Raw genomic sequence first — 72,089 nt, 5'->3', positions numbered from 1 at the left:
CTTCAAACGCTCATTTTGGAGTGTTTTCGCGTCTTAGAATGTTCAAGTGTATCTAATTAGTTATTTAAGTCTAATTAGATATATATTGTGTATTATTTAATATTACATAGAAACCTCGCTTGTATTCAAGCCTTGGTTCGACGTTTAGCATCCCATTCGACACTTCCCGCGTCCGGTGAGTTCATACCCCTACCCTTTTTCAATGGTTTTTGAATGCTTTCAAGGGGGGGGGGGGGGAATACAAGCAAGAGTACAAGAATATCTTGTACTTAAACTTATGATTTTAGTTAAATGGTTTCATACTTGTACATTTTTAAGGATTGAAAACCCTTTTAGTAAACTGTTTTAACTTGCAGGGTTGTTTGTTTAAAACCGATTTTCAATTCTTATTATATAATGTCATATTGTATACTTCTCAGTTGATTGTTCATACTTATATTGATAGAAAACATAAAACATTGTAAAGTCTGTAATAAAATGCCATAGGCATGAGTATAAAAGTTAGACGCCATAAAGAACACATAAAACTTCATACACCTAGGCTCGAGTGTAAAGGACAACAGACATTTGATAATATAGAACATTGTAATGTCTTTAGTAATGCACCTCGGCTCGAGTGTAAATGGATAGTCGTCATTAGAAAACGTAGAACATTTGTAATGTCCTTAATAATAACACCTAGGCCCGAGTGTAAAGGACAGGCATGTTAGAACTTAGTTAGTCGTAGATACTACTTTCCTAGTCGAAGAGTAAAGAGTGATCTTAAAGATTGGAGACACGTCCTCTGTAACACGTCCCGTGGCTCGAGAGTGGAGGACTACCCCTGTAACCAGAATCTCCGATCGTAGGAGAGCGTGACTTGAGTGTATAGATCTATACGGGACTGACAATCCCGCACCTGGCTGCTAGCTACAGCCGAACCGAAAGGTTCAAGGGTGACAAAAGTCATAAAAAGGATACTGACCACGACTCGAGTCATATCTAGTTTGAGTATGGTTAAGGACTCGCAATCTAGATTATTAGCGCTTTAGATTCATTTTCTAGCTTTATGTACGTAGTAAAGCTAATGTATGTTCAATGGTGACAGGCACACACATACACACATTTCAGGAAAACATGGGGTTTTCCTATGGATAAGAATGAACATAATCAGAACTGGTAACAGTTAGCACACTCAGAATTGGTAATAGTGCACACACACATTCAGGAAAACATGGGGTTTTCCTATGGATAATAATGAACATAATCGGAATCAATATCAGTTAGCTCACACAGAACCAGTAATAGGTCACACTTACACATATAGGAAAATATAGGATTTTCCTGAGTAACAGTAGTTTGTAACCAGATAAGTGTAATAAGTTAAATAACTAAACTTTACAAATCATTTGAACAATCATGTTTTTATTGTACATCTTTTACATTACAATTTGGATTTGGTATCTCACTCTTAAGAAAATATGGGATTTTCTTGGTTAACCACTTTTTCAGGAAACTAAAGGAACTCGTTCTTTTCATAAAACAAACCGCTTATGAACTCACCAGCTTTATGCTGATTTTCAAACCGCTTGTATTCTCAGGTCCACTTTAGACAGGTACCCGACGATCTCTTTGGTGAAGACGGAATGCGTAGAAGATTCGTCTCTCTTTTGTTTAAACTATGTATCTATGAAACTTGTACTACTTTACTTTTCAACTGATGTAATGAAATCTATGTAATGTAATGTTTTGTGTTTTACTTCGCTTACTATGTACATTGGTTATGATTCACATGAAGTCACCTCCGCCCCGAGACGTTTCCGCCTTCGGTTTCGGGGTGTGACAGATTGGTATCAGAGCCCTTGTTTATAGTGAACTAAGTATACCAAACTTTACATGGTATAAGACTATAAACATTAAGGGGCCTAAGTGCTCTGAACTAAAAGTATACCTCAAAATATAAGTATTTTCAAAAAGTATACAAGTATCCTAGCCGTCGAGAATCGTATCTATAAGTAGAAGAGAACATAAGTAAATGGGTGTTGTATGCTGCAGTTAAACCTAGGCAGTTATGTAGTCGTGTCTAGGATCAATATAGCCTGATCAACTATATTCATTTGAGACACGGCCAACATGTGCTTGGGAGTGACTGTGGAATGCAGCATACCTAAAACTTACCCAAATACCACAAACAACGAGTCGTCGTCGCGGTGAATCGTGAAATACTATGGGAGTATTTCTGGATCCAACCTTGTAGTAGAAATTCCTCATTCAAGCATTGCCCCTCGATCATTCCGTTAGCGATAAATGTCTGCTTTGATAATTCATTCCTGCTTATTCGCTTAATAGAATTATATGTCTGTCATAAAGAGATATCCATTGTTTCATATCTCTTGATTCAATTTAGAAGACTTATTATCCTCTTTTCCTAAACTTTTAGATCGAGATGTCTTCAAGGAAAGAACCCAGCCCGAAGAACAACGACCCTTCGTCCCCACCCTCATCTCACTTCGACCCTGTGATGCTCCAGCTGGCTGTTTCTGCTGCAGTAACGGCTGCAATGACGATCTTGAACCCTAACAAGTCCATTGATCCAGGATATAACCCCTACCCCCTAAAACCGTGAAAATGTTCAGGAGCATCAGAATGAGTTTGATGAGAGTAATAAGGTTATCTGGAAAAAGCGAAAGGGCCAGAGTTCTCAAGGACCCTCCAAGAAGCTCAAAAATGTGGCAGTCCAAGTTGCTACCAATCCTGCCGCTGTTCCTATAGTTCAAGCTACCACTACTCCTGTTATTTCGTCTAAGGCTCAAGCACCTGTCACTGGGTATGCTGGTAATCTCCCTTGGTGCAGCAGGTGTAGTTATCATCATTATATTCCTGGCCCATGTCGCATGATGATTAGCAAACGTTGTGGCAAGAAAGGTCATCTTGCTAGAAGCTACAGAACACTAGTCCAACACCTCGAACAAACTTCTGAATCAAGTATCGAACAGGTCTGCTATGGTTGTGGAGAAATTGGGCATTTCAAGCGAAACTGCCCAAAAGCAACAACCCCCAACAATGTCAACAACACCGGAATGGCCTTAGCTTTGAAGCAGGAGGAGGCAGCCGTCGATCCCACTAACATCGTGGGTATATTTCTTTCCGACTATCCTTATGCTCGCATCCTTTTCGAATCTAATGTCAAGAAAGTTCAATTAGTCATTCATTCAATTATCTTGTTAAACATAGTCCTCGGTTGACAACCAAAAACATTTACCGTCAAGATAGTTGTCAGTGAGAATGAGTGTATAAACGACTTATCTCTACGTTGTGTCCTTATCTTGAGTAATCATTCATTTCTCATTGATCCGATGTCAGTTTCAGTAAGAGGTTTGATGTTATCCTTATTATGTATCGATTGAGCCCCGACTGTGTTGATACACCTCGTTATAGAAAGCTATTCGACTCAATCTTCTTTCTGATCAGACCCTCATAATTCATGGTGACGAGTTTAGCCCAAACCTTCGCTTCGTTCAATGCGTCAAAACTCAAAAGTTCCTGCGAAAGAAGTGTCAAGTATTCCTAGTCCATGTGATCAGCGAGAAACAAGGAGTTAAAGACCCCAAGAACGTCCCCAAGGACTATAATGTTCCTGATATCTTTCCGAATAGATCCCGAGAATTCCTTCCGAACGCTAAGTTGATGTTTCGTATCAACTTAATCCATAGATCTATCCCCGTAGCCAAACCTCCGTATCGCTTTGCTCCAGCAGAAATGCAGGAGTTATCCAGTCGACTTAATGAGTTGACCGTCAAAACCGATACCCTCTTTCCTGAGTAGATGACTTCTTCGATTGAATTCAGGAGCTAACTACTTCTCGAAGATAGACACTAGGTCGAGACATTATCAGTTACGATTTTGTGAGAGTGATGCTTCAAAGACAGCATTCAAGACCCGATATGATCACTAAGAGTTCGTATTGATACCCTTCGGTCAAACCATTTTCTTTCCGGTCGTGTAGTAGACGATGAAGACGTACACGTAGATCGTCCTAAGATCGAAACAATAGAGAATTGTTCGGCACCAAAGATACCCATAGTAAACTTGATAAGGCATGGAAAACTTAGTCTGTGGTACATTAGACCCTTTGAGATCCCCATTCAGATTGATTCCTTAGCCTTCAGCTCCGAAATACCTTCAGTAATTAGCAGCGTTCATCTTGTACCTTGCACCTCTATCCTTAATGAATACCTGCCTGATAAAACCATAGGAATCCATTCTAGTGTGACCAAGAACCTTGATATACCCAAACTCTCTGGACGAGCAAACTAAGATCATAGACCAAGTAATCAAGCGTATGAAACCGAGCCACGTCCCGTTAGTGAAGGTTCCAAGCGAAAACCTGAATTCGCGTGGGAGCGCAAAGACCCGATACAGCAGACACATCCACACCCTTTGTCCATAATTTTGTATCTAAATTCTTGAATTTCGGGACGAAATTCCCTCTAACGGGGGGATAATGTAACAACCCGAAACTTTGCTTCCTCGCCGTAACCGTTCCGACAAAACTCGTCTTAAGCGAATTGTTCCGATTTTGTCCTGAACTAGGTCAATTAAGTCAAAACCTTTATTTTGACTTGGTAAGTATCCAAACATGTTGGAAACATGCGAAAACGTCCTGAACTAGTAATTTGAAAAATTATAGTTTCGACCATATCGGGTAATGACAACTTAATCGGGTGCGACCCAAAGCATCGGTTAACGTTGGTATCGGGTAGAATTCCACCGTGTATCCATTTCAAACCATATTTAAAGTGGATTAAGCCTCATTTGAAGCTTTTTCACTCTCTCTCTCTCAAACCTCTTTCCTCAAATCCATATTGTTAAGCCAAAATCAACCATTTCAAGGCTTAAAACTCCAAGGTAAGCATCCTAGCTCCTAGTATAACATCCTTAGGCTTCATTTTCATGTTTAAATCATGGGATAAGACCATAAACATGAGTTTACGGCTCTGGATCAGCCTTAGGCCGTGAACACATGTAATTGGGGTTTTTGAGCCATAAAACCCTTCCAAATCATCATAGGAGCTTAGATATGGCTAAAGGAATTATTGGAATGGACTTAAAACACCTTGAATGTCAATTTTAAGGAGTAAACATGAGTTTACTGCCCAAGAACATGCTTGGGCCGTAAACTCATTTAAATGGGTGCTAAACTCCTCTTTTGGGTGGTAAAATGCAACTTACACACCCCTTAGGCTTTGGAATAAATTATGGAACCAACCAAAAATCATTTAGGGGCCTTAAACATATCATAAACTCTCTAATTGAGAGTTTACGGCCAGAGCATATGCTCCAGGGCCGTAAAATCCTAGATGGATGCCATTTGAAGCCCTAAACTCACCCTAAGCCTTGTAAAAATTAGTTGAATCACTTGTGATTAATCCTTGGCCTTCAAATTAATTAAGTTGGATGTGGGTGAGAGTTTACGGCCGTAAACTCTTAGTTTATAGCCTTAAACTCTTCTATAAATTTATATAATGATTTAATCCCTTTCAAATGTCCAAAAGCCAAACCTAGCAACACCTCTTATTTGATTTAAGGCCATTTAGCTCATAAAAACACCCACCATGAGTTTGCGGCCATAAACTCATGGGGATGTGGTGTTAAGGCCGTAAACACTCTCTAAGAGTTTACCCTTGAAGAGTAAACTCTAAATCCTAGTCATTCATGTCCTGAAACGCCACCCGGGTCACTTCAAACGCTCATTTTGGAGTGTTTTCGCGTCTTAGAATGTTCAAGTGTATCTAATTAGTTATTTAAGTCTAATTAGATATATATTGTGTATTATTTAATATTACATAGAAACCTCGCTTGTATTCAAGCCTTGGTTCGACGTTTAGCATCCCATTCGACACTTCCCGCGTCCGGTGAGTTCATACCCCTACCCTTTTTCAATGGTTTTTGAATGCTTTCAAGGGGGGAATACAAGCAAGAGTACAAGAATATCTTGTACTTAAACTTATGATTTTAGCTAAATGGTTTCATACTTGTACATTTTTGAGGATTGAAAACCCTTTTAGTAAACTGTTTTAACTTGCAGGGTTGTTTGTTTAAAACTGATTTTCAATTCTTATTATATAATGTCATATTGTATACTTCTCAGTTGATTGTTCATACTTATATTGATAGAAAACATAAAACATTGTAAAGTCTATAATAAAATGCCATAGGCACGAGTATAAAAGTCAGACGCCATAAAGAACACATAAAACTTCATACACCTAGGCTCGAGTGTAAAGGACAACAGACATTTGATAATATAGAACATTGTAATGTCTTTAGTAATGCACCTCGGCTCGAGTGTAAATGGATAGTCGTCATTAGAAAACGTAGAACATTTGTAATGTCCTTAATAATAACACCTAGGCCCGAGTGTAAAGGGCAGGCATGTTAGAACTTAGTTAGTCGTAGATACTACTTTCCTAGTCGAAGAGTAAAGAGTGATCTTAAAGATTGGAGACACGTCATCTGTAACACGTCCCGTGGCTCGAGAGTGGAGGACTACCCCTATAACCAGAATCTCCGATCGTAGGAGAGCGTGACTTGAGTGTATAGATCTATACGGGACTGACAATCCCGCACCTGGCTGCTAGCTACAGCCGAACCGAAAGGTTCAAGGGTGACAAAAGTCATAAAAAGGATACTGACCACGACTCGAGTCATATCTAGTTTGAGTATGGTTAAGGACTCGCAATCTAGATTATTAGCGCTTTAGATTCATTTTCTAGCTTTATGTACGTAGTAAAGCTAATGTATGTTCAATGGTGACAGGCACACACATACACACATTTCAGGAAAACATGGGGTTTTCCTATGGATAACAATGAACATAATCAGAACTGGTAACAGTTAGCACACTCAGAATTGGTAATAGTACACACACACACATTCAGGAAAACATGGGGTTTTCCTATGGATAATAATGAAGATAATCGGAATGAATATCAGTTAGCTCACACAAAACCAGTAATTGGTCACACTTACACATATAGGAAAATATAGGATTTTCCTGAGTAACAGTAGTTTGTAACCAGATAAGTGTAATAAGTTAAATAACTAAACTTTACAAATCATTTGAACAATCATGTTTTTATTGTACATCTTTTACATTACAATTTGGATTTGGTATCTCACTCTTAAGAAAATATGGGATTTTCTTGGTTAACCACTTTTTCAGGAAACTAAAGGAACTCGTTCTTTTCATAAAACAAACCGCTTATGAACTCACCAGCTTTATGCTGATTTTCAAACCGCTTGTATTCTCAGGTCCACTTTAGGCAGGTACCCAACGATCTCTTTTGGTGAAGACGGAATGCGTAGAAGATTCGTCTCTCTTTTGTTTAAACTATGTATCTATGAAACTTGTACTACTTTACTTTTCAACTGATGTAATGAAATCTATGTAATGTAATGTTTTGTGTTTTACTTCGCTTACTATGTACATTGGTTATGATTCACATGAAGTCACCTCCACCCGGAGACGTTTCCGCCTTTGGTTTCGGGGTGTAATAGCTGTCTTGCCTTGAATCTCATTTCGCGCCACTCTGCGGACCAAGATTGGCAAGTCTCTGTCTGCTGAGCCCCCATTGCTCAGGTCATAAAAGCTTCGGTCACGAACATATGGTATGGGCTGATCTTGTCCTTGGCTCCATGTTTCCAAGCATTCCACGCATGGAGGCGTCGGACCATGAAAAGCCAGACGAGGGTTAGGAATTGGAACGAGAGCTGCCTGGGGTAGGTTTTCAACCTCTGGTTTAGAGTTAGCCCGTCTGATAGGTTTTCATCATGGTGATCATTCACGGGGATAGGATGATCATTGTCTGGTTCTTCTTCAAACCAACCAGCAGTGACTTCTTTCGGAAGATACTAGTTGCCGTGGGGATAGTGTCACACCCCAAAACCACGAACGACGGAAACGTTCAGGGGTGGAGGACGTCATGTACAGTATCACATCAGTGTAATATAATAAACAAGAAACAACATCATGCATTGCATTATAAGTAAAGTTTTAATACATGTGTGTTCTTTCATTGTAGTAAGACACAAAAAATATACAATCAAAATAAAATACGAGAGTTGTCTGCTCCGTCTTCTCAAAACCTGGCCATCATACCTGTCTACTGTTGACCTGAGAATACAAGTTATTTTGAAAGAGAGTATCAGCTTTAAAGCTGGTGAATTCATAAGTAATTAAGTGTCATTGTCTTGCTTAAGAAAATCTGTTATGAAGGCCATGTAAACCTTTAAATGAAAATGTTGATGTAAGTAGGAAAAACCCTAGAAAATCCCTTAGTTTCTATAAGTATGAAATGTAGTCTTCTACCAAGACCCGAATGTTTTGTTATGACCATGTAGTCTTCTACCAAGACCCGAATGTTTTGTTATGACAATGTAGTCTTCTACCTAGACCCGAATGTTTTGTAAGTAATATGATAGCTTTTCCTTCCTATTGACTAGTACTAGAGTACTTAGTCTAACTCCTTGTTTATGTGAAAGTATCACAAAATAAAGTAAACAGGAAAAATATAATCATGTAAGTGTTCTTATCTTGGGTTACCAGGACAAACACGACATCGCCGAAGCGAAAGATAGACCCTATGGACATCCGAAGAGTGTCCCCTCATCCTATGTAGCGGCAGCAGGGTGGAGGGAGGTTTAGTCCCGATATCGATCTCTTAATACAGATCATTAACCTAATGATCCTCCGAAGATTCACATCTCATCCACTGTTGCAACAGTTGGACAGAGGGATGGTTAGTCCCGTCACTGACTACTAAATAAGTAACAACCTTAGACATCCGTAGACATTCATCGACCACTGGTGCTAATCAGTGGGGTTCAGAATGGTAAGTCCCGCCGAGATATCCCATTGAACCGGGATAGGAAAGATAATTTACATAGTAAGTACTAATAAATCATCCTTGTAGTTCTAAGTACAAGTATCCAGGTAAGTAAATACAGGATAATGCACCTATGTAGAAGTGTTCCTGTATGGTATTCATGTAAGTGTGTTCATGTAACAGGTAAGTATATGTAAACATATTCATGTATCATGTATTCCTAAGTACGTGTACTCATGTATCATGTAAGGTATATGTATAGACTCATGAATGAACTGACTCTTGTGTGATTCCTTGTAGTAGTAATAATGTTTGATATCTTCTAACTATCCCTATGATAGTTCACTGGAAGGTAATTGGTTGTTTATGTAGGTTTATGCACTCTTGCTACCCAAGAGTCTTTGAAACTAAATGAAGGGTGAAAACTATAATCTCTAACATATAAATGAACATATGCGCGTAAGTATAGTTTGATTCAAGAAGGTAAAATAATGGTTTTTCAAGATATCTAGGAGTTTTGAACAATAATTAAGAATGACTTGATGTCATTTTAATAAACACTTCAAAACTAATACTTTTGTTATCAAGGTATTTTAAGATAGAAAATGTGACAACCCGAAATGTCCATTTGTACGAATAATATCTATTCAATAGAAGTCAGTCCAATTTCAGTGATTTTCAGACTTTTCCGAACAAGTTAGTGTACCTTAGGGTTTACACTTTAGGAGATATCAGGAGAGTGGAATGCTCCTGAGTTTGTGAAATTTGGACATTTCAAGTTTCATAATGTTACAGTCTAAGTTCAAGAATAAAAATATTTTCTGTCAAAATATTTCAGGACTATAAATAGTTTTCTGAATTTATTTAATTCATTATTCACAATTCCAACTAGAGAAAAGCCATTTTCTCTCTGACAGATCTTCGGGTTTTTATCCCAGATTGTGAGTAACTATTTCTAGTAGTGTTAGATTACATATTTGATGCTTATAACATGATTTAGTGGGCTAAATCATGAGATCTAGGAGTTTACTCCCCAAGGTGTTCTTGGGCGGTAAACTCCCGAAACAAGGCCAAAACCGACATTGATGCTAGATTAAGGCCTTAGGACATTAGGTAAAAACATTAGGGACATGAAATCACACACAAAACCACCCAAGATTGGGAGTTTACGGCCCATAACTCTCTTAGGCCGTAAACTCCATTTCAAAGGACTAAATGGTGGTTTTTGGACTAAAGGACTTTAAGGCTTGCATCTAGATTAATTCCCCAAGTAGCTTAAGGTCTTAAACACTTCAAATGACACAAAAGAAAGGGAGTTTACGGCCCAGAACTCTCCTAGGCCGTAAACTCCATGTAAATGGCCACAAAAGGTGTTTTCATGACACCTAAGGTCCTAGCCCTTTACAAGAGATTGTACCCACTAAATGGAAGGACCAAACTACATCAAAATCACAAGTTTGTAGGAGTTTACGGCCAAGAACCCCTCTTGGGCCGTAAACCCCTTTTCTAAGGGAAAAATGCACAACAATCACACCTTAGGCTTTAAGACAATTTACCTTGAATACTTGGGACTAGAATGAAGAGTAGAACACATAAAAATCACTCCTTGAAAGGAGTTTACGGCCAAGGAACATATCTTGGGCCGTAAATTCCAAGTGAAGGCACAAAAGTGTGCCTCTTGTCCCCATTAGCCTTAGATAAATTCATGGAAGCCATCCTTGATGTTTAAGAGCCTCAAAACAATTAAAATCCAAGAGTTTACGGCCGTAAACTCTAGGGTGAATGGACTTTAGGCCGTAAACTCCCATATGGAGTGTTCTAGAGCCTTAAACTACTTCATGTGTTATTCCAACAAAGCTAGGAGTGTTCTAGGATCAAGATAGCACCACAAAACACCCAAAACCACCATTTGAGGAGTTCACGGCCATAAACCCATGAGTTTACGGCCGTAAACTCCAAGGTGTGGGGTTTGTTGGATGGTGAACTCCTATACAAGGCCATTTGATGTTTCAAACCCTTTTGCCTTATCCCGTAGCAACTTAGATGCAACCATTTGAACCTTAAACACTCACAAAAGTGTTTAAATGTTTTCTAAGTGTCTTAAATTATTTATTTAAGTTATTATTTGTCTAATTAGTTATGTATATGCTTATTATATGATAACTAGGCTCGTGCGTGTAAACAAGTCTCCGTTTGCCACCTAGCACGGTACCCGACACTGCAATTCAAACGACTCACCACAGGTGAGTTCATACCCCGTAATCAATGTTTTAAAGGATTTTAAATGCTTTAATGGGGGGGGGGGAATAAAAGTAGAAACAAACATGTTATTAAATCAGTTTCATGTATTTTATAACTATGTTTTCACTCAGTAGATTTCACATATTTCAAAGGAAGTCACGTGAAATGGTTTTCTGTCTTAAAATACTTGGACAACAGAAGTATTAGTTTTGAATTGTATAATGACTTCAAGTCACTTTATATTCTTGTTCAAAGCTCCTAGATACCTTGCATAAACCTACTTGAACAACAACATAGTTTCCAGTTAGCTATCATAGGGATAGTCAGAAGATATCAAACATGAGTCAGTTCATTCATGAGTCTATACTAGCACATTGCCTGATACATGAGTACTTATAGATGTTTACCTGATACATGAGTACCTTTACATATACTTGCATGATAGATGAACACGATTACGTAAACGCATTACCTGAGTACCTTTCCATAGATACACTTATCTGTATACATTAATAGGATTACTTGTATCTCGCATTACGAGGATGATTTATCAGTACCTTCTGAGTAAATCTTCCTACATATTCCACAGTACCTCGGAATATTTAAGAAAGGACCCTATCCCACAGTACCTCGGGATACCTAGATGGGCCTATATCCCACAGTACCTCGGGATATACGTACGGGACTAACCATTCCGGAACCCATCTATTAGCAACAGTGGGTAATGAACATCTACGGATGCCTACGGTTAATACTTATACTAGGAATACCTTTACAGGGACTAACCATTCCTTCCACCTGCTGCTGCTACAGAGGAAGAATTGGACTATCTTCGGATGTCCATTAGGTTATATGTAATATGTTAGCCCCAGTACCTCCGGTCAACATTTACATTCGTTTTGTTAGCACCAGTACCTCAGGCTAACACTTATCTGGTTATATTTTTCCTGTTTACTTTATTTTGTGATATCTTTCACATAAACGATGAGTCAGACTAAGCACTTTTAGTACTAGTCTACACAAAGGAAAAATACTTCATTCATACAAAACATTCGAGTCTTGGTAGAAGGCTACACTTCATTTATACAAAACATTTGGTCTTGGTAGAAGACTACACTTCATACTTATAGAAAATAAGGGTTTTTCTAGGGATTTCATACTTACCTCAACATTTTCACTTAAAGGTTTTCATGGCATTCATAGCAGGTTTTCACAAACAAAGCAATGACACTTATATACTTATGAACTCACCAGCTTTAAAGTTGATACTCTCTTTCAAAATAACTTGTATTCTCAGGTCGCCAGTAGACAGGTACGGAGGACAGGTTTTGAGAAGACGCTGCAGACAAGCCTCTTCTTTATTTTGATTGTATATTTTTGGTGTCTTACCACAATGAAAGAAAACACATGTATAAAACTTTACTTATAATGCAATGGATGATGTTGTTGCTTGTTTATTATATTACACTGTTGTGATACTGTACATGACGTCCTACACCCCTGAACGTTTCTGCCGTTTGTGGTTTTGGGGTGTGACAGAAAACCACTTCATGTGTCACCTTTTGAAATATGTGAAATCTACTGAGTGAAAACACAGTTATAAAATACATAAGATTGATTTAATAACATATTGTTTTCTACTTGTATTCCCCCCCCCCCCCCCGGTTAAAACGTTTAAAATCATTTAAAACATTGATTAAGGGGTATGAACTCACCTGTAGTTGGTGGTTTGGATGAATTGGACGGTGTAGGATTGCTAGGTGTCAAGTGAGGACTTGTACACTCACTACGATCCTAATGAACATATAATCACACATATATGCACTCAATTAGTCTCAAATTACTAATTGATAAAGTTAAGACATCCTAGACATAATAAGAACTTTATATAAGTGTTTTAAGTCCTAAGGATTGCATCTAAGCTATTATGGGACAAGGAACTTGTGATTAGGGTTCCAAAGGACCCCATATATGAGTTTACTCCCCATATACCATCACACATGGAGTTTACGGTTGTAAACTCTTGAGTTTACGGACGTAAACTCCCAACCATGGGTGTATTGTGTGTTTTGAAGTTCCAAATGATTCCTAGAATTATTCCAACTTGGTGGTTAAATTCTTGGAAGGGTTTAAGGTCTAGAAACACTCCATTTAGGATTTTACGGCCCTAAGGCCATTTCCCTTAGAGTTTGCGGCCATAAACTCTTAAGTATCGGTGTTTTTGATGCTTTTAAGTCTCTTGCACATGTGGTATAGGTTCTAGGCTTTTATTCCAAGCATATGAAGACCCTTGACACACTTTGGTGTCCTTAAATCATGTTTACAACCCATGAACCATGTCATGGCCGTAAACTCATCTTTACATGTGTTATTGATGTGATTAAGGCCTTAGATTAAATGGGAACAAGTCTAGTTAAAAGTCTAAGGCTTTAGGTGCCTTAAAAGCACCATTTGGAGCTTGAATTTGGAGTTCACGGCCTAAGATATTCTTGGGCCGTAAACTCCCAAACTTGGGTGATCTTTGCTTGATTTCATGTCCCTAATACACTCCTATACAAGTCCAAGGCAGTAGCATAACACAAGGGTCGGTCTAGGCTTTGTTTCGGGAGTTTACCGCCCAAGAACACCTTGGGGAGTAAACTCCTAAATCTAGTGATATAGCCTTCTAAATCATGTTATAAACACACATAAAGCTTTCTAACACTACTAGAAAGAGGTACTCACGATTTGGGATAAAAAACCCGAAGATCTGTGAGAGAGAAAATGGCTTTTCTCTAGTTGGAAATGCAAATAATGAATGAATTTGGTTCAGAACTCTATTTATAGTCCTGAGATATTTTTGGCAGAAAATATTTTTATTCCTGAAATGATCTCTAATATAATAGAGTGTTGGAATAACAGAGTTGCACTAAACCCTAGTGCATCCACTCTCCTGATATCTCCTGAAGTGTAAACCCTGAATTACTCAAACTTACACGAAAAAGTATGATAATTAACTGTGACTGCTATAACTTCTATTGAAGTGATATAGTTTTTACAGAAGGAAATTTCGGGTTGTCACATCATCCCCCCGTTAGAAGGAATTTCGTCTCGAAATTAGAATTTAAGAAATTAAGAAGTTACAAATAACTAAGCGAAAAGGTGAGGGTATTGTAGTTTCATCTGATCCTCACGTTACCAAGTGACTTCCGGTCCACGCTTTGCGTTCCAGCGCACCTTCACTATCGGTATACGGCTCTGCTTTGTTTGCTTGACCTCTTGGTCCATGATCTCTACTGGTTCCTCCACGAAGTTGAGGCTCTCGTTGATCTCGATCTCGTCGAGTAGAATAACAAGAGTCTCATCGGATAGACACTTTTTCAAGTTCGAGACGTGGAAGCTAGGATGTACGTTACTAAGCTTGTGCGGTAGATTGATTTTGTAAGCCACATGGCCGATTCTCGCGAGAATCTCGAAAGGCCCTATGTATCTTGGATTGAGCTTCCCACGCTTCCCAAAGCGTATCAAGCCCTTCCAGGGTGAGACCTTCAGTAGGACTCGGTCGCCCACCTGGAACTCTAATGGTTTCCTACGCTTGTCAGCGTAGCTTTTCTGTCGGTCTCTAGAGGCTTTCAGTCGTTCACGTATTTGAACGATCTTCTATGTCGTTTCCCGAATGATCTCCGGACTTGTGAGAGTGCTTTCGGGAACTCATCCCTTAGCTAACTGGGTATCACCCACTTCAGCCCATCACAGAGGGGATCTGCACTTTCTCCCATAGAGGGCCTCGAATGGAGATGCCTTTATGCTCGTATGATAACTGTTGTTGTAGGAAAATTCAATAAGGGGTAAATGGGTATCCCAATCTTTTCCAAAGTCTATCACACAGTCACGCAAGATATCTTCTAAGGTTTGGATAGTCCTCTCACTTTGCCCGTCGGTCTGTCGATGGTAGGCTGTACTCATGTCCAGCCTAGTTCCTAGGGAACTTTGTAATGACTGCCAGAACCTCGAAGTGAATCTACTATCTCGGTCCGAGATGATAGATAAAGGAACACAGTGCAGCCTTACAATCTCCCTAATGTAAGTTCTGGTAAGTTTCTCCATCTTGTCTGTTTCTTTGATCGGTAGGAAGTGTATAGACTTGGTCAGTCTATCGACGATGACCCACATGGAATCAAGTCCACCCATCGTCTTGGGCAACATGGTTATGAAGTCCATAGTGATCTGCTCCCACTTCCATTCTGGTATCTCCGGTTGTTGTAGAAGACCGGAGGGTTTCTGGTATTCGACCTTGACCTTTGCGCAAGTAAGGCATTTACTCACGAAGGTAGCAATATCTGCTTTCATGTTAGGCCACAAGTATAACTTTTTATGATCCAGATACATCTTATCTGAACCCGGGTGGACGGAATAACGAGTGTTGTGAGCTTCGGTCATGACCAAGTCTCTGAAGCCACCGTGTTTCGGTGTCCAGATCCGATCCATGAGGTATAAGGCTCCGCCACCCTTGACTTCTAAGTTCTTATCCATCCCTCTAAGGGACTCACCATCCACGTTTTCAGGTTTCAAAGCGTTGAGCTGAGCCTCCTTTATTTGCGTGGACAAGTGTGAATGGATAGTTAGAGTCAAAGATTTGACTCTACGACCAATATATTCTTTCCGACTTAGGGCATAGGCTACTACATTGGCTTTACCCGGATGATAACGAATTTCGCACTCGTAATCACTGAGTAGCTTAACCCACCGTCGTTGTCTCATGTTGAGCTCCTTCTGGTCGAAAATGTGTTGTAGACTCTTATGGTCTGTAAAGATCGTGCTTTTTGTACCATATAGGTAATGTCGCCAGATCTTCAGAGCAAACACAACTGCTCCTAGTTCAAGATCGTGGGTTGTGTAGTTAGCCTCATGTGTCTTCAGCTGTCTCGAGGCATATGCTATGACTTTACCTCGCTGCATCAGAAACACATCCAAGCCCTTGGTTTGATGCGTCACCATAGACCACGAAGTCTTCTATCCCTTCGGGGAGGGACAGTATTGGTGCGATGCACAAGGCTCGCTTGAGCGTTTGGAACGCTCTTTCTTGTTTCTCTTCCCAGTCAAAGGCTACGCCCTTCTGGGTCGGTGTTGTAAGAGGTTTTGCTATGCGGGAGAAGTTCTGAATGAACCTACGATAGTAGCCAGCTAGACCTAGAAATTGATGAATTTCAGTAGGTGTCTTTGGTGCTGACCAGTTCTCAATGGCCTTAATTTTGGAAGGGTCCACATGTATACCTTGTTCGCTAACAACATGGCCCAAAAATTCGACTCGCCGAATCCAAAATTCGCACTTGGAGAACTTCACGTAGAGCTTCTCCGATCGCAATGTATCTAAGATTTTACGGAGATGTTGGCTATGTTCCTCCATACTTCGAGAGTAGATGAGTATATCATCAATGAAGACAATGACGAATTGATCCAAGTAAGGACGACACACCCTATTCATCAGATCCATGAATACCGCGGGTGCGTTAGTCAATCCGAATGGCATCACTACGAACTCGTAGTGTCCATAACAAGTTCGGAAGGCTGTCTTGGGAACATCCTCCTCTAATACTCGTAGTTGGTGATATCCGGATCGTAGATCTATCTTCGAGAAGTAGTTGGCTCCTTGAAGTTGATCAAATAAATCGTCAATATGGGGCAAAGGATAACGATTTTTAATGGTAAGTTTGTTGAGTTCTCTATAGTCGATGCACATGCAAAACGATCCATCTTTCTTCTTGACGAACAAGACCGGTGCTCCCCATGGTGAGAAGCTTGGTCGAATGAATCCCTTCTTGAGAAGTTCGTTAAGTTGACTAGAAAGTTCTTGCATTTCAGCCGGTGCCAGACGATAAGGAGATTTGGCTACAGGGGTAGCCCCTGGCACTAAGTCGATTCTGAACTCGACTTGGCGTTGCGGTGGTAAACCGGGAAGTTCTTCTGGGAATATTTTGGGGAAGTCGCGTACTTCTGGGATGTTCTGAATGTTTTTCGTTTCTTGACTTGTATCAACGACGTGTGCGAGGAATGCATGATACTCCTTTCGCAAACACTTCTGGGCTTGAATGCACGAAATGATGCGAAGGCTCATACTGGGTTTGTCGCCGTAGATAATTAAGGTTTCGTTGTTAGGAAGGCTAAGACGAACTACTTTTTCGAAGCACATAATGTCGGCACGAAGAAGACTCAACCAATCCATACCGATGATAACGTCGAAACATTTAATTGGGACTGGCATGAGATCTATCTTGAAAGTATGGCCATCTAAAGTTAAGGTACAACCTACGTATATGCAGTTTGTACTCTCTGTTTTCCCGTTAGCCATTTCTACCGTAAATGAATTATCTAATGCACATGGTTTTTGTTTTAGCAGGTGTGCAAATTTGTGACTTGCAAAACTTTTCTCTGCTCCACTATCGAAAAGTATGCAAGCATATGAGTTATCGAGGAGAAACGTACCAGTAACTATCGTAGGATCAGCTACCGCTTCCTCGTGGCCTAGGGCCATAACTTTTCCTACTCCTCCAGCCATCCCTGCTTTAGGACAGTTCCTCTTGTAGTGGCCCACTTAGCCACAACCGTAGCAAGCTTGGCCCATACTGGCATTAGGAACCTGGGCGGCTTGAGCTGTTGGAGTCTTGCAGAAACGGACTATGTGTCCCTTCCTATTGCAGTTAGAGCACTGCATCTCCTTGCAAGGTCCGTGGTGGTGGAAGTTGCACTTGGTGCACTTTGGGAGAGTTCCAGCATATGTTTTTGCTGGTAAGGGGTTCACAAGGACAATGGGAGTAACTGTGGCAGCATTGATCGCCACAAGTTGTTGTTTCTTGGAGGATCCTTGCGAAGCCCCTCTTTTCCTCTTATTCCACCCCTTCCTGTTGTGGTCGGGGTTGGACTTTTGTGGTACGGGTATAGGGATTGATGGGTTTTGAGGTTTCCTGTGGTCTATGAGAGATTGTGCTAGCTCTTTGGTGCTATCAAAAGTAATAGGCCTAGAAGCTATCACACTTGATTGGATTTGGGGCGACAGTCCCCAGATATATCTCTCTATCTTTTTGCTCTGAAGAGCAACCATGTCAGGGCATAAGTTTGCCAGATCACAGAACCTATTTGTGTAGGTCGTGATGTCGGATCCAACCATTTGTAGACCCCAAAATTCCTGCTCGAGTTTTTGTACTTCGCCTCGAGGACAATACTCTTTCATCAGCATGTCCTTTACCTTTTCCCAGCTAATGGAATATGTCACCACCAAAGTCAGATAGTTAACATGGCTGTTCCACCATGTTAGTGCTCTGTCAGAGAAGGTACAAGCTGCAAACTTGACCTTGTTGCCCTCCTGGCAAGCACAGATTTCAAAGATGGATTCCATCTTTTCAATCCATTGTCTCAACACCATAACACCCCCAGTTCCATTGAAGCTGCGGGGTTTGGCGTTCCTGAAGTCCTTGTAGGAGCATTCCCGAGGGTGTCCATGGCTTTCGCCGTGGTTCGAGGGAGGTGCACCTGTTCCTGATCTGTAACGCCTGTGTTTCCGGGCTTGCCATTTTTAGCAATGTAATAGTCTAGGTTAAATTTTGTAACCCTTTTTGCAATAATAGAAGTATATTATTTGAGTATTATGTGATTTGTGCCTAATTGCTTAATTATGTGGTTTGATTAATTAAGAATAAAAATAAGCGTCAAAAGTAAAGTATGAGATAAGTCCGATATCTTTACATAAAGTTGTAGTGGTCGAAATGAGGTTTCCTAATATATAAAGAATGCCAAAATCCGAGTTATAACAAAGAAGTTATGACCTGTCGAAGTTTCGCGACAAAACCGGCACGACCCAGTGCGACCCAGCGCGACGTAAATAGTGAATTTAAGGTAGATAGATATCTATCCTTAGTGATCCAAATGAGAATTGAAGATCTCATCGATAGTAGTGCAACGACGGAAAGACGGACGGAAACGGAGTTCAGATGAAGGAGTTATGAATTTCGAACGGAGTTTTCCTGTCCCGGCCTACTAAAGATAATATATAAGTAATATACTTATATTATATTAAAACTAAAGTCAAACTTAGCCAATGGAGTCTAAACGAGAGTTGTAGAGCATAATCTCACCTTCGCGGCGATATAAAGAACGTCGAAAATGGAGTTCGTATGCGAAAGTTATGAATTTCTGAAGTTCGGGGCGCGAAACCACAAAACTGTCAGAGACCACGACGTGGCAAGCAGTGCCACGACGTAGCAAATCTCCTGTCACCTCCGGAAGGCCCCCAGATGCAACTTGGGATGACGCATGCAGTGACGACCAAGCCCACGACGTGGAAAAAGGTTGCCACGACGTGGCAAGGGCCAAATTTGCCCTATAAATAGAGTTGAAGGGCCAGCCGTTTAGGGTTGCTATTTTCTCTCTTCTCTCTCCCGTTTTACCTCGATTTGTGTGCCAGAAATACCCCGAAGCCCCGGTATTATTCTCGAGCCCCGAAGCAAGTCCCGAGATCCCGAAGATCCCGAGAAGTGCGGTTCCCGAGCCGAAGCTCTGCCCGCGAGAAGTTCGATTTTTGTGAAGATCTTCCAGATCTGCTGAGGATTACTACTTCTGCAAGTCGTAGTGCTGTCCGATCGTCTTCTGATCAAGTGAGTGTATACTACCTTTCATAAACACGATAATAATACAAGTATGGTTCGAGTGTATTAAGTAAATTGTGGTTTATATGTGTAAGGGTGCAGTTACTTTCTTCTAACAAGTAACTATGAAGTATTATATGCGATATACTTGTTATGTGTATATTTTGTGATTGTATGCGTGAATGGATATTCACTTTATTCCATCTCATAGATCTGAATTGCTTTCTATGAAATACGTGTTATGTGGTATGCCTCATCTGTTATGTTGAATATATATTGAATGAAAATGATATACATGTTTTAAACTATGTATGAAAATATATATTTTATCTACTAATATGTTGGGTAGAACATGGGTAGATAGTTGGTGTGTAATAAACAGATGAGAGGCCTCGATGTTGTTGTTGTTGTTGATCTAGTTATTCAGCGGAGTATGGATAACGACCACGGACTCTTTCTAGACAGTCCAGTGGAACACTAGCAGGTTCATAACCTGTAGGTGTTGTGAACGATGTGTTCACCGGTGTACTCTATCCCCCTCATGGTTGCCTTTAGGATATCTATTGTTGAGGAAACCCCTTCGCAGTGATGTCCGTCCCGATGAAAATCCTAGATTAGGTCCCTTGAGATAGATGTTATTTTAGGGATGTAAAGTGAGGATAACGGGAATGGGTAATCAGGATAGTGATTGGTTGGTGAAATTAAATATAACTTATTTATTGTGGGTTGAAAACCCTATATGCTCACCAGGCTCCCAAGCCTGACCCACTCAGTTTTATTTGTATTACAGGTAGTGGCGCAAGGGCGTAAGATGGATGGATCATCTTGTTGTTTGTTTACAAGTCTATATATGTATATATTTGTTGAATGACTTGTAATGTTATCGTTTATGCTTTATGGTCTGTATCGGAACATGACATCCCGAGTTTTGATTATATAATGAAAATGCATCTCTTGATGAAATGCTTTGATAAATATTATTTTATCATGTTTTGTTTTGGGAACAAATTCCGCAACACTTTTAAATCAAAAGGATTTACTCTGAAATTATTTTAAAAAGCATAAATGAAATCGGTCTTTTCTGGCCGTGATTTTGGGGATGTCACAGTTGGTATCAGAGCATTAGTTTAAGCGAACTAGGAATTTGTTGGTATTTATAGACTTAAACTTAGAATGCTAAGTGGAATTGTGAGTTGTGTGTCTGTTGGATTTTAGACACGAGCACTAGTTATTTTAGGAAAGTTGCCTAAAATGCTCTTATGTGCTAAATGTTATATGTTTCCATATATGATATTAATTGTTCGGATCTACGGTCTGTTGCCGACCGGATCTGGAAACCTTATGTGTGTAGGATTCTAAGCGTGTGTATACGGTATTAGAACTAGCATGTAAACGTTTCGGAGTAATAAGGATGATTTGAATATCTATCGTGAACTAGGATCTAATTTCACCTTATTCGGTGTGTAGATAAAAAATGGTGAGAACAAGGAGTGGCGTTGGAAATGCAGATGAAAACAGGAATCAACCGCCAGTGATTGAGCAAATACCTGTTGTAGCAGCAGCACCAGAACCAATAACAATGGCTGGGGTGCAAGCCATGATTCAGGCTATGTTAGCCGAACAAAGGGATGAGATGCGACAGATGTTGCATGATAATAGGGACGAACCTATCATACCTATTGAGGAACCAGAATTGATTCTCGAGCAATTGGAGGAAGGGAACAATAGTCGCATTATGAGTCAAGTTGGGACTCAAGGAGAACGAAGGAACGACCCGGAAAGGAGGAACAACAAGGATGGGCGAATGTACAAGAACTTCTTGGACGCCAAGCCGCCAAGTCTTTCTGAGAGCCCAAAGCCTGTTGAGATAATGGATTGGGTCTCCGAAATGGAGATGGTATTTGAAAGTTGCGACTGTAGCAACAAACAGAAGACTGTCTTTGCAGTCAGACAACTGAAGACTAGAGTCTTGAGTTGGTGGAAGTTGTTGGCAGATACTATGCCACGAGGAGAAGCCTTGAAAATGTCATGGGAGGAGTTCTTGGAGCAACTAAGGGTGCAGTATTGTTCAGAGACAGATCTGATTGATCTGAACAATGAGTTCCAAAACTTGAAGAAGGGGAAGATGAGCATAGACGACTATGCTATTGCATTTACTGAGAAAATGAAGTTGTTTCCGTACCTAGTGCCAACGGAACTCTCCAAGATTGAGAGGTTTGCTAATGGACTGCCTGCCGACTTTGGTCCGACAGTCAAGATGGCAACTACTCTGAAAACGGCTGTTCGTACAGCTAAGAATGTGGAGGCCCAGCATAAGGAAAAGGGTCTGGAAAGAATAGATGTTGGTGAAAAGAGGAAGTTCGATGGAACTTCAGGTTCCAACAAGAAAAACAAGTTCTCGAAGTCTGGTTCGAGGGGAAGTGGAGGTAAAGCGAAGTGGTGCGACAAATGCAAGAAGAAGCATCATCGAAGATGTGAGGTGGCGAACACATGCTACAAGTGTGGAAAGCCAGGGCACTATGCCAATGAATGTACCCTCACTAAGAAAGTTTGCTATGGTTGTGGTGAGGAGGGACACATGTCGAGGGACTGCCTGAAGAAGAAAGAGGCAGCTAGACCCAACATTCCACCAAAGCCAAAGGCGAGAGCATTCCAGATGACACTGGAAGCTGCTAAAGATGAAGCTGATGTCGCTTCAGGTACCTTTCTCGTTAACGAATTGCCTGCCCAAATTTTATTTGATTCTGGAGCCAACTACTCCTTTATATCGCATGAATTTGCTAGAAAGCTAGCTTTGCCTGTTGTTAGACTAGATGATGCCTTATTAGTCGAAGTTGCTAGTGGCAAGTTTGTACCTGTTAGTCATCGTATGAAAAACATCTTAATTGATCTGAATGGGAATAAGTTCCACGAGGAATTATTGCCTATAGAACTTAATGGTTTCGACATCGTGCTTGGAATGGATTGGCTTAGCTCCAATGATGCCGAAATTTTATGCAAGAAGAAAATAGTCAAAGTAAACCCGCCTGGGAAAGATTCGTTTATGGTGTATGGGGACAAACGTAGAGTGAATTCTGGAATCATTTCATTGATGAAAGCCAGAAAATGTTTGACCAAGGGGTGTACATCATATCTAGCATTCGTGATTGATGCTAAGAAGGAAAAGAAGGTGATGCAGAACATTCCAGTTGTGTGTGATTATCCGGAAGTATTTCCCGAAGATCTTCCTGGGTTACCGCCTGATCGACAAGTGGAATTCCGTATTGACTTGTTGCCAGGAACAACGCCAATTGTGAAAGCACCTTATCGATTAGCACCGACAGAGATGAAGGAGCTAATGATGCAACTTCAGGAGTTATTGGACAAAGGTTTCATAAGACCTAGTTCATCACCCTGGGGAGCTCCGGTGTTATTTGTGAAGAAGAAAGATGGAAGTATGAGAATGTGCATTGATTACCGAGAGCTAAATAAGGCAACAATAAAGAATAGATATCCGTTGCCGAGGATTGATGACCTGTTTGATCAATTGCAAGGTTCGAACTATTTCTCGAAGATCGACCTAAGGTCAGGATATCATCAGCTGAAAGTAAGAGAGCAGGATATAGAGAAGACTGCATTCAGAACTAGATATGGACACTACGAGTTCTTGGTTATGTCGTTTGGACTAACCAATGCTCCTGTAGCATTCATGGATTTAATGAATAGGGTTTGTAATCCTTTCCTTGATAAATCCGTGATAGTGTTCATAGACGACATTCTGATTTACTCGAAAAGCCAAGAGGAGCATGGCAGACACTTGCGAGAAGTGTTAGAAGTCTTGAAGAAGGAGAAGCTGTATGCAAAGTTCTCAAAATGTGATTTTTGGATTCGTGAAGTCCAATTCTTGGGTCACGTGGTCAACCAAGAAGGGATAATGGTTGATCCAGCAAAGATTGAAGCTGTGATGAAGTAGGAACAACCGAAAAGTCCCACGGAGATTCGAAGCTTTTTAGGATTAGCCGGATATTACCGAAGGTTTATCCAAGGCTTTTCTTCGATTGCTAGTCCATTGTCAGCTTTGACCCACAAAGGAGCTACTTATAAGTGATAAGCATAAGGAAGCATTCGAGAAGCTAAAGAAGAAGCTATGCAAGGCACCGATACTTTCTCTACCCGATGGAGTTGAAGACTTCGCTGTTTATAGCGATGCGTCTGGGGTTGGATTGGGTTGTGTTTTGACCCAAAGAGAAAAGGTGATAGCATATGCGTCTCGACAACTGAAAGAGCATGAAAAGAATTACCCGACTCATGATTTGGAGTTGGCAGCGGTAGTTTTCGCTCTGAAAATATGGAGGCATTACCTCTATGGCACGAAGTGCAAACTTTTCACTGATCATAAGAGTCTCCAATATCTCTTTAATCAGAAGGAATTGAATATGAGGCAACGACGCTGGCTAGAATTACTTAAAGACTATGACTGTGAGATACTTTACCACCCCGGTAAAGCTAATGTTGTTGCTGATGCTCCCAGTCGGAAAGTCAATCTTGAAAGGAAAAGGCCAAGAGCGTTGAGAATTGAAGTTGTCTTGACCATTTTGGAAAGTATAAAGAAAGCTCAAAGCGAAGCTTCTGAGAAGAATAACCGAAAGGAGGAACGTTTGGGCAAAACGTTGGTGTTTGGTGTAAACAGTCACGGACTGAAGGTGTTCCAAGATCGGATTTGGATACCTAAGACAGGAGGAGTCAGAGATCTTCTGATGGAAGAAGCTCACAAGACCATGTACTCGATTCATCTGGGTAGCACTAAAATGTATAGGGACCTGAAACCCTACTACTGGTGGCCGACGATGAAGCTTGATGTTGCAAAGTATGTGGCTGAGTGTGTGACTTGTGCGAGAGTAAAGACACAACATCAGAAACCGTATGGGAGTTTAGAACCTTTGCCTGTGCCAATGGGTAAGTGGGAAGACATTGCTATGGATTTTGTCACTAAACTGCCCAAAACAAAGAATGGTCACGACATGATTTGGGTGGTCGTTGATCGATTCACTAAGAGTGCGCATTTCATAGCGGCCAAGGAGAAATGGTCTATGGAGAAGCTTGTGAATTCTTACATGAAGGAAATTGTGAGGCTTCACGGTGTTCCGTTAACGATTGTATCGGATCGTGATAGCCGTTTCACCTCGAGGTTTTGGAAAAGTCTACAAGAGGAAATGGGTACCAAGTTGTGTTTAAGTACAGCTTACCATCCGCAGACTGATGGTCAGAGCGAAAGAACGATACAAACGCTTGAAGATATGCTGAGAGCATGTACTCTAGAATTCCTAGGTAACTGGGATGACCATTTACCTTTGGTAGAATTTTCCTACAATAATAGTTTTCACTCGAGCATTAAGATAGCACCTTATCAAGCTTTGTACGGGCAGAAGTGTCGTACGCCGTCTTGTTGGCTTGAGGCTGGGGAAAAGCAGTTTATGGGACCCGAGTTGGTTCATCAAACTGCTGAAAAGTTGAAAGTAATTAGGGAAAGAATGTTAGCAGCTCAGGATCGTCAAAAGAGCTATGCTGACAAGAAGCGAAGACCGATGACTTTTGAGGTTGGGGATTCGGTTTTGCTTAAAGTCTCGTCGTGGAAGGGACTTATAAGATTTGGTAAAAGGGGAAAGTTGAGTCCAAGGTTTATTGGACCGTTTAAAGTTCTTCAGAGGATTGGGAACCAAGCGTACAAGCTCGAACTACCATAAGAAATGAATGGAATTCATAACACTTTTCATGTGTGTTATTTGAGGAAGTTCACGGGGGGAGTTGCCGACATGATTCCACTTTCGGAGTTGAGAATCGATGAGAACAAAAGGTTGATTGAAGAACCAGAGGCAATCGTTGACCGAAAGACTAAAAAGTTGCGACGCAAGATGGTCGAGTTAGTGCTTGTCCGATGGAAACACACGAATGGGCCGAATCTCACCTGGGAGATGGAGAGTGACATGATGGGTCGCTATCCGCATTTGTTTGTTGATGTGTGATTATGGGGACGGAATCATTCTAAGGTGGAGAGAATTGTAACGCCTGTGTTTCCGGGCTTGCCATTTTTAGCAATGTAATAGTCTAGGTTAACTTTTGTAACCCGTTTTGAAATAATAGAAGTATATTATTTGAGTATTATGTGTTTTGTGCCTAATTGCTTAATTATGTGGTTTGATTAATTAAGAATAAAAATAAGCGTCAAAAGTAAAGTACGAGATAAGTCCGATATCTTTACATAAAGTTGTAGTGGTCGAAATGAGGTTTCCGAATATATAAAGAATGCCAAAATCCGAGTTATAACAAAGAAGTTATGACCTGTCGAAGTTTCGCGACAAAACCGGCACGACCCAGTGCGACCCAGCGCGACGTAAATAGTGAATTTAAGGTAGATAGATATCTATCCTTAGTGATCCAAATGAGAATTGAAGATCTCATCGATAGTAGTGCAACGACGGAAAGACGGACGGAAACGAAGTTCAGATGAAGGAGTTATGAATTTCGAACGGAGTTTTCCTGTCCCGGCCTACTAAAGATAATATATAAGTAATATACTTATATTATATTAAAACTAAAGTCAAAATTAGCCAATGGAGTCTAAACGAGAGTTGTAGAGCATAATCTCACCTTCACGGCGATATAAAGAACGTCGAAAACGGAGTTCGTATGCGAAAGTTATGAATTTCTGAAGTTCGGGGCGCGAAACCACAAAACTGTCAGAGACCACGACGTGGCAAGCAGTGCCACGACGTAGCAAATCTCCTGTCACCTCCGAAAGGCCCCCAGATGCAACTTGGGATGACACATGCAGTGACGACCAAGCCCACGACGTGGAAAAAGGTTGCCACGACGTGGCAAGGGCCAAATTTGCCCTATAAATAGATTTGAAGGGCCAGCCGTTTAGGGTTGCTATTTTCTCTCTTCTCTCTCCCGTTTTACCTCGATTTGTGTGCCAGAAATACCCCGAAGCCCCGGTATTATTCTCGAGCCCCGAAGCAACTCCCGAGATCCTGAAGATCCCGAGAAGTGCGGTTCCCGAGCCGAAGCTCTGCCCGCGAGAAGTTCGATTTTTGTGAAGATCTTCCAGATCTGCTGAGGATTACTACTTCTGCAAGTCGTAGTGCTGTCCGATCGTCTTCTGATCAAGTGAGTGTATACTACCTTTCATAAACACGATAATAATACAAATATGGTTCGAGTGTATTATGTAAATTGTGGTTTATATGTGTAAGGGTGCAGTTACTTTCTTCTAACAAGTAACTATGAAGTATTATATGCGATATACTTGTTATGTGTATATTTTGTGATTGTATGCGTGAATGGATATTCACTTTATTCCATCTCATAGATCTGAATTGCTTTCTATGAAATACGTGTTATGTGGTATGCCTCATCTGTTATGTGGAATATATATTGAATGAAAATGATATACATGTTTTAAACTATGTATGAAAATATATATTTTATCTACTAATATGTTGGGTAGAACATGGGTAGATAGTTGGTGTGTAATAAACAGATGAGAGGCCTCGATGTTGTTGTTGTTGTTGTTGATCTAGTTATTCAGCGGAGTATGGATAACGACCACGGACTCTTTCTAGACAGTCCAGTGGAACACTAGCAGGTTCATAACCTGTAGGTGTTGTGAACGATGTGTTCACCGGTGTACTCTATCCCCCTCATGGTTGCCTTTAGGATATCTATTGTTGAGGAAACCCCTTCGCAGTGATGTCCGTCCCGATGAAAATCCTAGATTAGGTCCCTTGAGATAGATGTTATTTTAGGGACGTAAAGTGAGGAGAATGGGAATGCGTAATCGGGATAGTGATTGATTGGTGAAATTAAATATAACTTATTTATTGTGGGGTGAAAACCCTATATGCTCACCAGGCTCCCAAGCCTGACCCACTCAGTTTTATTTGTATTACAGGTAGTGGCACAAGGGCGTAAGATGGATGGATCATCTTGTTGTTTTGTTTACAAGTCTGTATATGTATATATTTGTTGAATGACTTGTAATGTTATCGTTTATGCTTTATGGTCTGTATCGGAACATGACATCCCGAGTTTTGATTATATAATGAAAATGCATCTCTTGATGAAATGCTTTGATAAATATTATTTTATCATGTTTTGTTTTGGGAACAAATTCCGCAACACTTTTAAATCAAAAGGATTTACTCTGAAATTATTCTAAAAAGCATAAATGAAATCGGTCTTTTCTGGCCGTGATTTTGGGGATGTCACATGATCCACTAGGGGCATGAGCGTTGATTGCTGACACAGCAGCTACAACTGCTGCTGTGAAAGCTGCCTGGAACATGTTGGCATCGAAAGGATTTGGTGGTTGAAGAGGTTCAGGTGGTGGTGGAGGTGGTGGTATCAGTGTTTCATTGTTTGGGTTACGCCTTGGATTCTTGCTTGGCGGCATCTTTAACTATACGTTTAAAAGATGACGACATGGATAAGCATAAATGATTAATGAATGTGTCTCATGGACTAACTCCCCATAGCCCAACAACAGAAGGAATAGTATGACTAAATGAAGAAGATAGCATTTGGATAATAATTTCCATAAGATTAGATATCTGTCAATAATACTGGAATTACAGATGTAAGAAGTTCGGGAAAAATGGCCTAGAAGTAGGCCTTACATCAACCAAGATTGAAAATTTTGACAGAATTAAGACTAGATCAAGACCTAATAGGTCTAAGATTTATACATATAGGAAATTAGACCAAAGTTTTACATAACCTAGGTTATATCCAAAAGATGAGTCGACGATATTCTATCGGCGACGAGAACTGCTAGCATGAGTCCTTGATCCCGACAATAGACGTTCAACGTCCCTTATACGCCTGTCCGACCTTGCTTGCTAAGCTCGAAGTTCTCTAACTTCAGCTCGGGTTTCAGCAAGTTCCCTCTGCAGATTTGCATTGCGGACCAGAGTCCTTTCATGAGCAGACTCTAGTTGGCGAATGTGGACAGTGTTAACACCAGAGTTGGCGTCAACTTCCAAGACTTGATTGATAGTTGCCTGAGCCATTATCGTGTTCCGAGAAATCCTACGCACCATGATTGGTAGGACTCTATCAGCAGAACCTCCTTCAGTGAGGTTGTAGAAACATCGGTCTCCATTGTAGGGAATGGGCTGACCCTGTTCATGACTCCATGTATTCAAGTTAGTGGCCCACAGAGGTGTGGGTCCTTGAAATGCAGGACGGGGGTTCAGGTTTGGGTTTTGAGCAGTTGGGGGTAGGTTGTTGACTTCAGGCTCTGAGTCAGAACTATTGGAAAAACCCTCAGCATCGTGATCATCCAAAGGGATTGGGTGATCATCTTCTAGTTCTGTCTCTAGCCAACCAGCATTGCCTTGGTTTGGGAAGTACGGATCGCCATGGTGAAATCCAGCCATTTTAATCTACGCGAGAAAAGGGATATAAGAAATAGCTAAAATAGACGAACTAACTAAGATAATTACAGTAAGACCAAATACCCCTATGGTATTTCTTTATGGTTGTGTTGGTAAGTTTTTAGACTTGTTGCCATATCACAACCATTCTTGGGCATATGCTAATCACTCCTCGGACCAGCATAGTTGATCAGGCTATGCCATTCCCAAGACTGACCATATATCCCCAAGCTTACTTATGATATTCAACAATCGTACTACTTTTGTTCTTGTCGTTGTGACACTCATTTTAGTATGAATGCAGGCATGTATACTTTGTTAAATATTTTATTATTTAAAAGTATAACTCTTAGACAGAGTGTTTTAATCCCAATGTATTTATAGTTAGTATATCTTTTATGGGTTGATATACTTTATTCACTACAAACAATGCTCTGATACCAATCTGTCACACCCCAAAACCACGAACGGCAGAAACGTTCAGGGGTGGAGGACGTCATGTATAGTATCACTACAGTGTAATATAATAAACAAGCAACAACATCATCCATTGCATTATAAGTAAAGTTTTAATACATGTGTGTTCTTTCATTGTAGTAAGACACCAAAAATATACAATCAAAATAAAAGACGAGACTTGTCTGCTCCGTCTTCTCAAAACCAGGCCATCATACCTGTCTACTGTTGACCTGAGAATACAAGTTATTTTGAAAGAGAGTATCAGCTTTAAAGCTGGTGAATTCATAAGTAATTAAGTTTCATTGTCTTGCTTAAGAAAATCTGTTATGAAGGCCATGTAAACCTTTAAATGAAAATGTTGATGTAAGTATGAAAAACCCTAGAAAATCCCTTAGTTTCTATAAGTATGAAATGTAGTCTTCTACCAAGACCCGAATGTTTTGTTATGACCATGTAGTCTTCTACCAAGACCCGAATGTTTTGTTATGACAATGTAGTCTTCTACCCAGACCCGAATGTTTTGTAAGTAATATGATAGCTTTTCCTTTCTATCGACTAGTACTAGAGTACTTAGTCTAACTCCTCGTTTATGTGAAAGTATCACAAAATAAAGTAAACAGGAAAAATATAATCATGTAAGTGTTCTTATCTTGGGTTACCAGGACAAACACAATATCACCGAAGCGAAAGATAGACCCTATGGACATCCGAAGAGTGTCCCCTCATCCTCTGTAGCGGCAGCAAGGTGGAGGGAGGGTTAGTCCCGATATCGATCTCTTAATACAGATCGTTAACCTAATGATCCTCCGAAGATTCACATCTCATCCACTGTTGCAACAGTTGGACAGAGGGATGGTTAGTCCCGTCACTGACTACTAAATAAGTAACAACCTTAGACATCCGTAGACATTCATCGACCACTGGTGCTAATCAGTGGGGTTCGGAATGGTAAGTCCCGCCGAGATATCCCATTGAACCGGGATAGGAAAGATAATTTACATAGTAAGTACTAATAAATCATCCTTGTAGTTCTAAGTACAAGTATCCAGGTAAGTAAATATAGGATAATGCACCTATGTAGAAGTGTTCCTGTATGGTATTTATGTAAGTGTGTTCATGTAACAGGTAAATATACGTAAACATATTCATGTATCATGTATTCCTAAGTACGTGTACTCATGTATCATGTAAGGTATTGGTATAGACTCATGAATGAACTGACTCTTGTGTGATTCCTTGTAGTAGTAATAATGTTTGATATCTTCTAACTATCCCTATGATAGTTAACTAGAAGGTAATTGGTTGTTTACATAGGTTTATGCAATCTTGCTACCCAAGAGTCTTGGAAACTAAATGAAGGGTGAAAACTATAATATCTAACATATAAATGAACATATGCACATAAGTATAGTTTGATTCAAGAAGGTAAAATAATGGTTTTGCAAGATATCTAGGAGTTTTGAACAATAATTAAGAATGACTTGATGTCATTTTAATAAACATTTCAAAACTAATACTTTTGTTATCAAGGTATTTTAAGATAGAAAACCACTTCATGTGTCACCTTTTGAAATATGTGAAATCTACTGAGTGAAAACACAACTATAAAATACATAAGATTGATTTAACAACATATTGTTTTCTACTCGTATTCCCCCTCCTCCTCCCCCCCCCCCCCCCCCGTTAAAACGTTTAAAATCATTTAAAACATTGATTAAGGGGTATGAACTCACCTGTAGTTGGTGGTTCGGATGAACTAGACGGTGTAGGATTGCTAGGTGTCAAGTGAGGACTTGTACACACACTACGATCCTAATGAACATATAATCACACATATATGCACTCAATTAGTCTCAAATTACTAATTGATAAAGTTAAGACATCCTAGACATAATAAACACTTTATATAAGTGTTTTAAGTCCTAAGGATTGCATCTAAGCTATTGTGGGACAAGGCACTTGTGTTTAGGGTTCCAAAGGACCCCATATATGAGTTTACTCCCCATATACCATCATACTTGGAGTTTACGGTTGTAAACTCTTGAGTTTACGGCCGTAAACTCCCAACCATGGGTGTATTGTGTGTTTTGAAGTTCCAAATGATTCCTAGAATTATTCCAACTTGGTGGTTAAATTCTTGGAAGGGTTTAAGGTCTAGAAACACTCCATTTAGGATTTTACGGCCCTAAGGCCATTTCCCTTAGAGTTTGCAGCCGTAAACTCTTAAGTATGGGTGTTTTTGATGCTTTCAAATCTCTTGCACATGTGGTATAGGTTCTAGGCTTTTATTCCAAGCATATGAAGACCCTTGACACACGTTGGTGTCCTTAAATCATGTTTACAGCCCATGAACCATGTCATGGCCGTAAACTCATCTTTACATGTGTTATTGATGTGATTAAGGCCTTAGATTAAATGGGAACAAGTCTAGTTAAAAGTCTATGGCTTTAGGTGCCTTAAAAGCACCATTTGGAGCTTGAATTTGGAGTTCACGGCCTAAGATATTCTTGGGCCGTAAACTCCCAAACTTGGGTGATCTTTGCTTGATTTCATGTCCCTAATACACTCCTATACAAGTCCAAGGCAGTAGCATAACACAAGGGTCGGTCTAGGCTTTGTTTCAGAAGTTTACTGCCCAAGAACACCTTGGGGAGTAAACTCCTAAATCTAGTGATTTAGCCTTCTAAATCATGTTATAAACACATATAAAGCTTTCTAACACTACTAGAAAGAGGTACTCACGATTTGGGATAAAAAAACCGAAGATCCGTGAGAGAGAAAATGGCTTTTCTCTAGTTGGAAATGCGAATAATGAATGAATTTGGTTCAGAATTCTATTTATAGTCCTGAGATATTTTTGGCAGAAAATATTTTTATTCCTGAAATGATCTCTAATATAATAGAGTGTTGGAATAACAGAGTTGCACTAAACCCCAGTGCATCCACTCTCCTGATATCTTCTGAAGTGTAAACCCTGAATTACTCAAACTTACACGAAAAAGTCTGAAAATTAATTGTGACTGCTATAACTTCTATTGAAGTGATATAGTTTGTACAGAAGGAAATTTCGGGTTGTCACAGATAGAGTCCAGCCATGTTATCTATGCGAGAACTGGCGTAAGAAAATAATTATTAGACGAATTATCTAGATAATTATTTAGAAAATCTTCATTAGTTACATCACTATTTGTGAAGTGCATACCAGTTATATGTAATCGAAACCGGATAGGCCTTCGAATAAGTGATCTTAACTCCATATTAACACAGAATAGGGGTAAAGTAAAATTTTCACAGATTCTAAGTCTATAACATCCTAATTACATATAGCCTTAGCGTATCCACTTAGCAACTATCAACTCCGTAATGAAGATCTCGTTTTAGTTCTCAAGTATAAAGTACTTATAGTAACACCAAATACTCCAATAGTATTTTAAGTTTAATGTTATGTTCTACTGTTCTCATTATGGTAGGGTTGGTAAGATTTTAGCATTGTTGCCACCACACAACTACACTTAGGCACATGCTAGTCAACCCTCGGATAATATAGGTGATCAGGCTATATCTTCCCAGTTTTGACCATATGTCTCTAAGCCCACTTGTGTTGCCCAACAATCGTAATTCTTTTGTATTGTCCTAGTGACACTGATTTTAGTATGAATGTAGGCACGTATACTTTCTTAAATATTTTATTATTTGAAGTATAAACTCTTGGTCAGAGTATTTTTAATCCCTTATGTATTTATAGTTAGTACACCTTTTATGGGTAGATATACTTAATTCACTATAAACAATGCTCTGATACCAATCTGTCACACCCCAAAACCAAGAACGGCGGAAACGTTCTGGGGCGGAGGACGTCATGTACAGTATCACAACAATGAAAAGTAGTAAACAAGCAACAACATCATCCATTGCATTAATAATATAATTATTATACAAGTGTGTTCTTTCAAATTATAATAGACACTAAAGCATAAATCAAAATGAAAGATGAGTCTTAAACAAGCTCCATCTTCTCTAAACCTTGCATCGGTACATGTCTATAGATGACCTGAGGATACAAGTAATTTTGAAAGCAAGTATCAGCTTTGAAGCTGGTGAGATCATAAGTATTTTAGTGTCTTAACTTGTAAGTAAGTATTTGTATGTATGAATTTGTATGTAAGAATTTGTAACTATATGAATAGTAAGTATGAAAATGTTTGTAAAACAACTGTAAACGTTTGAAAAACCCTAGAAATCCCTATGATTCCAATTATTAACAAAAGGAGTCTTCTACCAAGACTTAACTGTTCTCAATGTAGTCTTCTATCAAGACCTAACTGTTCTGAATGTAGTCTTCTACCAAGACCTAACTGTTTTTAATGTAGTCTTCTACCAAGACCTAACTGCTCTGAATGTAGTCTTCTACCAAGACCTAACTGCTCTGAATGTAGTCTTCTACCAAGACCTAACTGCTCTGAATGTAGTCTTCTACCAAGACCTAACTGCTCTGAATGTAGTCTTCTACCAAGACCTAGCTGTATTAGTATTACCCTTTGGAACAAGGGCCACTAACAATGTTAACTGAAAACATCCGTAGATGTACATTTACCTTTGTTGCTAATAGCTGGGTATAGGAATAGTCATTCCCCAAAAGTATACCTGTAATGGTATTAACCGTTGACATCCGTGGATGTGCTTTTACCTCTGTAGCTAACAGAGATTCTTGGAATGGTCAATCCCGCAACGTATCCTTTGGTACTAGGATATTAAATGCAATCTATCTCGTCGATTATGTGATTGAATCACAAGGTAACAATAAGAATGAGGATTATATAACAGAATCTAAACATATAACATGTACTAGTAATTCTTGTAAGTGTACTCATGTAAATGTGGTCATGTGACCATATCTATGTAATAGTATGGTAATGTACTGTAATGTTCTAGCTGTAGTGTACGTGCTCTCTATCTAGCAAGTATAGTAATGTACTGTAATGTTCTAGCTGTAGTGTATGTGCTCTCTATCTAGCAAGTATAGTAATGTACTGTAATGTTCTAGCAAGTATTGACTCATGAATGAACTAACTCATTGTATGGTATCGCATTCTAGTAATAGTTCTAGTAATAGTTCTAGTATCTTCCTAAACTACCCATATGGTAGTTTACTAGTAATCTAACTGGTACGTATGAACATGGATGTATACCCTTGCTACCCAAGGGCATTAGGTGAACTGGAAGGGCCTTTATGACTATATATGTACATATGTTATATAACTAATATTTAAACGACCTTTGGACGAGTACCCGATATCCCACCAGACTACATCTCAAGCGCGAAAAGGAAATAGGGTGGATAGCCTTCCTAAGTCTTTTAAACATTTCTTATATAACTATACATATAGAGGCATGCAATTTATAATATAAAAGCATAAATAAGTTTTGTAAAACCTTTGAACATAATTATTATCTTAAGAAAAGCTCGACTTGATGTCAATCTATAAAACGGTTTGATGGCATGGGTTTGATAAAACGGTTTAGTATAAAGAAACATTTGTTTGAAACACAATTGTAAATAAGTTTGAAAAGTAATATACAGAGTAAAATGTACAGAGAAATAAGAAGTTTTAAACACATAAAGTGTTTATGAAAGACATTTGAAGGAAACTGTTTGGTAAAACGGCTAATGAGTAGCCAATCATTTGAATGCTGCTTATTAATCACATATGATTGATATAATAATTAGCATAATTCTACTTGTATCCCCCCATAAAACATTTAAAAACAGTTTAAAACATTGATTAAGGGGTATGAACTCACCTGTGGTAAGTGGATCGGAAGGAAGCGACGGATAAGTGCTTGGTGTCAAGTGAAGACTTAGACACGCACAAAGATCCTAATAACATATAAGGATATATGTATATACACAATTAGTCTTTAAACAACTGATAAACAAAGTTAAGACACTCTAGGACATGCTAAACACTTTATACAAGTGTTATACGTCTCAAGGGTTGCATCTAAGTGTTGTAGGGAAAGGCTAGTGTGTTTGGGGTTCAAGGGTAAACTCCCTTGGAGTTTACGGTTTTGATGGTCATGACACCAAGAGTTTACGGCAGTAAACTCTAGAGTTTACGGTCGTAAGCTCTAGTCCTAATTACTAGGTGTTGTTTGGTGGTTTAACAAGCCTCTTAGAGCGATTCTACTAAGTGGTTTGGCCTTTGGAATGGACTAGGGCATCAAAACACCTCTTTTGAGGAGTTTACGGCCTCATGCTGTTTTCCCTTGGGTTCATATACCGTAAACCCATATGGAAGAGTGTAAAGCCATGTTTTCAAGTCCCTAACACAATTAGGGAAGTGTATGAGCTAGTTTCTAAGCCTAAGGAAGGAAAATGACCAACTTAAACTCACTTTAGGGTGTTTACGGTTTTGGGAGATCCCCAAACCGTAAACCCCTATATTTGATGGTCTTTGATGTTTTTCTAGGTTTAAACTCAATGAGGAAGGGTTTAAACATGTCAAGGAAGGTTTAAACATCAAACTAGGGCTTAGGTACACTTTGGTGCCCTTTATGGTGTTTACGGCCTAAGAACATTCTTGGACCGTGAACACCTTCAATCTTGTGTTCTTGACATATTTTCTTGATATTTAAATGTAGTACTAGCTTAAAATCACTCAAGGATACAAGCACTTACTATTGGAAGGCTTGATTTGTGCTAAAAGGCCAAGAACACTTAGGGTATGTTCTTGGTGTTCTTGGTGTTTTGGAAAATCTAAACAAAACACATAAATGAATGGATGAATAGATGCACAAACACTAGATTAAGTGTTTTACTAACTTGAAATGGTTAGAACTCTTAAAACTTTGAAGATTTGGAATTAAATCTTGGATGATACTTGAGAGGATATTTTGGAGTTTACTCTTTTGACTTTTGGGGAGTAAACACAAATGACTAACTTTTTGGGGAGTAAACTCATACATAGGCATGAGTTTACGGTTTTGGTGATTTCTAAACCCAAAACATACAAGTTTGGTCGGGTGTTTCTAATACGCGAAGTGTTTGCGGTTTTCAAAAATCAAAACCCGAGACGACACTTTCTTTCACCCGTTCGTTTAAAAATAATATTAAAATAATCAAACGAACTTTATATTTCTTAAAAATAAGAAATAATGACATTGACTTATGATACCAAGGGGTTGACTTTTAGGGTTTGACCGAATGGAAATTTCGAGTTGTCACATCATCCCCCTGTTAAAGGGAATTTCGTCCCGAAATTAGAATTTAGATAAAGAAGTAGGTATGATTGATCGAGTCGAGAGCAGGGAACGTCCTAATCGATTGGTTCTAGCGCTCCTAAGTGAAATCAGGTCCTCGGTTGGTATCCCAACAAACCTTCACTAACGGGAGACTGCGTTGCTTCGTCCGCTTGACCTCTCGGTTGAGGGTCACTGCGGTTCAAATACGAAGGCGAGGATCTCTACGAGTGGACTTACAAGAGTCCTAACGGAAAGGTATGGTTTCACGATCGAGACGCGAACAGTAAAATGTACGTTGCTGAGTTCGCGGAGTAGGTCTAGTTTGTGCGAGGTACAGGACCGATTCTGGTAAGAATCCTGGAGGTCCTATCTATCTTGGATTTTTCTTTCCACGCGATACGAAGCGTATTAAGCCATTCCCAGAGTGAGTTTTTCCTAAAGAACTTGGTCTCTCACTTGGAGCTTCCAAGGGTTCTTTCTCTTGCTGAACTTCCCAGTCAAGGGCCACTCCTTGCTGGGTCAAAGTCGAAAGGGTTCCTGTAATTTGCGAGGAGTTCTGAATGAACTAAGACAGTAGGTCTATAAGACCTAGAATGTGGCAAATTTCTGTCGGCGTCTCTGGTGTCGACAAATTCTCAACGGTTTTGACAAATTGAAAGAGTACTCAAAATTTTCCACATCACTAATAGTGTGTCGTAGGAAATCTAACTCTTAAATTTCTAAACTCGTGTTTAGAGAACTTTGCGTAAGTTCCTCCGACGGTAATGTTTCCATGGGTTCCTTCTTACTACGAGGGTAGATAAGTAAGTCGTTACATGGAGAATGATGAACTTTCTTATAGAAAGTACTTCTATACGAGCTCGACCCCCCATGATTCACGGTTGTTTACCTTTGACGGACTTTTTTGTTCCTTTCTGAAACAATTTTGTGTTCGTCCATTTCGAAATACTAAATTGTTTTCTTCTGGTTATCAACATCCATATCCTATGGAGGGTTGGCTAATGCTCTCGGGATATCCTCATACCCTTCGACTTCCAAAAAATATTCTTTTGCATCAACTTTACGCTCTCGATAACCTTTTAACAAATCTGCTTGAAAACTCTTTGACAACATACGAGCGTCTGGATCCCTGTACATCTGATCCAAATCAAACTTTGTCTACAAAAAAAAGTTAACAAAGTAAAAACCAGTCATAACTACCCATATAAAATATTCTTATATAAATAATTTAACCCTAAATGTTGTATTAGTGTATCCTTTATTGCAGGGGAAACTTTTTTCTAAGTCCATTTATCAAAAGGGACCATCCACCACATTATTTTGCCAATTTTGTCATGCAAACGTGTCTTTCGGCTTTCCCATGGGATCATATCTCATATCCCTATCATAATCCATGTTAATAGGTTGCGCTTATTTTGTAAGAGTGCTTGATGTGTGTAAAATGCACTAGTTTTATTCCTATTACTTCAAACACAAATAAACACACGGAAGGCAGTGTACCTATCGTTTAGCAATATAATTGAAGCAAGAAGGGTATCGAACACAGGAACAGTAACAGTTAAACTAAATACTAGAATTACCTAATTTAAACAAACAATAAAAAGAAGGGGTTTTCTCTAGTTTTGCAAGACTAGAAACTTAATAATTAACTACTGCTTAAACAAAAACAACTAATAGCTAAGGAAATTAAAGATAACTAGATTCAATAATAAAAGAGACTTATGTTTAGGTTCGACTCACTTGTTTCTATAGTTGATTTTATGGCAAGTGCAATGGATTATTTTGTCATTGGCTACCCATTAATGTGATTAGGCTCATGTTCACTATTACTAATTCGTAGAAAACAAATTAATTTAAACAATGGCCAATTTGTTAAACTAATGAATTTCCTAGTATTTTGATTCGGGTTAAGTAAGACTTGTAGTTTTACCTAATTAAATGACTAATTTAATCAACATCTTGTATGGTTGTTCATCACACAAGCTTACACATTAACTTACCTATTTTCTATTAATCCTAGGTTCATATTCACTAATACAAAGCATATAATGTTATTTTCACAAAAATCATATGAAGCAAATAATTAAGAAGATGTTTATGCAACTTAATACACTTGATAATTAACAGAAAATAGTTATTATCAACACATAAGGATCGTTTAAATTTTCACCAAATCAAATAATCCATACCATAAAATCAATTCATATTAACAAGCTAATCAACCCTAAACAGAAGTAATGAGTTTTAGCTCATGTTTACAGCAAATAATATCTCAAAAACTAAATTCATAAGTAAAAACATAGTTTTGGGCAATAGATTAACAAGAAGAGAGTATATGTTGCCTTCGATCTCTTTCGAATTGAACTCTAGGGTAAATCTTCGAACTCCAGAGCTTCAATAACCTTTCAATCGCAGCTAAGTCGCCAAGGGATCCGAAAGAAGTCTTTGTCTCGGCCAATTATGTCATATATATATAATTTTTTGAAAACAGGGGCGACTTGTCGACTCCCATAGATCGAATCGACGAGTTCGTCACTTAAATCCCGTGGGCGGCAAGGTTTCAAAGTTTCGCGAATATTTGTGTCTACTCGGCGAGTCGATGGCCAACTCGGCGATTGCTTTACTCTTTTAGCTTATTTTCTTCTTTATTTACTTCCCAAGCTTCCGTTCACTAATCTTGCTTTCTTTTTAACCTGAGCATGTCTTTTAGGCTGAAAATACAATTTAAACACAATTAAGTACCTTTTGTTCAATAATTAGGACAAATTAGCCAAAAATATTAAGATTTTAGACAAAATATATAACTAAATATGCACATATCAAAATACCCCACATTTGACTTTTGCTTTCCCCGAAGCAAAACTGAATTTTAACACACTAATACCACATAAAACAATCCTGATCAAACCCAACCATTATGCCAAGACCGCAACGCATGCATTTGTGTCTAAAATTTTCTTAAGGACCCCCCAAATCCTAAATACTTACAATTCTCATAAACACTCACCCACTTCTTTTGAACATCGCTCATTTTATGCATCCCTCCGAATCCAACCGCAGAAAACTCTCTTAACCTCAAGGTATTTTTGGTTAAGCTACCCAAGCACACATAATCTAGAAAAATTACAACTTTTGATACCACAATGGAGCTCTATGAATTCTTCAATTTCTTGAACATTTGATCTTTGATTTCTTGAATTCGCCACCTTTTTGTTTGATTTTTGGTATCTTCAACTTTTTGATTTCTTCAAAATTTCGATCTTTAGTTTTATTCTTTTATGCCTCCAAAACTCTTCCAACTTTTTGGTAAATTCTCTCTTTTTTATATCACTTTTTCATTTTTTTTTTCACTCAATCCCCACATGCTTACGCAAGGGAGCTTAACTTCAACCCTTATTGGTTAAAGGTACTAGTCTTCATGGATACATTTCAAGTACACGAAGCTAAACATGTTGCGTCCCTCAAACTAAGCGAGGTGGTGTTTTTGTCCCATGATTTCACTAGAATATAGGGGGCCACAAATGCATTATAACGTGTATAAGCTCAACTAAACATTAGGGCCCTCATAGAATCATCAAACATAATACTAGCATGAATCCTAATTGATTTTACCAAAACTTTCTAAATTAAACCCTAGTAATTTTTATGAATATTTTTTTTTTAAAAATTAACCTATGATTCTAAATTTGACTAAATGTAACCAACCCCTACCCACACTTAATTTATGCAATGTCCCCATTGCATATTATGCATGATAAAGAAAAAAATAAAGAGAGAATTAGATGAAGCTCCCCTAGGATAGTAGTTGCGAGGTTGATCGTCTTCATGTAAAGCTCCATCTTCAGTTGACTTCGGCATGAGAACAGCTCATCCATGCCTTGGGCATCAAATCTCGTGTGGTAGACAGCTCAAAATATAGAAGAAAAAAACATGGAAATACTCAGGAAATAATCTTTAAAGAATATGATTAATGCCCACATCAAATGTGGTCAAATTGTGAACTCGAAAAATAAAAGAATTAGTGACTCATCGAGTGCATATGAGGACTCGCTGAGTTGTAGCGTAGCTGGAAGAATAATCGGGTTTTTTAACTTGGACTCGCCGAGTTGAGGATATGGACTCGATGAGTCAGCAATATATGGAAAAAAAACTCTTTTTTTGCTTCAGGTTCATTTTGGAATTTAAGGAGAATATTAAGGCAATACTCCCACTTGTTTACATTCAGTAAAATGTAATCTGTAACCCCTCTAACCGTCGACTCGATATCAGACTCAAAACTCATATCTTCTCGTCTAGACCCGACTCTTCACTTTATTCCCTCACGCTCTATACTGTTGCATTCATACCCTCATCCTAATTCTGAAAAGATCTAAACAACACACAAGTAACAAAAAAAGAAAAACAACTAAAAATCCTAATTGCTAATTGTTCAAATATTAAACCAAACAAACAAAACAACCCAAAATAGAAATTGTCTTAAAGCAAACCACACTAATAAAATTAAAAAGGATAAACTAATCATCATCTTCTTCCTCATCATCATCTCCATCTCCGCTCCCCCCAACTCCACTTCTTCTCGAGTTGACCCTTTCTTCCCAATTCCTAATATGCGAGTACTCGGGTCCGTCCATAGGCAGAATGTGCATGTGGTTCATCATATGGGCAAGAGCCATATAATTGTAGTTTATACCTTCCCTAATATCATCTTAATACCGTCTCAACTCCACATTGTACCAATCCATTGGTAATTCATCTTCCACTTGGATTACCGGGGGGTCTTCTTGAACGTTCCCTTACCTCGGTCTAACTCGCCTACCCGACTGTTCAGGAGCTATCACATCATCATCCTCTGGGATGGCAAAGTTACCACCACCATAGTCTTCAACAATCCTTGCTCTCTTGTAAAGCATAAAACTAAACAGAGGTGTATGTAACATAGTTAACATACTTCTAACTCCTCTTTCTGTAACCCTGTATGACCTTGCTAATCAAGTAACAAACATTCCCCCATTTATTTTTGAAGTTGTCCTATTCTTCACCGCTCTCTCTCCCAAATACCTCGCTAAGCAATATGAGATATTGCAAAATGTATTGGGCATTATAATGCACCACAAATAAAACACATCAAGGTTCGGGACGTTGTCATCATCTTTTCGCATGTTTATGGTGCTGGCAATCAAACGGTGAATTAAGCGATGAATGGGGGATCATATGCTCCCCTCTTGAGTTGTAGAAGGAATATAGACTCTATTTGCTATTGTATTCCACCAAGTTCCACCAATTGTTCCCTCCAGAAAATCTTTGTGGCAATTTTCCAAAAACATCCCAAAGGCTTCAGTCATAACCTCCGATTCATCATAGATGCCCAGTCTCCAGCCTAACTTTGCCATACTGCATTCACGGTATTCACCTCCAAGGCAGAAAGTTAAAATATTTTGATTATAAAAATCATTCCCTCTCTGGAATGATACCGTGGCAAAGAACTCTAGGCAAAGCTTCTGGTACACTGGTTCTTGAATTTGGAACAACCTCCTCCAGCCATTGCAAGTAATTGAGATCCCATTTTGAACAAAAACCTTAGTAAACTAAGGATATGCGTCTGTTAAACCCACTTGACCCATCCATTCCCAGTTCAGTTCATTTGGCACGTAAATATCCTTTCCCTTGAGTGTCTTGAGCTTCTTCTTCCACCTAACCAAAGTTGGCTTTGAACCGATTTGTGGAAAATTAAACCAAGGGAATTCCCATCAGTTTCCCCTTGAGATTTGGCCTACTCTGAACATTTTCTGCAAAAATCAACACAAAACAAAACCACAAGACAACAGAAACATTAAAAATTAAAAATCTAGATAGTTGCAGCATGGACTCGTCGGGTCCATGTCAGGTGAACTGCTGTGAAAATCAGACCTGAATCTGAACAAATCAGCCATGTATATTCAAAATTCGTTTTAGGCGTTTGTCTAGGGTTGTATACCAAGTGTTAATTCACAAAAAATTCAACTATAACACTCTAAATTGATAAAAATCAAAACCCTAAAATTAATGTCAAGTTCAAAAATCGGGATTCTAACAAATTAGGACCATTACACTACTAAAGATCAAAACTTTAACATAATTATGGGTGAAAGTACTAACCTTTTGGCAAGAAATTGGAAGAAAGCATGATATTGGAAGATGGTTGCTTGAGAGAAAATTGCTTGTTGAGTGGGCTGTGGTGGCTAATGGAATGAACAAACTTTACCTATTAGGGTAAAAACCCTAATTTACAGAGTTTAAAATTATATTTTTTCCGGTTATAAAACTGACTCGTCAAGTAGGCAAACCAACTCGCCGAGTAGGGTCGCAATTTCGCAAAAAAAACCATGAATTTTCAACTGGACTCGTTGAGTCTGTGTAATTGACTCGTCGAGTCGTTTACTCTATATGAAATTTTTTGTTTTACTTAAATTTATTCCACCACACCCCACACTTAAGCTTTGCTTGTCCTCAAGCAATCATTTTAAGCTAAAATGAAGATGTAGAGTGTAAATCCAAATAACACACCAAAGAAAAATAAAACAAAAAGAAAACAAAAAGGAAAAGGTAAAAAGAAAGAAAATTCAAATAGCAGGTTGCCTCCCGTAAGCACTTCTTTTTTAGGAGTCTTTAGCTGGACTCCTTCCCACTCTACGTTGTAGCGGCTTTCTCCAAGTCCAATCATTGTTCTAGTCCTTCATCCTTTAGCATTCCCTCTTCATATTTCTTGACCCTATACCCATTGACTTTAATGGTCGGCCCATGATTGCTTCATAGCTCAATCACCCCGTATGGATAGACATGCTTGATTGTAAAAGGGTCGGACCAATGAGTGCGCAATTTTCCCAGAAAGAGCTTTCGTCTTGAATTATACAAAAGAACTTTTTTCCCTTCTTCAAACTCCTTATTACCCTTTAACCTTACATCATGCCATTTCTTAGTCTTGTCTTTATATATTAAACAGCTAATGTATGCTTCGTTTCTAAGTTCCTCAAGGGCATTCATTTGCATCAATCGGTTAGCACGAAGTTTGGTTAGTTCAAAATTACATAGCTTCAAAGTTCAAAATGCTTTATGCTCAAATTCAACCGACAAGTGGCAATTCTTTCCATAAGCCAAACTATATGGTGTAGTACCAATAGGTGTTTTAAAAGTTGTTCTAAATGCCCAAAGTGCGTCATCAAGCTTGTCTGACCACTCTTTTCTATTATTTCCAACCGATCGCTCCAATATTTGCTTCAATGCCCGGTTTGTAACTTCAGTTTACCCACTTGTTTGTGGATGGTATTATGTTGAAAATATATGGTGTACACCATATTTTTGTAACAAATTAGACAGTTGATCATTTGCAAAGTGGGCTCCCCGATTACTAATTATAGCCTTAGGAACACCAAATCTTGAAAACAACTTCTTAAGGAAGCGCACCACCACACAAGCATCATTAGAAGGTAATGCTTATGCTTCCGCCCATTTAGATACATAATCTACCACCACCAATATATATTTATTTTCTTTGGAAATTAGGAACGGTCCCATAAAGTTAATCCTCCGTATATCAAATATCTCACAAACTTGAATGTTATTTTGGGGCATCTCGTTTTGGGATGAAATACCTACAAGAAAGGTATGTAATTCTAAAACCTCTCTATCTGATTTTGAAAATACCCTAGGGTTTGTTGGTTTTTTTTTTATTTTCTTAGTTATAGGTTCAATAGAGAAAACATAGATCCAATTCAGGTTGCATGCAAACTGAATGTTTTTATTTTTGTTTGTTTACCTAAATCCCATCATAAATATGTTAGGCTTTATTGATAAAACTTTTCCTAAACAAACTACAAATGAAACTAAAATTCATAAATGGGAACATGTCAATGCTGTTGTGTATTCTTGGATTTTATGCTAATCATGCTTGTGCTGAAATTGCTTATGATATTTGGTCTAAATTGAATGAAGCTTACCAAAAGAGTGATCGTTCAATTGTTTTTAATATTCACTAAAAGATTAATTCTCTAACTCAAAGTGGTTAAACTGTTTTTGAATATTATGGTAAACTTGATGCTTTATGGAAAGAGTATGATGGTTTTGTTAACCTGGCTGAATGTATATGTGAAGCCTCAACTCAGTTTAGTAACCATTCAAATTTAAGGAGACTGATGCAGTTTTTATCTGGCCTGGATGATACATTCAGTCAAGTTAAAAGTCATATATTTCTTATTGAACCACTTCCTTCGGTTAAAATTGCTTTTTCTATAGTTTCCCCTGAGGAATCTCGTCAAAAGGGTGGTTCTTATGGTGAAAGTTCCACAAAACCTCAAGCCTTTAATGATTAGAAAAAGAACAAGTTTCGTGGTGTAAGGTCAAACCTTGAAATATGATGATGTTTGAAATAAATCTCAGCATCAGCGTATATCTAAGTATCAGCATCAGCGTTTGAGCAGCTCAGCGTGTTTAGTTTATTCAGTGCATTGTAACAGATTTTGTATTTATCTTGTTTCCCTAGTTAGCGTAAATTAGTTAGCTGGCATATCCCTGATTTGTAGGGATTGTCTAGAATAACAGTATATAATCTCTTGTATAGGTTTGTGAATGGTTACGCCTTTCACAAACCCTAATCGCTGCTTTGTGCACACGATAATCTCTTTGTGAGATTATCTTTCTTATTGAAATTTTTTCTTCGTGAATTCTTCTTATTCTCATTTACTGTCATTGTTTGATAAATTGATTGATCTAAAGGCCTTTTCAATTAGTATCAGAGCAGGTTTCTCTTATCAAACAAATGGCTTCATCTTCTTCTTCGTCGAACTCTTCAAATCATCCTTCCGCTAAAATTCCTCCTTTTGATGAAACAAACTTTGCTATGTGGAAAATAAAGGCTCTATATGCTTTAGAGTCAGTAGATGAAGACATGTTGGACATTGTCGAAAAGGGTCCATATGTCCCAATGTATCAGCCTCTGAAAAACAACGTTCCTGATGGTGCCATGAAGAAAACACCTAGAGAAAACTGGGCGGCAGATGACAAAAGAAAAAATGGTTTAGATGTTCGTGCTTGTGCCGTAATCAGCTACGCTCTGCCATACAACATTTTTGGGCTTGTTTAAAATTGCATCTCAGCAAAAGAGATGACGGATACTTTGACAGTATCTTTTGAAGGCACTGAAGAAGTCAAGGCTACTCAAATAAATGATCTTAACCGAAGGTATGAACATTTTTTTGCTAAGAAAGGTGAAACCTTGACTCAAACCTTTAACAGATTCAATACTCTTGTTAATGATCTACGGAGATTAGATCAGTTGAAGCATAGAACTGTTCTAGTGCAGAAGTTTTTGAATTCTCTTGGTGCAGGTTGGGAGAACCATGTTGATGTGCTGAAAAATAGTGAGAAGATCAACACTATGGACTTACAAAGTCTGTATGGAAATCTTCGATACTATGAGGAATCCAAGCTTCAAAGAAAGGAGCTGATGAAAGATTCTCAGCATGAATCATCTATAGCCTTGTTCTCAAACAAAAAGCTAGTGTCAGATTCAGACACTGAAAGCCATTCAGACACTGATTCCTCTAAAACTGACACTGATGATCTTGAAAAGGTTGTGGCTAGTGCAGCTTTGATTATAAAGACCTTTGAGAAATCAGGCCGAAACTTCTCAAAGTTTCAGAAGAAGATGGGTGGAAAGTTTTCAAAAAGATCAGAAGCTGATAAAAAGCATGGTACTGATAAGAAAGAGAAGGCTCAGTGCTTTAACTGTGGGAGCACTGATCATTTTGCAAAGGAATGTAAACAAAAAAAAACAAGGCTCGGATGAATACTGGAAGCAGAAGTACAACAAGCTGATTGAGAAGCTAAAAGCAGAGAACTTGGAACATAAAGTTCTTGTTGCTGAAGAAGAAAAATGGAAGACTGATGAGGAGTCATCAGATGATGAAGTTAAGTGTCTAATGGTAAAGATAGAAGACACGGATGTTCCTGAAAAAGGCACAAGTACATTTGATGCTAATATGTCTGATGCTGTTGAAAATTCCAGGAAGCACAACACTGACTCTTCTTCAATGTATCAGGTTAAAAACTTTGTTTCCTATTCAATGAATGAAAAAATCAAAATGTTTGAGTATTTGGGTGTTATTAATTCTAAGAAGAATCAAACAATAAGAGATTTTCAAAATCAAATTGATCTTCTTGAAACTGATATATCCATGAAAAATAACATTATTGAGTCCACTCAGGAAAATCTTAGAATCACTAGTTTGTCAAACTCATTTTTGTCTACTGAAATTGACAATGTTAAAGATCTTTTGATCAAAGAACAAACTATGCTTCATACTTAGGCAAAATCTCACAAAAATGCTAATTATATTATTTCTGCTCAAATTCCACATTCATGTGAGAAAATTCTTGGGGGTAATTTTGCAGAAGCTGAAAAAGTTTTTCAATCACAAGAAAAAGAATCTGAATTTTATTCCATGAATGAGATGAAAAACAATTTCAAAAATAAGTTTGTCAGTAACTCTTTTATTAATCAGAGTCTAATTGATGAATACTGTGTTACTAACTCTAATGGTGTTACTGAGTGTAATGTTGAAATTACCGAAATTGATCCAACCTCTTACCCTGCACATCTTGTAAGACCAACTCCCCTCACTGAGAATATTATTGCCTTCCCTATCTCAAACGGAGTGTTTCATGCTGTTCATGAACAACTTAAGCATTTTCCTGATTGCAATGCTTCTGTGAATAAGTCCAAATCAGACACTGATAGCTCATCATCTATCACTGATCAATTTTTTTCTGACACTGAATTCAGTTGTGACTCAATGATAAACAAAAGGATTCAAAGCTCTCTTGGTGAATCTTACATGTCGAAATGTGTTAAGTCCAAAAATTTGCTCACCAAGAGGAACTTTGGTACTAGAGTTTGTTACAGATGTGGTGATACCTCTCACAAGATCAGTGAATGTTCATTTGATAAATCATCTTTAGGAGCTGATAATATTAAAGTTAGAAATGAAAAATGGACTCTTAAGTCAAATTCTTTAAGCTGTCTTCCTAAGGAGTGTTATAATCTATTATCAAATAACTTTGTGAATGACCCATCCTCGAATGGGTCAGTGTGTTCTAACTAGTTTCTCAGCACTGCAGGGTCAGGAGCATCTTTGGTACTTAGATAGTGGTTGCTCAAGGCATATGACAGGATCCAAGTCTCTCCTGGAAGACTATGTCAAGAAAACTAGTCCTGCAGTAACTTATGGAGACAATGGAAAAGGGTTCACTAAGGGATATGGAAATATCAAATGCAATAACGTGGTTTTTCAAAAAGTTTCATATGTAAAGGGTCTCAAACACAACCTTATCTCCATCAGCCAATTGTGTGATGCTGACTATGAAGTTCACTTTACAAAGAAGGAAGGTAGAGTTGTCAACACTGACAAGAACATCGTACTTTCAGCAAGTAGAAAGGATGATATATATGTTCTTGATATGTTCTCATGTGACAAGGCGTTGATGCAATGCTTCTTTACAAAGTCTCAGACCAATCTCAGCTGGATTTGGCACAAAAGATTCTCTCATCTAAACTTTAAGAACCTATCCAAAATATCCAATCAAGATCTAGTTAGAGGGCTTCCAAAATTTAACGTTGTTAAAGACAAGATGTGCTCAGCTTGTGAACAAGGAAAACAAACTAAGTCATCTTTCAAACCCAAGTCATGTTCAAGTATATCTGCTCCTCTTCATTTACTCCACGTGGACTTGTTTGGACCTATTCATGTCCGTTCTCTAGGTGGAAATAAGTATACTCTAGTAGTTGTGGACGAGTTCACTCGATTTACATGGGTGGTTTTCCTAAAGAAGAAAAGTCATGCTGCACAGGAAATTATATCACTGATTCGTAAAAATGAGACACTGACAGGTCTCAAAGTTAAGAAACTAAGGAGTGATCATGGTACTGAATTCCAAAATTCAACTCTTGAAGAATTTTGTGATCACAAAGGCATTGGGCAAAACTTCTCAGCTCCTCGTACTCCTCAACAAAATGGAGTTGCTGAACGAAGAAGTAAAACACTGATTGAGACAGGAAGGACCTTAATGATTCACGTTGGTCTTCCTATGTCGTTTTGGGCTGAAGCTGTCAATACAACGTGCTTTACTCAGAATCGATCTCTAATTCACAGGATTCACAAGAAGACACCTTATGAAATGCTGAAAAGTCGAAAGCCAGACGTATCCTTCTTTCACGTGTTCGGATGTATTTGTTATATTCTAAATCAGCATGACCCAAGATCTAAATTTGAACCTAAGGCTGACAAAGGTATTTTTATTGGGTACACATCTATTTCAAAAGCTTTTCGTGTTTTTCATGTGAACAGACAATGCGTTGAAGAATCCATTCATGTGAAGTTTGATGAGGAATCATACACTGATGAAAAAGTTACTCATTCTTCCTCTATTTTTCAAGAGCTTCTCTCTTGCCCATTTGACAAAGTTCCTCTTGCTGGAGATGAAGTTGATACTTCTGATTCTATCGTTCCAGTTCCATGCTCCTTGAATCAAGATACTACAGCCAGATCATCAAATAATTCATCAGGTACTGATGAAATCCTTGAAGCTGAAGACTCTCCTGCAACTGATAACTTGTCAGTGTCAAACTCTCTGAAATCAGCATCAGTTTCTGAACATCGATATCATCCTGTTGATCAAATTATTGGGAATATTCATGATGGTGTCCGAACCAGATCTCGTGTATCTAATAACTTTTGCATGTATGTTAATTTTGTTTCAATGATCTTACCTGACAAGATACACACAGCTCTTCAAGATGCTGACTGGATTAAAGCCATGCAAGAAGAACTGAATGAGTTTGAAAGGCACAAAGTTTGGACTCTTGTCCCAAGACCATCAGGAAAGACTATCACCGAAACTCGCTGGGTCTATCGCAACAAGGTTGATAAAGATGGAATCATTACTCGCAACAAGGAAAGGCTTGTTGCTCAAGGGTTTACTCAAATTGAATCCATCGACTACGGGGAAACCTTTGCTCCAGTTGCTCACATTGAAGCAATCAGACTGTTTCTCGCATACGCATCCTACATGAATTTCATTGTCTATCAGATGGATGTGAAAACAGCATTTCTTCATGGTGTGTTAGAAGAAGAAGTTTTCCTCAATCAGCCCCCAGGCTTTGTTGACAAAGATCATCCGGATTATGTGTACCGATTAGACAAAGCTGTTTATGGACTGAAGTAAGCACCCAGGGCTTGGTATGAGATGCTGAAATCGTATCTTCTTGAAAATGGATACAGACGAGGAGCAATCGATAATACTCTCTTCATCAAAAACAAAGGCTCAGACGTGGTTCTTGTTCAAATTTATGTCGATGACATCATTTTTGGCTCTCCAAATGAGAAACTGAGCAAGGAATTTGCAGAGATCATGTCTCAAAGGTTCGAAATGAGCATGATGGGGAAGATGACCTTTTTCTTAGGTCTTGAAGTTCAGCAACAAAAATCAAGTATTTCTATTTGCCAAAGTAAATATATTTGTGACTTGCTTGCTAAGTATTCCCTCAGTGACTGCAAACCAGCCTCTACTCCAGTGTCCAAGACTGATAAGTTGCACGCTGATCGAACTGGAACTGATGTCAACCACTCTTTGTATCGAGGAATGATTGGATCTCTTTTATATCTCACGGCAAGTCGTCCTGATATCATGTTTGGAACCATTCTCTGTGCTCGATTCCAAGCTAATCCGAAGGAATCCCATCTCATGGCCGTCAAACGTATCTTTCGATACTTGAAAGGGACTCAAAACTTAGCACTGTGGTATCCTCGCGACTCAGCGTTTAAACTTTTTGGATACACTGATTCAGACTATGCAGGATGTAACTTAGACAAAAAGAGTACGTCTGGTGGATGTCATTTCCTTGGAAATCGTCTCATCAGCTGGTCTAGCAAGAAGCAAACATCAGTAGCCATCTCGACTGCAGAAGCTGAATATGTTGCAGCTGGGAGATGTTGTGCTCAAATCTTATGGATTCAAAATCAACTTCTAGACTATGGGATCAAATTCTCTAAGCCTCCCATATCTTGTGATAACACCAGTGCCATTCAAATCACACAAAACCCTGTTCAACACTCAAAGACAAAACATATCGAAATCAGACATCATTTCATCAGAGATAATGTTGAGAAGGGAAAGCTTGTTCTCAAACATGTCAAGACTTCAGAGCAACTTGCTGATATCTTCACCAAGGCACTGGATTCTCAAACAAATGCTTACATTATTGGAGAACTTGGAATGATTACTTTGTAATTAATTTTGCTAATTTATTTTGCTAATGTTTGGTATTGTCTTATAAGCTGATGTACATTGTGCTGATGATGACATGCTGGTGATATTTGCATACTGAGTACTTGGTTTGATCTCCTATATTTCTCTCTTCTTCAACTCTTCTAAACTAAAGTTGAATGATTCACTGTATTAAACCATACACTGATAACAACTTGAAACTCTTTGCCGATGGTTAGATCAAAACACCAAGATCTATCACATGCAACCATCTCTTCTTACCAATCCTACACTGATTTCGTGATTCAGTGTGACAAAACACATGCTGATGAGAATCTAAAAATCTTTGCCGATGGTTAGACCAAAACACCAAGGTCTATCACACGCAACTATCTCTTCTTACCAATCTTACACTGATTCTGTGATTCAGTGTGACAAAACACACGCTGATGAGAATCTAAAAATCTTTGTCGATGGTTAGACCAAAACACCAAGGTTTATCACACGCAACAATCCTTTCTTTACCTTCTTCTCATTCAATGTCTAATGATTCAGTAAGATAAACCACTCACTGATAAAGTCACAACACTCTGTACCGATGGTTAGATAATACAACTAGTATCTACCACACGCACTAATCTCCTTGCTAGCCCTAATTGAGCAAGTTGTACCTTGAATTGACGGAGAAATATTTTCAGCATGTAACTTTTGTGACACTGATCTCAGCGCTTCCGCGAACACTGATTGACGTTTCATCTTCAGTCAACGGCTCTTTTACCCAATGGCTATTTTTTATCTGACAGGTTGTTACGATACGCCGTTATTTTTGAAGAAGATAATCATTACCTTTTTAAAAGGCCCGTTTAATTCCATATTTAAACTTCTTCTCACCCTTATTTCAAACTTTCCTTCCACAATCCAAACTTCTTTCACTTATACACAAAACCCTAGAACCCTAAAAACTCTCTAATGGCTGCTTCTTTGTTCACCTTCTCCTCTACTTCACGAAGGGTAATCCTTGCCCCAAACTCTCCTCCTCTCCCAACATACATCAAAGCCACCAATGTTGTTTTTAACCCTGATATTCCAGATGTTCATAGAGGTCTTGGACTCGATGATTTTGTTAACTTCTTAGCCTCCTTCCGTCTTCGTTACGCCATCAGTGACATTCCATCAGAGTTCTTCCCTAAACAAGTCTGTGAGTTCTACTACACAGCAACAGTCAATGATGAAAACAATGTCATCACCGGGACCATTGGTCGTGGAAGACATTTTGTCTTTATTACCGCAGAACTCCTTAGTGCTGCACTCAGGTTACCTATCTTTGAACCTTTCTCTGAACTTCCTTCTATTGAACAGTGTAGACGTCTATTCGATCAACTGGGATATGATCACTCAAAGGCTGGTGCTCGATCGGCTCTCATTCTGCGCCAATGTATGACCCCAGGATGGAAATTCTTCACCGGTGCTCTGTGCAAGTGTGTGGGTCACAAGTCTCGAAGTGGTGATCAACTAAGTAATTATGAGCAACAAGTCGTCTGCTCACTTCTTCTCAACAAAAGACTTGATTATGGGGCCCTATTCTTTGATCAACTTGTTCAGCTTCTTCATGCAAATGTACGCGCTGATCACGTTCCCTTTCCACACTGGATTGCTCTTGTGCTCGATAAATTTTTCGCTGCAGGCTACTTCTCACACCCTGGAAATCTCATCCAATGCCCTCGCATGTCTATTCGAATGTATCAAGATGATCCCCTGGATACTGACATCGGAATTTCTGATAGGATGAGAGAATGGATTGCAAATCCATACACTGTTCCTTCTCTCACCGCTAATGCTGATGAAAGAGGCGCTGATGGTAACCATGAAGATCATGCCGGTCAAGAGGATGAACCACATGATGGTGGTCATTTCTCTCCTCAAATTTCTCATCATATCGTCTCTGTTACTGAGAAAGTTCCCTCAGCTCAAAAGGATTCACTGAGTCAGGGGGAGCAACAATTTCAGGGGGAGCACCCATCTCAGGGGGAGTATCCCTCACAGGGGGAGAATCCACCCCCAGAGGGACCAATATTCTCTGGAGATGCCACCTAGCTCACCAGCAGCCCCAGCCACTTCATTTATTCAAATTCCGGCCTCAGCATTTATTGAACTTTTGACACTGACTCACGACATGAGTCAGCGTCTTCTACGCATTGAGGCTGATGTTCATCAGCTAAAGGAAGTTCTCCTGCATACTCCTCCCTCTAGTCCCCTATCTGATGATGCTCAAAAAGGGGGAGATACTGATGATGATGCTGATGATAATGCTGATGATGAACCAAATGAGAGAGACACCGAACCTGTTGACAACACCATTGTTCAGCCTGAATCACCAAAGCCGATGCATGAGTCTGACTCTGCGGGGCCTAATAGTCCAGCAGCTACTGAAAAGTTGGTTGAAGATAGTGAGCATGATGATGAACCAGATGATGAATGTCAAATACTGGATATGAACTTCATTAATCCCCTTATTCCAGTTCAAGAAGAAGATTCAGATGATCTTGATAATGAATCTCAAAGGCCAGACATGAAATTAGTCGATCCTGTTGCTGATCCCATTATTCCGGTCCAAGGAGAAGATTCAGATGTTGCCAGTGAAGATTCTCATCCGCCATCTCGAAAGCGTAAGGTAGCAGATACTGACTTGGCTCATTCTCAAACTGATACTTCTCTGCCTGGCAAGAAACCCAAGTCCATAGTCAGTATATCAAATTTGGCGGCTGAATGGAACATGTCTCCTGATCAAGTTAAACAAATTCTTGATAAAGCTAATCAAGTTCAGCTTCTAAAGAATATTGCTCAAGCTGATAAAACTCTTATTCAGCATAAACTTCAGGCCAAAGGATCTTTTGAAGCTCAGATGCAGAAATTCTTGGAATTTCAGTCCAAATCTCAATCTTCTCAGCCTTCTCCTAGCATCAGTAAGCCTAAGACTGACAGTGTTCTTGACGGGATTGATCGAAAGAGGTTTGAAGACGTTCTTAAACGACGAGTGTGTGGTGATAAGATCATCAAAGTTAAAGCTTCCAAACCACGCAATGAGAAAATTCTTACGTTGCTGATAACTCGTCAAGGTCCTCAGCATTCATAGACTGAAGTTGTCAAGAGGGATGAGCTGATCAAATATGGATATTCTGAATGGATGGAATTACTCGAATTAGCATCCAAGCAAACCTCAGCTCACTCCTCTGAACTGACATGTGCTCTTCATCTGCTGATCAAGAAAGTTCAGCGTTTGGATCTTGTTCCTAAAGAACGACCTCAGCATCAAGGCCAAAGGTCATCTGTTCCTAGAACTCGAAGAACCAAATTTCAAGTTGATAGTGAAGATGTATTGGTTCTGGAATTTGGTGCTGGTGGAATAAACAATTCTCTTCCTATCAGTGTTGACCTGGTTCAGCATAAATTTATCTCAATTCCGGAACACGGGATGTTCTATCTCGATAAAAATAGAAAGATGTGTTTTCAGCGAACTGCTGAGATCCCAAAGGCTCCAACCACTCATCTTGTTGGCTTAAGGCAAATGTGCATGATTCATCAAGATCTCTCAGGAGAGTTTCACATTCTTATTGCTATGGAGCTGCTGAATAGAAGACAGGAGTTGCTGGATAGTCCTTACTGGCCAGTAAAAATAGAGGCTGAAGCTGAGTATGAAGAGTTCTTGTCCAGAGGTGTTTTTACTTAGTTAGTTTTGAACATCATCATATTGGGGGAGATTGTAAGGTCAAACCTTGAAATATGATGATGTTTGAAATAAATCTCAGCATCAGCGTATATCTAAGTATCAACATCAGCATTTCAGCAGCTCAGAATTGAAAAGGCCTTTAGATCAATCAATTTATCAAACAATGACAGTAAATGATAATAAGAAGAATTCACAAAGAAAAACTTTCACTAAGAAAGATAATCTCACAAAGAGATTATCGTGTGCACAAAGCAGCGATTAGGGTTTGTGAAAGGCGTAACCATTCACAAACCTATACAAGAGATTATATACTGTTATTCTAGACAATCCCTACAAATCAGGGATATGCCAGCTAACTAATTTACGCTAACTATGGAAACAAGATAAATACAAAATCTGTTACAATGCACCGAATAAACTAAACACACTGAGCTGCTCAAACGCTGATGCTGATACTTAGATATACGCTGATGCTGAGATTTATTTCAAACATCATCATATTTCAAGATTTGACCTTACACATGGTAATTCAAATTTACAGTGTAAACACTATGGTTTGAAGGCACATACCATTGAGAGGTGTTATAAGCTCATTGGGTATCCCAAGGACTTTAAGTTTAGAAATGAAAATCAAAATGCTAGTAGATCTATTTCTAGTAATGCTTTGGTTACATATGATTCTGCTGAAACTTTTGAAAGCTAACAATGGTTCTGACACCTTTTTTTATTACAAGTGAGCAATATTCAAACTTTTTGACCCTTATTAATGAGAAGTAGGGTACAAATGAGGTTTCAGCAAATATGGTAGGTATTTGTTGTTACTAATCTATATATAGTAAAAATGGGTTATTGATTTAGGGGTAAACAATCACATGACAAAAAATGAATCTCATTTTCATAATATAGCTAATGTTTCAAAACTTGATCTTAGAGTTAATCACCTAAATGGTTCCTCTGCAAAAATTAATAAAATTGGTAATATGAGTTTGTCTGAATCAGTAAACTTATTTGATGTTTTCATAATTCTTGACTTTAATGTGAATTTCATTTTTGTCCATAATCCGTGTAAGGATAATAAATGTCAAGTTGTCTTTGATGAGTTTAATTGTGTTGTTCAGGATTCATAGTCCAAGGTGACCGTGGGGACTGGTAATGAATCTGGAGGGTTGTACTATCTTGAAGGATCACATGCTTTAGGTAGTACATCTTCTCTAAATAAAATCATTTGTTGTGTCTCTAAGTTTACTTGGCATAATAGACTGGAACATCCTACAGTTTAGTCTTTGAATGTTCTTAAAGATGTACATTCCTTTGGGTTTTAACCCCTTCCACCTTGTGATGTGTGTCATAAAGGTAAGTAGTCTAGAAATTATTTTCATTTGAGTGAACATATGAGTGTTTCTTTAGGAGACTTAGTTCACCTAGATGTATTGGGTCCTTATGGAGTTGCTACTATGGATGGCTTTAGATATATTTTTTTACTATTTTGGATGACTTCACCAGCGGTGTATAGGTATATTTGTTAAAATCTAAAACTGTCGTTTTTTATTGGTTTAATGTGTTTTATATTTTTTTTAAAGAATCATTTTAATACAAATACCAAGACTATTGGGACTAATAATTATGCAGAATTTGTAAATTTTTAGTTTAAAGAATTTTTTGATAAACATTGTGTTACTCAGCAAACTTCATGTACTTATACTCCACAACAAAATGGAGTTATTGAGAGAAAACATAAACATTTACTAAATGTTGCAAGATCTATTCTATTACAGTCTGGTTTGCTTTTGAAGTTTTGGGGTGAAGCTCTTCTGACAACTGTTTTTTAATAAATAGACTTCCTACTCTTGTTTTAAAAGGAAAATCTCCCTTTGAAATGATTTATAATTGCTTACCTAAGTTTGAAAATTTAGTGGTGTTTGGTTGCTTGTGCTTTGCTGTAATATTAAATTTGTCTGATAAGTTTGTTGAAAGGCTTGAGAAGTGTGTTCTTATTGGTTATTCAAATGTGAAAAAGGTTACAAGTTATACAGTATTGATAATTCTTATGTTTTCTTTTCTAGGGATGTAAAATTTTATGAATTTGTTTTTCATTTCTAAATGAAAAACAAATTCATAAAATTTTACATCCCTAGAAAAGAAAACATAAGAATTATCAATACTGTATAAATGATGATGCTTTGTTATCTTCATTTTTTGATAAATCTGTTAAAACCAGTCCCATATACTCTAGTTCCTATGATGATATTCTGAATTCTTCCTTTATGGATTAAATTCCTGAATGTGGTTCACCTGTGATGAGCCGCCACCAGACTGACAAAACTAGTGCTTCTTTTCTTTTTCAGCCTGCTAGTGTTAGCAGCCAAGGTGGCTTGGTGCAAGTGACTCAGTCTCAGGAGGTTGGTCCAGGTGAGTCCAGTTATTCTGAGGATAGTAGTCAAATAACTTCTAAGACATCTGGTAGAGAGTATGTTAGATGGTCTAGGAGAGAGTCCATGATGCCTTTTAGATTTGATGACTCTGAGATAGAAGGAAAGCATAAATATGGATCTAAAAGAACTTTGAATTTTGAAAATTTAAATTCTTTAAATATTTTTTTCTAATCTAAAAAAAACTATTGAACCTCGTAATTGTTTGGAAACTTCATCTGACCAAAATTACTTAACTACTATGAATGAGGAAATTGAAGCTTTATGTCGAAATAGAACTTGAGAAATTACAAATTTACCCCCGAATAGAAAACCCATTGGTTGTAAATGAGTCTATAAAATTTAATATAAATCTAATGGGGAGGTTGAAAGTTACAAGGGTAGACTTGTAGCCAAATGCTATAATCAAAAAGAGGGTATAGATTATGAGGAAACGTTTTCACCTGTAGCAAAAATGGTTATTGTTAGAGTTGTTATTTCTCTTGCTATTAATAAATCTTGGAATTTATATCAACTTGATGTAAATAATGCATTTCTTTATGGTAATCTTAATGAATAGGTTTACATGACTCTTCCTCAAGGATATCATACACCTGGTGATACTCGAGTTTGTAAATTGTTAAAATCTTTATATGGTTTGAAACATGCACCTAGAAAATGGAACGAAAAGTTATGTTCATCTTTATTTGAGTTTGGTTTTGTGCAAAGTATGAATGATTATTCATTGTTTGTAACAAATAGAAATAACACTGCTGTTGTTCTTCTTGTGTATTTAGATGATATAGTTCTTACTAGTAATTTTGAAATTGAGATTAATAAAGTAAAAGAGTTTTTAAAATCTAAATTTTTGATTAAGGATTTGGGAAAAATAAAGTTTTTCTTAGGAATTGAAGTTATTAATAAAGTTGGTGGAGTTTGTTTAACTCAACGAAAATATTCTCTTGAGTTGCTTTATGAGTTTGGAAAACTTGGTTGTAAACCAGTTAATACACCTCTTGATCTGAATGTTATTATTAGTGAGAAAGGCTTTGATGAAAAAGATTATTCGTTGGATAATATTATTGAATATCAAAAGCTTATCGGGAAGTTAATATATCTTACTATTACCAGGCCAAATATTTCTTTTACTGTTCAAAATCTTAGTCAATTTATGCATTCTCCACGAAAATCGCATTTAAATGTTGCTTTTCAAGTGTTAAGGTACTTGAAAAACAGAATCCTGGTAAGTGAACTAATATTGTTAAAAGTGAGACTATATGTTTATTTGCTTATGTTGATGCAGACCAGGCCAAATGTGTTTCTTCCAGAAGGTCTGGTTTTGCATTTCTTTTGGTGAGTCTATAGTTTCTTGGAAAAGTGAAAAACAATATGTTGTTTCAAAGGCCTCAACTGAATTACAATATAGAGATTTAACCTCTGTTATATGTGAGATAATGTGGATTTTGAAGTTATATTTTGATTTAGGAGTTAAAAAATTGTTTCCTAGTAAAAAAGGTTTTGTGATAATGATTCAACTATTAAATTGGCTCTTAATCCTGTCTTTCATGAAAAGATAAACACTTTGAGGTTGATGTGCATTTTGTTAGAGATAGAGTTTCCAAGGGGATTTTAAAAATTGTAAATATTGCTTTTAAGAATCAAAGAGTTGATATTTTCACAAACTCTTTACCAGCCAAACAACATGAGTTTTGGTGTTGTATGTTAGGTTTGTTTGATCCATATAAAGTCAATTGAGGTTTTGTTATCACCCCTAAATGTTAATCTTAAGAGGGCGGGGGGGTTGTTAGAAATTTTAAAGGTTTTTTTTGTCAAGATTAACATTATAAGAAATATTTATTATTAGGGTAAGAAATGTAATTTATCAGGATGTATTTTATGAGTATAATTCTTGTCTAGGGTGTGTTCCATTGTTTTATGTTTCTTCAGGATTGCGACTTATTATTTAGAATTCCACATAAACATGCGGTATCTTTTTCGGGTATGGTTCAGGACTTGGATCCGAGTTAAACCAGACTTGAATCGTGTTGTAACACCGTAAATTTCAAAACAATTTTTCACATTTTTAAAACATATTTTCATTCATCAATATTATAAATTCTCATAGTTTCACATATCAATCCATAAATACATCCCAATATCATAATGTATAAAATCTCCTCATGTGTGTATTGATCATGCCGGCGCCTTCCCACGATCCTCATTGGTACCTGAAACACATAACACAAAACACTGTAAGCATAAATGCTTAGTGAGTTGTAGGGTTTCAAAGCACTCCATGGATGATGGCAATGGGCCCCTTTGATGAATTCTAGGTTAAAAGCCCAAGACTTGTCTTTTCCCTATAAATAGTCATGTATTATTCATTACTAGGGTTAAGAGTGAGGCAAAATGTAGCCGCCACGTGAGGTTTCTTGTAGAGTAAGATTCTTATTTCTTAAGTGTAATTTGTTCCTCACAATTCAATAAATCGAGTGATCATTCGACATAATCTTCATTATTGTGTTTGTTCTTATTTTCCGCATCATGTTCATCAAATCACAATTAGGGTTTTAATCCCATCAAGTGGTATCAGAGCGGGTCTTTGAAAATCTGTTGATTTTTGAAGTATCGGTTCTTGATTTTGTGATTTTCTACATATATTGAAGATTATTGATGTTTTGGCGGTATGGAATCAATATTTTGTTCAAGCTACTGCTCATGGAAATTCATGTTGTTCATCACTGTTCATCCTATTTTTTTAATTCGTTTTTCTGTTCATATCTTTTTATCTGATCTGATCTTTCGTTTGATGTCGATGGATTTGTTTCTCATGATTTAGTCCATTTATTCAATTCCATATTCGTTCAATCCAATATCAATTTATATCATCGATTGATCTGTTTTGTTTGTTTTGGCCCATAAGAATTGGTCCTTTACTGTTCACAATCCACCCGATCTGCTTTTCTTTTATCTTCGTGGGTCACCTGCTTTGGAGATAACACTTTTATCTGTTCAACAATCAATGACCATTATCGTCTGAGGTTATTGTTGCTATCACTCTCATGAATCGATTTCTTTTAGCTTTAATCCAAAATCAAAATTTTCATTTTATCAAATCGATTTCTCTGGTATCATATTTCTGTAATTGACTTGAAATCAAACTATCTTGGGTTGAGAAGTTGAAAGAATAAATAGAAGAATATTTGATGGGTATTAGATTTGACGATCTGTAGAAGACGATTTTGGTGTATATCATATGCTACGTTCAGATGAATAGCTTCGCTATCTGGGTTAAATCCTTGACGGATTGGTTGTGTGTTTGTTCGCAATCAATTGAGAATGTTTTGTATTGTCAATCCAGATAATAATCAAAATTGGAATTCTGAACCTGTTAGTGCGATTTGACTTCCTGCGATCTTAATCAAAATCGTAATTTGGAGTCGAAATTGGTAGTATTATGCGAATGAACGGAGTAGGATATTGGGGCTCAATCAGAACAATGGACTTAATTGGGATGAACATTGGTCAATAGAAAAGTCAAAATCGCTGTGAAATCCTTACCTATGAACGCTCGTTTACTATGCTTCTCATTGGGGTATAATCGATGAAATTGAAGCGAATCTATGATTGGGTTTGTTTGTTGCCTTGGAACGAAAGAAAGGAAGACAGAAAGCGAACTTGAGTTCGGTTGGTAGCACTTGGAACGAAAGGGGGGAGATTCGCGTTAGCAGCTCATGGAACGAACCTCGATCTTGGGTTCGCGTGTTTATGCTGGGACTGAAATAGGAGATGAACCGAAAGCGAACCTGTGATTCGGTTTGACTAAGGTTTCGCTCCTTATTCTAATCGGGATGCTCGGTTTTGCTTTTGAAACTGGGTTCGGTTGTTAATGGTTGGAGCGATCAAAGGATGAACCGAAAGCGAAAGTAGTTTCGCCTGATAATGCTTGATTTGAAACGAACCGAACGGTCGGTTCGCGTGATTACATGGCGATCTTGAAACGAACCTTGGTTCGGTTGCTTGTGGTTGAAACGATAGTGGCTCAAATTCCCGTTCGCTTGAAATCACCTTCCAGTCGTGTTCTTTAAATTGGGGAAGATGACTTAAAGTTTCTTTTTTTGTCCCTGCAACACCTACGAGTTGTCAATTCCGGTCCCTATACTTTTCATGCCTTGGCAGTTTTGGACCATTTGTAGATTTTGTTACATATAAAAGGGTTTGTTGATGCTGAATTACCATTCCAGCCCCTGTCTTTCAGAAAGTGACAGTTTCGGCCCAATTTTCAGAAAAATTACTACATTGAGGGCCGGTGAACAGTTTTGGATTCTTTAACGCTCATATTTTTTTTGTGAACAGCAAAATAATGATTCCATCAAGTCTTGGCGGTTCGGAAGGTCGTTTTTCGTGATATCATCAAATTTTTCACGACTTTTTCGGATTTTATACTTCATTGTGTATATCGTTTTGTCGCGGGGGAGCTTAGTAATTTTTTTTTATCCATTCAAGATCATTCTCATGACCATTTGAAGGCTTTATAATCATGTTTTTGATTATAAATCGGGGGAGAATTTGGTATGGCCATTCGAAATTGGATTTGTGACTTTTCAAAGTCGAAGATTTTTGATAAAGCTTGTGGGAAAATTATGAAGGTAGCTTTTTTACAGAAGTTCTTCATCGAGCTCTACTAAGGTTTTTACAGAGAAGTATCCTTTACAGCAAGAGTTCTTCATCGAGCTCTGCTAAGGACTTGTTATATCTCCGACTTCTTGTATTTTCTCGATCAAGTGGCGTTACGAATCTTAAAGTTTGGATTGTTACATGATATTTTTTGATGGCTTATATCATTAGCTTATTTGAAGATCGTTGTGACTTGGAGGGGGAGCTCTTCAAAGACAAGAAGTGATTCAGTTTCTTTGTTCTGAGATGGGTTTTATGGCGGGTTTGGTTTTCATGAAGATTCTTTGGGATTACATTCGAAAATGAAGTTTAAAGACATTACTTCAGTGCCTGATTTATATATCCTAGAGCCCGTGTTTGAAGACTATTGAAGAATCAAGATTCGTAGATTGCTTCATATATTCCTCGTTGCAGATCTTTTTATTTGCTAGATGCTTGTTTTGGAAGTTAAAGCATTGTCATCCATTCCATACTTTGAGGGGGAGATTGTAGGGTTTCAAAGCACTCCATGGATGATGGCAATGGGCCCCTTTGATGAATTCTAGGTTAAAAGCCCAAGACTTGTCTTTTCCCTATAAATAGTCATGTATTATTCATTATTAGGGTTAAGAGTGAGGCAAAATGTAGCCGCCACGTGAGGTTTCTTATAGAGTAAGATTCTTATTTCTTAAGTGTAATTTGTTCCTCACAATTCAATAAATCGAGTGATCATTCGACATAATCTTCATTATTGTGTTTGTTCTTATTTTCCGCATCATGTTCATCAAATCACAATTAGGGTTTTAATCCCATCATGAGTTCCCCAAAATACCACATATAATACATAATATCCACTCGAGGCTATAATTCTGTGGGCTCTAATTCTGTGGACCCTCTGGTCCTAACTCTGTGGACCTTCCGGTCCTAACTCTGTAGACTCTGATATACACACAACATAAATCACATAGAAATAATGCGGTGCAACACATAACATAAATAACATACAAGATACTCCATCACATGACTCTATTACCACTCAAGGTAAACTATAGTGAGAAGACTGTCTCGAATAATCACGCACGTGTATACACTGATCTAGTTGCCTGAAGACATAAAGAATTATCCCAAATCAATCGGAGAGTTGAGGTTAACATGGACTGTTGACCTTGACCAAGGACATTGACCTTGATCAGGAATTGACTAATGGGTTATGGAGTGCCATATAAGGGTAAGGACTTATGAGTATATTGTGCTATGGTTATAGGTGGTGGAGCCTGTGACAAGTGATCCGATAGTTAGAGTTTACCTTCCGAGTCGACATCTGCGAGGTGACTTATCCTCACTATATCGATAGGGTCTACGGCACTAAGGCCGACCCTTTAGTTGTTATTGTTATGGTATGCTACATGTGATATGATCGGTTTGATTAGAATCAGGGTAGACAGTATGTTATGCTTTTATGATCTGTAGGGATTGGTGTGTTAGTGACCTGCTAGGTCGGTGCTCTAGTTACGAGAGAATTCTATGATTGATGATCAGTGAGATAGATATGCTTGATGTTTGTATATGCTAGTATAAGATAGTATGCGCACATGGTTATTTGCTTGTTGGTTGGGTTGAGGCGGTCCTTCTTTGTGCTGAAGGCCAACAAACCCTATGAGCGGTCCGGGGAGACTGTAGGCCTACGTGGCGGACCAGTCATGCCGAAGGCTCGGGATAGATTCAGATAGACTGTAGGCCTAGTAGGGCGGACCAGTTAGGCCGATGGCCCAGTATGCATGTTGATTGATTGATTGTTATTGATATGGTTTCTGTCAGTAAGGTATTGGTATTTTGGGGGTAGCTCACTAAGCACTCGGGATTACAGTTTTCAGTTTATTGTTTCAGGTACCTCAGGAGATCGAGGGAAGGCCAAGGCGTGACCGTACCGCTCCTCATCCTTATGATCTGTTTTGGGACACTCTGATGATAAATGATTTGGAAATGTTTTGTAAAAACAATTACTATTTGTTTCTTTTGTTAATCTTAAAAGTTTAAATTGGCGTATATTTGATGGATGTTAGAAATTGGTATCAGAGCCTTGGTTTGAGTGAATTGGAGGAACACTTGTGTGAATCCAGTCTCAAATCAAGGAGATTTTCGGAAAGTAAAACTTTAAAATGATTTTCAAGATAAGGATGGAGGATTTAGAGAGTACGATCAGCCGGAGCCTGTAAGTAAGCCCCAAAATACCATACAGTTATTTGATATTCTAATATGATTAAAACAACATGCTAGTGCTAGGCTGGAGATCTTCAAGAATCACATGATAGATTTGCCTGATTATATGATGCCTATTAGCCTAGGGTTCGTGTATATGGAATTGACATCATGATTGTAGATGTTTAGTGTATGCACCATGGCTGTGTGTAGTCAAGATCTTATAGCTTGAGAATGTTTGATTTGACCTTAGTGTAGATCGGATATTCGAAAGTCTATCGGGTCTGTGCAGCCAGTGTACACTAGTGCTGCAGGGGTTGATGGAAGTTTCATGGATGTGTGAGTGGTGCGGAACTGCAGGATCAGTTGCGAGATAGGCGATGTCCCCTATTAGTGAGGGTTGAGTGCATAGTATGTTGAGTATAGTATTAGGGCATTGTGGTGATACTTGAGAAAAATATGGGTAGGTGTGGAGGGTAGTATGAGCCCGTACTACTGAAATCATATGACTCATATGCGTAGCAAGGAAGTCACAACCCCTAGGGTTTTGGGTTTTGGTCTCCCGACATTATATTGTTTATCTGATATATTGGGTGTGTTTGCAGTATGGTGGTGACGAGACGCTTTGCTGATGGATCTGGGTCGGGATTTGGATCAGGATCGGGGACGGGAGATGGAGGGTCAAAGGTTCCAATAGCACCTGAGCCCGTAGTTCAGATTAGGACTGAGGAGCTGGATATCAGGATCCGGGAGATTCTGCACAACGAGGTCGCTGCGGCTTTTCGAGCACAACTGCCAAAGATGTTTGGGTCGATTAAGACCACGATGGTTGAGTATTTTGATGAGCGATATGCAACTCTAGCAGAGATAGCTGCCGCTGCAGCCACTTCAGCTGTAACTGCAGCAGGGGTTGGAGGAGGAGTCGGCAGGGGCTTCCAGTACCCGAACTTCGATAATACGAGGCCACCGACATTTGATGGTACACAGGATGCTAGTCGGGCTATGAGGTGGTTATCTGAAGTGGATGGATGTTTCTTCACGTGCTCTTGTCCTGCTGACCAGAAGGTCAGATGTGCCCTGAACCTGCTGAGGCTTGGGGCGAAGGACTGGTGGAGATTGACGACAGTTTCATATTCGGATGATCATCGAACTGCTATTACCTGGGAGCAGTTTAGGGATATGTTTCGCACCCGCTACGTTCCTCGTGTTGAGCGGGAGCAGCTTGCTCAGGAGTTATTGACTTAGAGATAGGATGGAGAGTCAGTGATGGAGATTACCCGGATGTTCACGGAAACGGCTATGTTTTGCACGGAGTTTGCATCGGAGCAATCTCAGATGGCCCGTTATCTGAGTATGCTCAAGACGGATATACAACAGTTTGTGGCCCCACAACATTGTGATACCCTCCTGGATCTTCAGGAAGCCGTGAGGCGGCGTGAGTTGGAGATAGAGTTGCAGCTGAAGGAGCAGCGTCGGGCACCGACCCAGTCGCATCCGGCGCATAAGCGATCTAAGACCGCTGATACACGATCTAGGCGTCAGCAGAGCCGCACTTGTGGAAAGTGCGGCAGGGTTCATTCAGGGGTTTGTCAAGCAGGAGGAGCATGCCACAAATGTGGCAAGGAGGGGCATTATGCCAGGGACTGCCTTCAGTCCGCCTATCACACCCCGAAAACCAAAGGCGGAAACGTTCCCGGGGTTGACTCCATGTTGTGTATCAAATCCAATGTACATAGTAATCACAGTAAACAACCATTACATTACATATATATGAAAGTTTACATTTGGTTCAAAAGTAAATTGTACAAAATTATACATATATCATATGAACAAAAGAGACGAGTCTTCGGAGCAATCCGTCTTCACCAAAAGAAATCGCCGGGTACCTGTCTAACTTGGACCTGAGAATACAAGCAGTTTGAAAATCAGCATAAAGCTGGTGAGTTCATAAGCGGTTTTTGTTTTGAGAAGATGTTTCGGTTTCCTTTAGTTTTCTGAAAAGATTTGATATCCAAGAAAATCCCATATTTTCTTAAGTAAAGTAGTTAAGTTATCTTTCGTTACAGTTCTGTTACAGATATAAGTTAACCCCAGGAAAATCCCATATTTTCCTAATTACAAGATTGATTGAATAACACATGGTATAGTTTAATACACACAACTATAATTTAGACGAACTGTAAATAGAAAGTATTTTGAAAACCTTGGGACTACATCCCGAACCAGTTATAAGATAATTCAATAAAAACCATGGGATCACTATCCCGAAAGTAGATATAAGATAACTTGATAAACCATGGGATCACTATCCCGAAACTAGATATATCATAGATTGATAAAATCATGGGATTATCATCCCGTATAAGATTTAGTTTCAAAACCATGGGATTGCCATCCCGAACGAAATTTAGACATAAGATCATGGGATTATCATCCCAAACGAGATATAAACATAAAACCATGGGATTACCATCCCGAACGAGATATAGATTACAAGACCATGGGATTACCATCCCGAACAAGATATAGATTCTAAACAGATCCTAACTGTGAATAAATTTATGTTAATACGTATTGTGAGTCGGGTAACCATACTGATACGACAACGAGACCTCCTTGACGTTAGTCAGACGTCGAATGATATCCAGAATTTGTCACCCCAGGCGTGCCCGCCTAACTGTAGCTAGTAGTTAAGGTGTGGGATTGTCAGTCCCGAATAGATCTATTCATAAATTCCTCGCTCTCCCTCCAGGAGACTCTGGTTACACTTCCGGAGAGGATTTACTTGATCATCCATAAAAGGGTAGTGACTATCTCACAAGCTAGTATTAAACTATTCACAGGATTCTCATACGATAACAAACATACAAAGGCTTTAAGACATGATACAGGGAAAAATAGATACATACAATGAAACTATCTGGCAAAACATTCGAATGATACAGAGATAAACTGAATCAGACATAGTTTATCTAATAACTTAATACAAATATTAGTACATGATATAAAGAGAAACATAGAACCCCAAATTATTCCCATAATAATTTGATTAGTTTGGTTATTTTCTTAACTAAAATCCATTTAGTTGAAATCGATAAACCATTCCTTATGCTCAACATAATACATAAGGAGTAAAAAAGTTTATAAGATTGCCAGATATTATTTGAAACACATAAATGTTATGATTTGAAAACAGTTATGGTTTGCTTGTATTCCCCCCCCCCCCCTGAAAACAGTTAAAAACAGTGAAAAAGGCGTAGGGGTATGAACTCACCGGATGAGAAGTATGACGATTTGGATGCTAAGAGTTGATCCGGGGCTTGTAAATACACGAGGTTCCTAATTATAATGTAAAGATACAGATTTGTATCTAATTAGGACTTAGTTTATTTATATGTTAGGGACACTTGCTTCTAGTCGCGAAAACACTCCGATACAAGTGTTTAGAGGGACCCGGGTGGCGTTTAAGGATGTGAAATGACACTAGGGACTTGGGACTTGAGTTTACTCCCCATGAGTAAACTTATACAAGAGTTTTTGGTCCAAACCACCCATTCCCCATGAGTTTACGGCCGTAAACTCATGGTAGGGTGGTTTATGGTGCAAATTTGGGTTATAAATGGATATGGACACTTGGAAATGCTTGGATTAATTTTTCTTAAGGCTTGGATTGAATTAAAAATATCATTTACACTACATAAGGGAGTTTACGGCCTAGGAATGGGGTCTTTGGCCATAAACTCTCAATCCTCCATGATTTAGTGTTTTTAGGGTGTTAAAATCAATCACATGTGATTCTAAAAATTTCCACAAGCCTAGAAATGAGTTTATATGGGACATATGAGGGATTTATGAAGTTTACGGCCCATGAAACCCCCTTCATGGCCATAAACTCTAATATATGATGCTACAAGGTGTTTCAAGGTCTAAAACTTGCATGAAAGGACTTCTAAAATTCATCTAAAGGCTTTAGGGGTGTTTAGTTTACATTCTAACACCAAAAATTTTGGAGTTTACGGCCCAAGAACAGGTCTTGGCCGTAAACTCTTAGAAATCCCACAAAAGATGTGTTTAAGGCCTTTAAAGTATTTTTGGTTGGTCCCTTGATTTATTCCAAGGCTTTTGGTGGTGTTGGATGGCTTTCTAACACCTTAGAATTGGATTTATGTCAAGTTTTGGGGAGTTTACGGCCCAAGCACTCACCTTGGCCGTAAACTCATCTAAATCCCCCAAAAATCATGTTTCAAGAGTCCAAATGCTAAAACCAAGGTCCTATAATTCATACCTAAGCCATAGAAGGGATTTGGAAGGGTTTAAGGGCATGAAAAACCCCATTAACATGAGTTTACGGCCCAAGCTTATGCCTTGGCCGTAAACTCCTTCAAAGTCCTCAAAATCAAAGTTTTAAATGTTCTAAGTCCATATCTTGAAGTCCCTTAGCCATATCTAAAGTCCATTTGAGTCTAGGAAGGAGTTTAAGGGCTAAAAACCCTTCAAAATGGTGTTTACGGCCTAGGCAGCCTCCTGGGCCGTAAACTCACATATATAGTCCAATTTCATGATTAAGTGTCTAATTTGGAAGCTAAACATGCTATAGATTAAGGCTAGGAAGGTACCTTAAGGATTTGAAGCCTTAAATTTGAGTTTTGGACACTTAATCCTTGGATTTAGGAGAGAGGTCAGAGAGAGAGTAGAGAGAGAAGGAAAAAGCTTCAAATGAGAGGTTAGACATGTTTATATAGTTCCTAAAACTTAGACACGGTGGAATTCTACCCGATACTGACCTTAAACGATGCTTTAGGTCGCACCCGATTGAGTTTCCGTCACCCGACGAGGATATTTCTAAAACTTATGAAATAATTGTTTTGGGCTAAATTCATGAGTTCCTAAATGATTTGGACCCTCATTGAATGATAATAAACATATTATTTTAGTTAACTAAGCCCAAAAACGATATCGGGACATTTCGATTTCCGACGAGTTATTCGGGCCGAACGGGTTTTCGGCGATGAACAACTTCGGGTTGTTACATTATCCCCCCGTTAGAGGGAATTTCGTCCCGAAATTCAAAGAATAAGATACAGGTCATGGATTGGAATGAAACACGAATGGATTTGTTGCTTTGGATCTTCACTTTCTCAAGTGGAATCAGGTCTCAACTGGGCGTTCTAACGAATTCTCATTATCGGGACATGCCTTGGTTTCGTACTTTGACTCTCTCTCAATCTACTATATCAATCTGTTTTCTCATGGACGTTCCAACCCTGGACGACTTCGGTTTCCTCAAGGAATCACTAGGGTTTCGTTGGGCAGACGTTTCTAAGGATTCGAGACGTGATGGTCTAGATAGATGTTACCAAGTTCTAAGGGCATTTGAAACCTGAAGGTTGCAGAATCGATCTCTACAAAGATCTCGAAAGGTCTGATGCGAGACTAAACTAGACGCTCGAAAGAAACTCCCGGGAATCCTTCGGGATAGACATTTAGAGGAAAGAGCTGCTAACTTCCCGTTTCTCAATAATTACAGAAACGAGGGATGCGTGGTAATTCACATTGGGAAAACTTTTGAGTTCTAAGACATGGAATGATACAAAAGTTTGATGCCGAAGATCACGATAACCGGGTCGAGAAAAAGATCTAACGAGCGGCCCTTTCGAAAGTAAAGATAACAACGCGAACGAAAACTCGGTCATTTCTGGTTAAACATGGCATCAAAGTATTTTCATGGAAAGTTTCCCCCCTTTATAACTCGAATGGAATAGAATAGTCCTCCGGACCGAGGATTTAGTCTATAGGTACGAAGTTAGTGTTCTCTATCTCACTAGTTAGTCGTCTCGATGGTATACATTTCGATTACATGTGAAGGATTGAGTGTAGAAGTTGTTCGAATAGATAGATAACAGGTTTCCCTTTTGTACCAAAATCGAAAAGAGTTGCAAGTATAAGAATTATTAAAGAGAGATATACCTGCGGCGGCAGAGGGATTTGTGGTCGTAGCTGTCTTGGGACAATTCCTTTTGAAGTGTCCAGCTTCACCACAATTGTAACAAGCCGGACTGATTCCCACTCCGGATGATTGGTTCGTTGGCTTGGCTGGTTTTCTGCAGGTTCGCGCAAGATGGCCCTTATTGCCACAGTTGTCGCAGATCCTTTCGCGACATGGTCCAGGAATGCGGTGGTGGTAGTTACACTTACCACACCAAGGAAGGGTACCAGTGTATCCACTGGCGGGAGTTTGGGCTGTGGAACCTACAGCTGAAACAGCGACAGGGGCAGTAGCAGCATGGACTGCTACCGTTTGCTGTTTCTTAGAAGACCCTTGCGTACTCTGGGCCTTTCGCTTGTTCCAGGATTTCTTTTTACTTCCACCTCCACTAGTGACTGGCTCGGGGGTAGTAGCTTCCTCATCAGAGTTGTCTTCGTGATCTATTAGGATTTTCGCAAGACATTTGGCACTGTCATAAGTGTCTGGCTTTGCAACCAAGACATTCCCCTTTGTTGGCTGGGTCAACCCCCAGATGAACCTCTCTATCTTTTTACTCTCCGGGGTAACCATTCCCGGACAAAGTAACGCCAGATCGTCGAATCTTGAGGTATAAGCAGCTATGTCGGAACCCTTCATCTTAAGGTTCCAAAGTTCGTGTTCTAGCTTCTGAAGTTCGCCCCGAGGGCAATACTCTGCGAGAAGAAGCTCCTTCATAGCTTCCCAACCCATAGCATTGGCTACAGGTAAAGTTAAGGATTTGACTCGGCCATTCCACCAAGTCAGGGCTTTGTCTAGGAAGGTGCAGGCAGCAAACTTGACTCTATCAGACTCCGAACAGCTGCATATTTCAAAGATTGATTCGATTCTCTCGAACCATCGGGTTAAGGCAATGACACCCCCTGTGACATCGAAGAATGTCGGTTTTGCGTTCATGAAGTCTTTATAAGAACCCCCTTTTTGGTGTCCTTGGCTATCATCTCGGTTTTGGGGTTGGGGACCACCTCTTGAATTACTAGGGTTCATTTGCGACATGGCTGCTACCATTGCAGCAGTCAGAACTGTCTGAAGTGATGCAAGATCAAGTTGAGGAGGAGGTGGTGGCGGAGGAGGATTGCTGTTGTTCTTTAAGCTGGATCTCTTTCTGGGAGGCATCTTGATCTAAAAAGATCAGGAAAGAGAGGATCATAAGTCCTCTGAATTGAATCAAGAGATATGGGACATGAGATATCTCATCAAGGCAAATATAGTATCATACAAAGCGATAAAGCAGAAAGGAGTTATCAAGATAGAACATTTTATCGCTAGAGGAATAATCAAGGAATAACGCGTACACAAGGATTCTCTACAAAGGATCGGCTCGAGAAATACTCCCATAGTATTTCATGGTTCACTGCAGCGTCGATTTGTTGTTTGGGATATTGGGTAAGTTGTAGGTATGCCGCATGCCACAGTCACTCCCAAGCACATGTTGGCCGTGTCTCGGATGAATATAGTTGGCCAGGCTATATTGACCCTAGACACGACTACATAACTACCCAGGTTTAACCGCAACGCACAACACCCATTTACTTATGTTTTGTTCTACTTGTAATTACGGATTTCGACGGCTCGGCATACTTAAGTACTTTTGAAAATACTTATATATTGTAGGATACTTTTAGTTCAGAGCACTTAGGCCCCTTAATGTTTATAGTTTTATACCATGTAAGGTTTGGTATACTCTGTTCACTATAAACAAGGGCTCTGATACCAATCTGTCACACCCCGAAAACCAAAGGCGGAAACGTTCCCGGGGTTGACTCCATGTTGTGTATCAAATCCAATGTACATAGTAATCACAGTAAACAACCATTACATTACATATATATGAAAGTTTACATTTGGTTCAAAAGTAAATTGTACAAAATTATACATATATCATATGAACAAAAGAGACGAGTCTTCGGAGCACTCCGTCTTCACCAAAAGAAATCGCCGG

The sequence above is a fragment of the Lactuca serriola genome, chromosome 5, assembly GCF_051521515.1.
Source record: "Lactuca serriola cultivar US96UC23 chromosome 5, Lser_US96UC23_V15, whole genome shotgun sequence".
In the NCBI taxonomy this organism is placed as follows: domain Eukaryota; kingdom Viridiplantae; phylum Streptophyta; class Magnoliopsida; order Asterales; family Asteraceae; genus Lactuca; species Lactuca serriola.
Note: the sequence above shows the minus strand (reverse complement) of the source record.